Consider the following 68902-nt stretch of genomic DNA (forward strand, 5'->3'; position numbering starts at 1 on the left):
GGTGAATGAGGAACAAAAAAAGAGAAAAGGAAAGACCAAAACCACAGTCTATAGTCAGAAAAGAACATTTTGAAACAGACAAAAGGAAAAAATATATAAATCTTCAGAGTCCATACCATCCAGACACCATCACATCCCAAATATTGATCACAAAAACCTGGAATATCCTGGCTGAGAACGGAGCTGCTCACAGAGTCCCAAGGCTGGGGAAACTGAAGGAAGTAAAACAAAGGCTGTTCTGCAGAGGGCAGTGTGAGATGCCCAGAACTCAACCTGCCACTCCCATGGCAGCAGCAGCACCAGGCTCCCTGAGGGCCCGGCCATTCCGAGCTGGCATTTCCAGCCAGCCCAGCACTGCAAAGCACCCGGAGCTCTGCTTAACTCCGCTCCTGTGAGAGCTCTATTTAACCTTGCAAATGCATCATCAGTGGATAAGCAGAGATAAATACCCGGGTGTCCTGCTGAGACAGGCTGCTACTGCCTTCCCTGACTTCTCTGAGCACCCTTTCCTTCCCTGAGCAGGTGCGAAGCTCTGGGCTGACATTTCATGGGCACTGCCCGCCCCGATTTCATCTCTGCTGGGATTTCTCAGTGCCACAGTAACAGAGCCCTGGCACGGCCCTGGAGCAGCAGGGGCACACAGCGATGGGCACAGCCTGCCTGTAAATTTAGTGCAATACCACACCTGCCCTGCTGTGCAGGGAAGCATTCCTGCATTTCCGTGATGCCAACCAGGGCAGGAACACCCTGCTGCAGGGCAAACAGGCACCCAGCAGCGTCTGACAGCTGATAAGGGGCCCGATGAATCTGGCCATTGGTGCTATCAGGGTGTAGGACACAGTGTAAATATTGAAAATCTGCCAACGCCTGTGCCTTGCAGGAAAGCAGAGGCAGAGGCAAACCCCCTGAAATGCAGGCCTGGCGCACACTCGGTGCCTGGACACTCCCACCACCGGGCATTTACCTTCCTCCTCCTCACTGAAACACCTGAACGAAGTCAGAATCCCTGAGCCAGACACTTCCCCATGCCAAGTCACAAGGACAGACCCGAGGGAGGGTGCCTGAGCACTTTTCCATCCTCATCTCTGTGCAAACATCGGCTGTGAGGCAGTGCTGAGGCAGCTCGGCCGTGCCCCGGGGCTGTCTGGCTGCATTCCCTTCTCCCGCTGCTCTGTGCAGCCTCCTGCAGGAAAACACTTCCCCAGCTGCCCGAGCCCAGCTCTCAGCTCAAGAGCTGTGCACGATCCCCACCTAGGGAGCTTGTGCCTGACACAGGGAAAATAGTTCCAGCATGGCTCAGAGCTCCAGCAAGTTTAGTGCTTTTATGGGAAAAGAATTAATCATCCAGAGCGTTTCTTTCTGATTCCCTCAGGCTTCTTAGTGCCTGAAGTGATTAATTAATGATTAAGGGACTGAATAGACACACACTTGAACTAATGCTGTGAGCAGCAGAACAAAGGAAGTGACAGAGGTGCACAAAGAGCTGCACAAAAGCTTCACAAAAAAATAACTTGAGGTTTTCTTCCTAATGCAAAACCTGAGCGACCTCTGAAAGCCACTGCATAAAACATCCTTTGAGTCTTGAGTTTAAAATGATCAAAAAGAGATTAGAAGCAAACATATGAAATATCAATACATACAATTTTCTTTTCAGCTGAAATTGCTAGAAGGGATATCAAATACCTGGTCCAGAGAACCAGACAATCACTAACCAACAGAAATAATACACAGCTTGTTACAGGCAAATTGTCCATGTCAGAATCTTCTGCCTTTTCAGGAAAAACATTTGATAATAATCAAGCAGAGGCAGAGACACGCTCAGAACTCGATTATTCACATGATAATTCCCGAGTGCTGTGGAATGGAACAGAAAACAAGAGCAGCTGCTTCTCTCTAGTCAGGAGTTATTGTACCCAAGCCACTCCATATCTGTGTTTAACCATGTTCTGCTTTACTGCAACCAAGCTGCAAAACTTGATCACCTCAGCTTAAAGAACAACAACAAAAAACTTTCTTTAGGTCTCCAGATTCCAAAGTAAATCAGGGAAATAGTTGTTTTGTGAAGCTGCATACTTCTGTCCAAAATCCTCTTTCCCATGCATGCCACTCAGCAGCAACACTTATGTCTGGGGCTGGATTAAAATGGAAAGCTTGTATTTGTAAGTGAGCTGAAAGCAGATACAAATCCTGAGCACTAAATACGTCACAGGGCTATTTTAGAAATGGTTTGGTTCCCACCGGAATTCTGTAAAACACCCAAGTACAACAAAAAGTTATTTTATCTGAATATGGGATGGGGGACAGCAGCTGAACCTGAGGAAGGTCCCAACCCTTCCCTGGCACAGAGGCTCAGTGGCACTGCTGCCCACACCTCCAGTGCTGCATGTGGCCGCAGCACCTCCAGAATTACAGAAATCATTACAGAGCCAGCCCTGCACTGGAACACATCAGGCAGCCTTTCAGCCAGAGCTGGCAGCAATCCCCCCTGGTGACATTATCAGAGCCATGAACCTGGATTGCAGAGTGCTCCCATGCCTGCTCTGCTGATGAAAGGAACAAATTCACAACGGGCTGGATTTGTGCCTGTAAAATCCAAGTTAAACCAGCAGCAGCAGTAGCATTTCTGCCTTGTCACCCTTTCGACATTCAGAAGCAGCCAGAGATTGATGGCTGGTCCCATTTCCCCACTGTTTTCCCCACAGCACTGGAATTCCACCAGCCAGAGAAAGCCTCTGCCCTGCCAAGAGCCAGAGTCATTCCTCTGGGGACACTGCAGGTACTCAGCTCTCACTGGAACTCAGCTGAACTCTCAGACAACCCCTGGGAAATCTCTCCCTGTCTTTAAACACGGAACATTTCAGGCGCTCACCACCCACCCATGCCACTAACAAGGTGTAACTAAAATTCCCACCCTGTCTTCATGCTGAATTCAGTGAAATCCAGGAGTTGGGCTCCCCAGCACTCAGCAAGCTGGTGATGGCACAGATGGGCACTGGCAGCCCGGGCTGGTGCCAGGCCAGCACTCCCATTATCCACTCTGGAGATGGACGGAGCTCAAGCAGAGCCTGGAACCACGGCCAGCCTGGCACTGGGCTGGGCAGGGAGGCAGCGATGCCAGCAGCGCCCATCCCACAGAGCAGATGTCAAACGGGGCTGACTTCTGCTTCTCTCTGCTCCTGCACAACTGAGCTCCCATCTCCCATCTCTCCGTGGTAGGAACTATGGAATAAACTGCCCCGTGGCCAAGAGAAAGCAGCTGCAATAACCTGTGAGAGACCCATTCCTCAGTACTCAGGTTTCACTTCATTTTTCCAGACGGATGTTATAAGGTTCTCTGTAAAACAGTTTGAGAGCCCCAAAGGAGGAGAGGCATTTAAGGAACCCCCACCCCCTCTGACTCCAGAGCAGGACACCCTGAGCTGAGCCATGCTCTACTCCCACAAAGGAAATAAAGGAATTTCTTTTTTGCCGATAAACTTGCATCATGCAGAGTTGGTAGTGGAAAATGGAAATTGTAATGATCAGTAAGAAAAATAAGAGACTCAAGGGGAAACAATGCTAGTATCATCCTTGTTAGCAAAGTCGGATTTTTTACATCCAAGAGCAAATAACATTCAAAGCAGTTTTATTCCAAGAGGGATCTACTTACTAATGAGGCCTCCTTGAAACAAGTCATCCCCATAACTTTTTTTTTTTAACACTCTTCCTAGGAAACATTTTAAATATGTTTTCAGTGCCTACATTTTTTGAATTTCTATTCAAACAGAGCTTTCAAACATTCTTCCCCCAGGCAAGGAACAAAACAAACAAGCCCCCGCCGTTCCCATCACCGCTCGCACCGCTTCCACCGGCGTTCACGGGCGCACCGGGCTTGCTCCTCCGGCCCCCGGCCCGGCGGGACGGGAACTGCTCCGGGGGGCAGGAGCCCGGCACAGCCCGGCACAGCCCCGCAGATGCCGCGGGAACCGCCCCGGGCAGGAGCGGGGCCAGGAGCCGGCCCCGCGCTCCCCTCCCTCCGTCCCTGCGAGCCCCCGTCCCTCCGCCCGGGGAAGCGGGGGCAGCCCCGGCACCGCTGCCGGCCCTACCTGGCGCTGGCACTCGCGGGCAGAGGCAGCTGCGGGGCCGGGCAGGGCAGGGCAGGGCCGGGCAGAGCCGGGCAGCCCCAGGGGCGGGACCCGGAGCTCCCCCGCCTCCGCCCGCCGCCCGCCGCCCGCCTCCCTGGGCGCGGCCGCGGGACCGCGGGGACACGGGGACAGGAACGCCGGGACACGGGTACCGGGACACGGGTACCGGGACACGGGCACCGGGACATGGGCACGGCTCAGCTGGGCACGCCTACCCCGGCACGGTTACCCGCGCAGTTTGCCTGGCACAGTCATCCCGCAGCGGTGAGCCCGGACACGGCGCTGGTACCGCCCGTGCCCCTCGGCCCCCGCGCGTTCCTGGAGTCCCTGCACGGGATCCCGGCCTCTCCTGCCCTTCGGCTGCCACACCTTCCCACCTCTTCAATTCCAGATCATGTTTGAACGCCTTGTTACATGAATTCCGTTGCTTGTTTTGTAGTTTTCATGCAGTTACTGGTATGTCCACAGCAAGCACAGGTACAGGGGATCTGTAGTACAGTCCCCTATGGATGACAGTCACTAATCAAACATCACTCTAGGATACAGTGGGAGATGTCCCAATACCCACCCCCGAGGGCTGGGAGCTGTCAGTGTCCGTGCCCTGTGCGCTGCTGTGCCCTGGAGGCCAGGGACCTCTTCCTTCCTGTGCCCTATTTAAAGTGACCCTGTCCTGCAGCCATGCTCCAGGCCCTGTGTGTGGATGCACAGATCAGCGTGTCCAGATGTCACAGACCAGTGTGTCCAGATGTCCTCTTGGCCCTGAGCCACGCCAAGTCCAATTCTGATGCTCACCAGCTACAGTGTCCCTCAGACCATCTCCCTTGCCACCCCTGGGCATTGTATGAGCAGAGATCTGGGGAACAAACTGGGATGACACAGGTGACAAGTTGTAATTGTTGGTTAGATAAGCCCTTTAAGCTCCTAAGATGTTTGGTGTAACAATAAATTACTTGAACACTGTTAAGAGCACACATGAAGGCATGGACCTCATGGCTCATGTGCTTGGGAATGTCACACAGAGCTCACTCATCCCTCCTGTGGTGGTTGTGTTTGAAGTTGGAGAAAGAACACGATCCTTCAGAGCAATTTACCAGGGAGCATTTTCCATCTTCTGTGAAACATTGTATGTAATAACACATCTGAGAGCCAGTCAGGCATCTCCAAGGGCACTCACATACAACAGAAATTTCTAACTTCTTGCATTTCTTATGGAGTTTTCCTCGGCACTACCAGTGAGTTGTGGTAAATCTAAGGCAGGCAGGCAGGCCACAGACAGCTGTTGTTTTCCTTTGATCTCTCCATCATGTAATCAGAGAACTGCCTTGTGCTCTTGAGAGGAGCACTGTACCGAGACAGTGCCACCCTGCAGTGGGTCTCACAAAAAAGGTTTCTATGCCACCAACAATGCCTCCCCTTGCTGCTGGAATTGTGTGGAACAAAGACATGGTTATTGATAAAGCCAGTGGTGGGTAATTCTCCTCTGTCATGGCTGTAACTGAAGAAGTTTTTTGTTATGCTTTTGTGTATGAGAACATTATTAACCAGGATATTTTAGGTGGGCTAAGAACCATCTGCCATTTTGATTCTGAAGTCTGGGAGAACTGTGGATAACCAAGGCAGGAGCAAACCTGAACATCCTTCACAAAGAGGCACTGACACTGCACAATCACACACATTCTGCTCCCATAACTCATCTACCTGATGTTCTGCATCATGTTCATATCTTATCATGCATTTGTAACATCATTACACAGCTAAACCAAAAATTCTTCACCTGTCCATCAAATACAATTAATGCAAAATTACTTAGCCTTTTAGAAACACTGTGTTCAATTAGTTTAATTACTGTTAAATTGTAAATTGTTTCCATGGAAATTTTAGGTTCCCTTTTCCACTATTCAGTTGGAAATGCAGCTATGCTTGTGCTGTTGAGGGGCCTTGGCATGCTGAACCATTTGAGGGAGCTTCTTTCCAAGAAGCAACCTCTCAGTGCAGAGAGTGAGATGTGGAACCAGAGGCTCAGAGCAGAACCAAGAGAGTCTCCTGATGTCAGAAACTGCTCTGAGTGATGAGGAGGGCAGAAATGTTTCCAGGGAGCCTTGAGCTGTGGCACTGCAGAGTCCTTCAGCAAGGAAATCCTTGAGGAGGGGCACAAACCCCTGGAGGTTGGTGCTGTCAGCTCCAGAGGTTGCTTTCTACCCAGAATCAGCTCTGTGTGGATCAGTCCTGCCTTGTGCAAGATGATTGACTCACAGCCTTCCAGCACTGTCAGGATCTGCTCTCTGGGCATGTTGTCATGTCAGCCAGGAAACCACAGCACTTGCATGCCTCTGAAAAGCAGATGCTGCTATTTTGCAGGCATTTCTACAGTTTGGTTTTGTGCTAAAATATAAGCTATTGCTAAGGGCACAATGAAGTATGAATGCTTGGGGATTATGCTCAAGGCATCAGAGTTGAAAGGTGAACTCCAAAATAAGTCAAATGAAGTCAGCAAAGCTCAGATTTATCTTCAGTCAAGACAAAAGGAGTCATGGTGAGCACTGACCCATCGGGTGGGCTCACTGCTGTGTGTATTTGGAAATATTCCTCAATATTAATGTTGAAGTTCCTGTGGAAAGGGGAACACTTCCATTCCATAATTCCCACAAAATAGACAGAGAGAATCCAGCTGAGCTGCATTTACTGACACCAGAACCACCATGGGCCCAAATGTTCTTCTATCATTAATCAGTTTAATTTGAAGCTTTGAGGTTTGTAGAAGTGCCAGTGGGCTTGGGCTGCCTATTTTACATGAGATGAAGGAACTAGAAAAGATAAAGAAGGAACTAAAAAAAACCCTTGACCACAGGAACATTTCTACAGACACCACAAAACTGAAATGGTAAGAGATGAAAGGAGAACTGGGCAACTCAAAAATAAAATACAAGTAAAGACCAGTTAGTTATCTGTGACCAATCCAGAGTTACGTGATCAACTCCCACAGAAGTGTATTTCAAAGTGGTTCCTGAAAAATCCCTGTTCTCCCTTCTGTCTCTGTCTAGAGAAACTTGAGCAAAGCCAGGAGATGAAGTTGGGGTTCAGGGGGAAAGGACAGACAGACAAACCTGACTTTAGCTGCTTTTTATTGTCTGTTTGTGGCCTGACAGTTTAAATTCTGACAGTCTGTCCTGCTTGCTGCTGTCCTCAGGGAAAACAGAGTGTTGCAGATAAAAAGTTCCATTCAATCCATGCTCTTCATGAATGCTGATGTGTAATTTAATCATATTTAGGTTTATTTTCTTACAAGGATGCATTCTAAAGAAGGAAGCAGATCCTACAGATCACTCTGTGTAATTTATTTTCAAAGAAGAAAATCCTCAAACCTTCTATCAACTGCATTAACTCAGCCTTTACTTTTCCTGGGGTTTTTTGGTACAGAAATAAACCCAAGAGCAAGGCTCACGTGAGCAGAACATTTGGATGCTGCTCCCTCTTGACAGAGGCCTCAGAAAGAGACACGTGGAAAAGGCTCTTCAAGAGGGGACTGACCCAGCAGAAATCCACAGGGAAGGGTGGGGCCACAGAGGAGGATCCCATCCCTGGCAATTTGGGATTGTTACCAATTTAGTGGGTTTTAATTACTGTTGTTAGGTTCTGTCCAGATGTTCACAATGAATGGGCTGAAGTCAGCCTTTTCTCAATAACTGTTGTTGGAAAACTGCTGCAGGCTTTCAAGCACTCACAAGAATAAAGAACCAAAGAAATGCAGACGCTGTTGCTCCATCCTTCTCGCTCATGGCTTCTGTTAACTTTAAACCTTGTAGGAATATTTGAGCAGAGCATATAAAATTATTCAAAAGCAGGAGCTTTGAAGCAAATCTGTATTGCCTTTTACATCACCTCAGAAAGGGAGGCAGTTTTACATTAAATATATTTGGGAATTTCAGTTAAAAAGCTGAATCTTACTTGCCATTTGGGTAATGGCTTTTAATTTTGCTGCAGGTAAGAAACATTTTATCCCAAAACTGCTTCTCATTTCTGTTCACAATTAAAATTCCCCACGAGCCAGACTCCAGACTGAAGTGAGCTGAGCCACCACAGTGATTTTTCCGAGTTGTTGAGCAATCCTGAGGTGTCTCCGTGGGCACTGCAGGGGAAGTGGCAGCCTGTGAGTGTGACTGGAGAGCTGCAGGGGGTGAGCAAAGCCTCGGGGAGCCTGTGCCTGCCTGGGGGACAGGGCTGCCTGCAATCCCCCTGGAAAAGGAGCTGCAGCTCCAATCAGCCACTGCCATGGATGACAGCGATAATTCCCTGTCACCAGTTCCATCTTGTGGAACGGGGCACCTCACCCTGCCTGACTCTGCCAACACTGAACCACACATAGAGAAATCCTCAATGTATTTTCGTGTGTGATATTTGAGCAATTCTGAATTTTAAAACCTCTCATTACAGCGTCTGTGTTAATAGAATAATATTTGGGGCAGTAGCAGGGAAGTGTATTTTTTTCAAGTCAGTAAACCAGACTGCAACTGTGTCACAACAGTCAGGTCATTTTCCGTTTAAAGACTCCCTCTCGTGGAAATCATTCTCACTGGCTTGTTTTGACCTATTTTCCTAGTAAAAGTCACTCCATATAAGGTTTTGCAAAACTTGAAAAGGATTCTGTTGTAGTGTTGTCTGCTTTAAAATTAGAACCGTGACAGTAACTGACGGGAGTCCTACATCTGTACTACATTGCCAGCAGACTTTTTATTTTTCTATTGAAAAATAGAAATTTCTATTGAATTGAATTTTTGAATCTTTGCTTTTTGTCACTCAGAGATTTATTTACTTAGTGTGTAGATAAAGGGGAAAATAATTCTCATTGTTTTTCACCAGTGCTTTTCACTCTCTGAGGTTTCTGCCCAGGTAACAGGGAGTGTTATCTGCTTCCCCCTGGTAGAGGTTGAGTAATAATTAGGGGGTGGCTGATTCATGGAAAGCAGAGGATTCCCTGGGTGTTGCTCAACTAAGGGAATGGAATTAGTAACGTCACAGTAATGGAGATGGAAAATGCCCATTCTGGAAAATACTTCCACAGAAATGTTATGGCAGTGGCGAAGCTGCAGTTTGAATCTTGGACACTGACACACAGCAGACTCTGATGTTTTCCATAATGTGTGGGACTGAAATAAAATCCTTATTGGGGGAATTTGCTGACACACTTTTACATCTCCTGAACCACCGATTTATTTTTTGAATCCCGTGAGCTCTGAGATTTGGGCAGTACGTTGTTGGGGTAGGTCTTTAGGATCGCATGCCACAAGTGTTTAAAAAGCCGATATAAAATATTCAAAGCCCAAATGAACACCTTCGAGCATTTCACGGGACACACGGGATGATGTTACTGGGGACACACGGGGGGCTCTGGAGCCCCTCAGAGGTGCCGGACGCCGCTACAGCCCCGTACCTGCGCCGTGCCGGGCTGCTCCGGTTCGCACCATGTCCCGGCGAGACGGGGCTTCCGGGCGGGTCACTGTTGGCTTCCGTGCCATTTTCCGGTAGAACAGAGCGGAAATCCGGGATTTTCCGGGAGAACAGCGCGGAAATCCGGGACTTTCCGCGGCGCCCGAGCCCCGCTCCGCCCTGAGGCGCCGCCGCGGCTCCTCCGCCTGAGGGCGCGCGCGCTCCCGCCCGGCCCCGCCCCGGCCCCGCCCCGGCCCCGCCCCGGCCCCGCCCCGGCCCCGCCCCGGCCCCACTGCGCGCGCGCGCTCCCGCCCCGCCCGGCCCCGCCCTGCCCCGCCCCTCGCGCCGGCGGGGTGGGCGGGGCCTCGCCGGGCAGCGCCCGCCGTGATTGGCCGCGCCGCGGCGCCCTCGCGCCCACTCTTTGTGCGGCCCCGGCGCCCGTCGAGAGTGGGAGGGGAAACCCCGTGCGAGGGGCGCCGCCATCTTGGCTGCGGGGGTGATGGGGGCGCAGCGGAGCCGCGTCTGAGGCAGCGGAGCGAGCCCGGACCGAGCCGAGCCACACAGCCCGCGGGGCACCGGGCACCGCCCGCACAGCCGCGCTGCACAGCTCCCTGAGCCCCGAGCACAGGTACGGCGGGCCGCCGGCGCCGCCCGCCCGGCCCGGCCCGGCCCGGCCTGCAGCGCCAGGCCCCGCGCCGGGGCTCCGCCGGGCCGGGCGGAGCGGGGCGGGTCCCGGGCGGCCGCGCTCCGGCCCGGTGCCGCCCCGAGCCGCGGGCCCGCAGGGCGCCGTGCGGCCCCCAGGGCGCTGCGGGCGGGCCCCGGGGCCGGCGGGGAGGGGAAGGGGCGGCCGGGCCGGCGGGGGGAGGCTGCGGGCAGGCCTAGGCCGCTCTCGGTGTCACCGCCGCCTCCCTCTGCTCCTCGGCACTGCACGGGCGGCAGCGCCAGCAGCCGGCCCAGGCGATATTTCTGTGTGTGTGTTTCTGTATCTCCCCCTTACGAGCTGTTGCAGTTTCACGTAGGGTGTGTATGTGTATATTGTACCGTATATGTGGCTGATGTGCACTTATCTCTACTTTTGTTATATTGACCTGTGCCGTCATGAACTTTGACAGAAAAATAACTTTGAGGGTTGAGGGAAAAGCCACTTCCTATTTGAGAAAGCAGCGAAAGTATTCTAGACTGGGTTTTTTGTCAAAGCTTATTTAGGCTAAACAGAGTGAAATTATTATATTTCTCCTAATTGTTTATTGCCTGTTTGCAGCACACGAAGTATCTACAACATCTCTTGGTAGCTTTGTGTTGAATTGGAGCTGTGCTGAATTATCCTTGCACGAAAGCCAGGCAGAGGGGGGTGTCTGCACTGGAGTGGCCCTGCCAGTGCTTCTGGAGGTTACTCACTGTGGTTTCTGCTTTGAGATGGGGTAGATCTGTGTTGGGAGGTTTTTCAGAGCCCCTTAGTGAACAGTATTCACTCAGGCTGGCTGTATCCTAAACCATATCAAACCCCAAGTCACCACATCTTTTACAGATGTTATCCTGTGGAATGGATTGCCTGGATTGGTTGCTGTCATGGTTTGGACTGAGGGGCCCTTGTGCTTGGGCAGTACTTGCTAATGGGAAGAAAAAACCTTGGGGAATTTAATTACTAAATGTCACAATTTAATCTGGTTTATAAAAAGGAATTTGCTAGCTTCCTGTAGGGATTGGAAAATGTCGTAAGTCTGAGCGGAAGGAAGAAGTTCCTCTTTTCCATTTTGTGAGTAACAAAAAAAAAAAAAAAGAGGAGTTCTTATGAAGGACAGCAGTTTGGAAACAAACCTGTTCTACTGGAGGCTCTGGGATGTAAAATATAAATAATACTTGAAAATTACCTGCTCACTCCTGGGTATCTAATGGAACCTGGTTAGATTGATTCTCATTTTGCTGAATCTTCCTGAAACAGGAGGCAGGTCTTGGTTAATGTTTACATAAAACGTCTGTGACTTGTGTTTCCCTAGGTGGGGACTCCAGAGTTCTGATTTGTTGGAATGACTGAAAACTCTTCTGGTTTTGGATATTCTGTCCCACACTTGGCTGGTATCTCTGGACCTTGGCTCTCCTGCTGTGAGCAGACACACAGCAGGTTGGAGTGTTGTGTGGGAAGAGGAGAGCAGGAGAAGAGAGGAGATACAAGTGGATCCAGGGTGGCTGAGGGCAGGGGCATGGCAGGAGGTGCTGCAGCTGGTGAGGACAGGCAGGCAGTGATTAGTTCAGCTCTGCTGCTGGGGCGTGGCTGGGGGCAATTGAGATGTGCACAAATAAATGCAGGAAGTTTAGGAAGCAACATGGAGTAACTTTAATGAGGCAGGATGTGAAACCAGTAGAAGGACAGCCAGGACAAGGTGGTTGTGACTGGAGAGCTGGTGAGGAAAGTCAGAAAGTGAAGGTAGTTTGTTATGGAGCTTTGATTTAAAAAGAAAAATGAAGTTCTTCTGGAGGAAGGAGAAGTGAAGGCCTTTAGAAGAACCTGCTAGGCCTCAGGCTGGGTTAGGGTGTTTGACATGATTAGGGAACAGACCAAATGCATTTCTTCAGGAACAGCCTGGAAAGGGCTCTGCTGGGCTGCACTCTGAGCCCCAGAGCCTGCAGGCCCCCTGTGCTGCCAGGGAAGGAGCAACCAGAGGTGGGAACAGTGAGGAAATGCCAAGTGATCCTGGGCAGCAGCTCCCAGAGGCTGCTGCTGAGCAGAGATCACCTCAGCCAGATTTCCTGCCTTGTGCTCATTGAATGCTTTGGTGAAATCCAAAGGGGGAAGCAGGGGAGGGTGACTCTGGAGGAGCTGAGGATGAGTAAGGAGCTGGCCAGCAACAAGGGATGGTGTCACACAGGTGTGAAGGCTGCAGCAGGCTCAGACTCCTCAGGGACCAGGCTCAGCAGGGCTTTGTGAAGCCAAGCCTGCAGAAATGAACAAATATGCAGAGCAGGGTGGCTGCAGAGCATCATCCTAAAGAGGGCTGAGATGTTGATGTGGCTCAGGAAGACCTGAATGTCCTTGGTGTGTGAAAGCCAGAGAACCACAGTGGAATTTAATTGTAGCAGACCTCACAGCTTGCTGTGGCCAGCAGACCTGTGGGAGTTCAGTGCTTGATAACATTTTTAATTGATAACAGAACTGTTGTTACCTTCAGAGTGCTGTGGTCTGACAGGTGACCATCACTGAAGCACTCAGACTGTTTCTGAGGTACCAGTTGAACCACATTGTTCTGTGCTTGACAAAAGTCCTTATCAGGGGGAAAAGTGCAATTAGGAAATGAAACAATGCCACCCCTCTGCAGCTCCTCCCCCTTCCTTATCAGTCTCACTGTTGTCTGTTAATTAACATCCAAGTAATCTGCAGCTTCAACTGTGAGAGCTTTTCCTGCTGCACATCCCTGAAGAATGATGCACAGCACACCTGGCTGCCCAGATGGACCACAGAATACCTTTTGCTTCAGAGTAACTGCCCAGTGCTTCCCTGGCTGCAGAGCTGTGCTTTGCAGGGAACCAGTTACAAAGCTGGGCACTGCTGAGTTTGAAGGTGATGTTTTTTTCCCCCAGCTCTCATCCCTGCACATGGACCATCCATCAGCTGATGCTGGGAACCACAGCAATGTCTAATAAACCTCTGCATGCAGGTTCTGGGCTCCTTTCATAACACACCTCCTCTTGTTGAGCATAAAGATATTAAATTTCTCCATGCAAATGATGCCCAGTGAAGAGTTAAAGCTGTGTCCTTGAGCTGGAAGGAACTGCACAGGTCTCACAAAGGCTGCTATGAATCTGGTATTTACACTTATGTTACTGTGATAAAGAATGTTACTGCAGTGTGCCCAGAACAATCTTATCTCAGGAAGTACAGATGTAGCTGATACTTGAAATAAGGCTTTGGTGAGATTTCTAAATACCTGTGTGCTGCTTGTTGATTAGAGGAGGAGATGTAGATGTACTGGTGTCTCATTAAGGTCATCTTTAATGTTATTTTTAAAAAGCCTGTAAGAAGAAGTTTGATATATGGGAAATGGATTTGGTGACACTGCTCACTGCAAAATTTAATGTAAAACAGAGATGAATTGTATAGGCTTTGAAATGAGCATAAATCTGTGCTTGGTGAGATCCTCTGGCCCGTGGCCATCCTGCACTGAAGCTCTGGGCTCCAGGGCAGCCTTACCTGGAGAGGGGAGCCAACACTGAGCTGGCAGCCTGGCCTGGGAGCTCCCAGACTGAACTTCTGCTTTCTGTTAACTGTAAACTCATGGCTGGTTAGCTTTGATGTCACAGTGCCAGCATGGCTGAGGCTGAGCTCTGGATGTTTATGTGCAGCTTTCTCAGCCCTGCAGTTCCTGCTCTCCCAGGAGGAAAGCAAGATTCACTTGTCTGGAGCAGAGAGGGTGGAGGCACAACTCCAGTTCCTGCAGATGGGCGATTCCTCTCAAGGCACCAGCCCCTTGCATTGACCTGCAGCTGATAGTTCAGAATTCTCTGACCCCTCCTGTGCCCTGCTCTTGTCTGGACTTCCTCCTTTTGCCTGCAGTAAATGCTGAGGTGGTCACTTTTCCAAGGCTGAATTCTCAGCAGGGTTTCTGTGTTCAGTTGGTTGCAGTTTTTGTTTTCTCCTTCAGCACAGAGTCCTTGTGGAATATCACTTCTATTCCAAGATCTGAGTACAGTTTGAATTCCTGCTAATCCTTATTGGAATTTGAGTGTTTAAAAGTTTGTTATTTGGTTGTTTTAGTATTGCTTGGGTTTTTTACTTTAATTTTTATTTAAAGGAATCATCTGTTCTCCAGAAAATATTCCTGACCTTTACTAATGGTTTGGAGTATTTCAGAATCTTTTCTGTAATGTGACCCTTGGAATAAATGTAATACCAGTAGTTTTTTTTTATATTGAAATAGCATAGTAAAGACTTTATTCCTTAGAGGCCATACTGAAAATGATCATATCTCAGCAAGCAGAAGCAGCCTGACAAACAGAGCTGTACATTTAGCAATGCAGATCTAGGTGAGGCTCACTTCAAATTCAGATTGTGACAGAGACTGCACAGAGTTCCCAGTTTGTCCATGCTTTAAAAAAAATTCCTCCTCACTTTCCAGACTTGGATTGCAGGGTGCATTTCCCTCCTGGTTGGAACAGCAGAGCAGTTCAGCACTGTTTACCACACAGTGATATCCTGAAGTCATGTGCTCAGAAACATGAAACTTCCCTGTGTTTGCAGTGCTTGGCACTCCTTGGCCTCCTGCTCTTGGGAAGAGGAGAGGGCACACAGGCTGCTGCAGATTTCACGGCCACTCAGGTGCTTGGTCCCCTGGCTTGGAGCTCATGGTGCTGCTGGTTTGGTTGGGGTTGTTAAAGCATCAGGCACTGGATATTCCCGTGCTCAGAATGCACAGGAACCTTTGGTGCACAGTGGTGCTCTTGGTGTCCCAGGGCTGGTAACAGCCAGCTGGTTTTGTGGAAAACAGGGCAGTTCCTGCTCTCCTCCTGAAGTACTTGCATATATAAATCAGCTTGTCCAAGCTTTCTTTTGTACTTCAGTTACCTCAAGGAGCCCCAGTTTGGCTCTGGAGCTGAGCTGTGAGCGTGATGCTCCTGCCCTGCCCAGACAGGAGGTGCCAGGGGAAGGGTCCTGCAGGAACTTGTGCTTTGTGTGCCCAGTTTACTGTGCTGGGACGTGCTGGAGAAGAAAAAGAACATAATGTGTGAAGATTTTCAGGAAACTTGAAGGACTGGATGTTTCCACAGTGACACATTCCTGTGGAATTCAATATGGAGCAGTGATTTGTCTTTATTTACTGCTGTTGAAAATAACCATTCACGTGTTGGAGCTGGTACTGTAATTCTGGAACCTTCCAGGAAATAAAGCCATAAAGCTGCTGGCTTGCTTGCTGAATTAGTGTCCAAATTTGTCAGTTTATTTCCTATCTTGGAATGAACTTGGTTCAGTGAACAGTGTGTGTCTCTGTTGGATTTAGCAGAGGTGCTTTGTGTTCTCCTGGGACAGAAGGACCCAGGAGTGTTTCCATGTCCTGAGCCAGGCGTGGAGGGGACACGAGGTGCACAGCCTGGCACTCTGCAAACCCTCTGAGCTGCTCTGGGAGTGTTCCCCTCCCAGGTCTAGATAAGCATGTTTGCCTCAAATCTCAGTGCTGGGAAGCAGAGGCTGCTGGCTCTGAGCTGGGAATGAGATTTGTGCATCTTTCCTACGACTGCAGCTCACTGAGGGGGATTAATTGTGGTGCAGGGAACAGTGCTTTGCTTTTGAGAAAGTCCCAGGCCTGGAAGCTTTCCTCTGTAGTTCTTTCCAGTATTGGTTTCATTTGTCATGTGAATGACACATGACCTAATGAAAATCTTTCTAGGCTCCAGCAGTGTTCCTTGTAAGGAGCACCATGTGTTTGTAATGGCTGGCTATCTGCCCTGCAGGAGCAGCAAGGGAAGTGCTGGATTCCTGCTAGAAATTTTCCACTTGCTCAACTGAGCAGTGGATCCAGTTTAACTTAAAGCCTGGGACCAAAGCAGGCATTTCCCATCTCTAATGTTACCTGGCAACATCTGGCCCTTACAGATGTGTAATCCTGGCTAACTGATGTGTGAGTTAGCAAGTCAGCTTTCACTCCTTGCAGATTTAAACAGCCAAAGCCAGTTCTGATTCCCTCGACATTTAGGAAAATTCTGGAATGTTAGAAGTATTTTGACTGCCTTTTAAAAAAGAGAAACTGCTCAGCAGCCTGGCTGTAGCACTGCTGAGCTGACAAAGCCACAGAGATGTTAACCAACTTCCTGAACATCTGATTTGTGGTTTACAGAGCTTTTCTGACATGGACAGGCAGCACCCCAGGCCCAGTTTAGGCTACTACAGCAATCTTTTAAATCTTAGCTGTTCTGCAAGCTGCTCTGATTCCTTTGTTCTGTTGCAAGTGTCAAAAGTGTGAGGTAATAGTTCCAACTTGCTGGTTTTGTTAAATCTCTCCAGGTTTTGGCTGGAGTCAGATTTTATTTTGGGTTGATCCCTCAGCTCCTTGATGGGTCAGTGCTGGTCTGGCAGTGACTGCAGAGCAAGGACTGAGCTTTTCAACAGCTTTAAATCCTTCTGGACCAAATGGATAATCTGTGTTTCTGCTTGGAGGCCTTGCTGACAGGGGCTCAGAGCAAGCAGTGTGGGAGCTTTGCTGGCTGTGCCATGAATTCAGTGACACTGGGGAGCTGCACAGATCTGAACTGTGAATTAAAGGGCGGCTGGGGGAGAGAGGAAGAGGAAGGGTTTTTTGTTTATATGAACTAAACTGGATTATTTGGGTTGCCTTGAGAGAACAAGTATCAGTTCTGACGTGTTCTCTTTTTTATTTTAGTGCCACAATGGCAACTGCACCTTACAACTATTCCTACATCTTTAAGTACATCATTATTGGTAAGTAGCAGTGGGCTCACACCTGTGGATGTTGTGTGGGTTCATGAGGAGCCTGGGGCTGTGCTTTCAGTCTGTGCTTGTCCCACCTCAGTCCCCCAGGTCACCACACTTCTCTACAACTTTAGCATTTACTGGAGCAGTTTGCATCATTAATCTCAGAGGTTTTAGAATTTATGTTGAAGGCACAAGTGCTGATTGGAAACCATTGCATGAGGCTCATAAACCTCTGTCAGGCTGTATTTTTGTGTTTAAATGTTGCTGTTAGCTGCAGCTTCCTTGGCTGCTTAGTCAGGGACTCTAAGGGATTGCATTTATTGCTGTCCTGGAAGAACTGGTCTTACTGTTAATTGTTTAATTGTTAATGACCTTGTGTAGGTGTAAATGATCTGCAGGTTTAAGTCAGGCTGCTTGACAGCCTCAGCCTCTGGAAGAGTTGGTTCTTAAAAGCTCTTGCTGTGTCTCACTCTTGGCATTGTGCAAGAGCATCAGTGGAAATAAAGCTTTTCTTGAGGTGCTCTGGATGGTTGTCAGTATTTTGATGTTCTTACCACAGTAAGACAGCAGCAAACACCAAGTATATTTTACATTTCAGTTTCTTCAGCTGTACTTTCTATAACCTTGTGAAATACAATTATTAAATCAGTAATACAAATTAACTGTTTCATGAGTGATCTGCTCCTGCTTGTGAGCTGTATCTGCAGCCAAAGCTTCAGTGGCAAGTTGATAAATTCAAGGCTACAGCCAGGGATAGAATACTGCCCATCTGACCTGAGAAATGAATGTCTCTGTACCATTTGTTGTGTGGGAGGAAGAAAATGTGCTTGTTGCAACAATGATTTAACTATTCTTTCTGTAACAGGGGACATGGGTGTAGGAAAGTCCTGTTTGCTTCATCAATTCACAGAAAAGAAGTGTGAGTATTTCAGTTCATGATATTTATTCTAACTGGCATTTTCATCCCTTTTCCCTGCCTGTTTCCATCATGCATGAGCTCACTTTGGTCTCTCTCTTACTCTCTGTGAGTTTGGCTTGTACTGGGTCACATTTCTGGTTTGACTTCAGCAGATACAGAAACAAATATTGATGTAATTATGGCAAAATGCTCCAGCCAATCCTGCCTGTGAGGAGTGGGAGGACTGGATCTGATTTTACAGCTTTTTGTGGATTTTGATATGGACAAAGAAAAATTTAGTGTCTGAGCTTTGTTTGCTTTCAATAATGGTGTAGCTTGATCACAAGCAGTTGAGTTTTTAGTGCTGTTAAGGAGCTCAAAAGGAAAAAAAAGAAATCATTTTCCTTAGAGTTCTGGTTTGCAGCCTTAAGCAGCCCTGCAGGACACTTGGCCTGCCCTGGGTGATGGTGTTGGGCCTGCCCTGGGTGATGGTGTTGAGGGCTTGCTGCAGTCTCTCTCAGCTGAAACATTTCCTCATGTTTTGTCATCACTAATGAAGAATCAGGTTCAGTTCCTGCTGGTGTGGTGCTCTGGGCTTGGCAGCAGCTGTTACCTCACTCAGTGAGTAACTCTGGAGCTATTTCTCAGTGCAGGCATCACCGTGAGCTGCTTGAGATGAGCTAACAAGTGGGTAGGAGCTGCAGTTTAAATATTTGTTTTCCACTAGAAACAGGAACTTCTGAGTGTTGTTTTAATGAAAATGCACTATCAGCCAGTTATTTAAAAGCCATTTTGCACATGGTCAGACTGTCCATGAGGAGGAAGTTCTGTCAGCACCAAGCCAAAGCAGTACAACCAAACTGATGTGCCAAACACCTCTGCTGTGACACTGCCCCTAACTCTAGGCAGCCTGCATAGCTCCTCATCCTGTCTGTATTTTCTTGATCTTCCTCAGAGATGAGCTTATTAACATGAATTTATCATAACTAGAAAGTTGCCGTTTTGGATTTGATCTGGTGTGTTTGCAGCTGCTTATGAACCTGGCATTTTCTTGGACAGTCATGCTACTGCCCTGTCTGAACCAGCTTGGGTGTTTGTATTTGAAAATGTGACACTTTTTAAACTGTATCTTTCTTGGTAATTCCCTAAAAATGATCTTTTCCTGCTGCATTAAAATAGTTAACCTTCTGCAAGGATAGACTGGGAGTCAGCTGACTTGGTACCTTCTGATATGTATGGCCAAAGAGCAGCAGAGAAGGCAAGGAATTTTATAACTGTTCTTAAAACTAACAGCAGCTCAGGAAATGGAGCATTTTGTTTCTGTTAAAGTGATGCAGTTTGGGAACTGTAGCTGTAAAAATGCTTTTTTAGAGATTGAAAATCTAGTAAAGATAACTGAAAACTTGGGATAGTCGTATTTCCTTGTCCTAGGAAAATCTGATTTTTGCTCTTATTTTTCATGACAGTTATGGCAGACTGTCCCCACACAATTGGTGTTGAATTTGGCACAAGAATAATTGAAGTTAGTGGCCAAAAAATTAAACTACAGATATGGGATACAGCAGGACAAGAGAGATTCAGGGCTGTCACACGAAGCTACTACAGAGGAGCAGCAGGAGCTCTCATGGTCTACGACATCACCAGGTAAGGGCAGCAGAGCTCTGGCTGTGCTGCTGAGCTTGGGGTGCACAGCCCTGTAGGTTCTGTCTGTCTGTCTGTCCCTGGGCTCAGAGGCAGTGTGTGTGTCTGGATGTTCCCTCCTGCATCCTCCCTGCCACACCTTGCCTAGACACCCCCGTGGTCAAAGGGCTGCAGATGAGGCACAGGGAGTGATGTGAGTGGCTTTTCTTGGGAAATCTCCCTGCTGCTGAGCCTGAGGAGTCTGCATGTCAGGCTGGGACTGCCTGTGTGCTGAAGTGTTTTAAAGACCTGGCTCTGCCCCCTGAATCTGCTGTTCAGGAGGGGATGCTGCTGCTGTGGAGGCACTGGCGGTGCTGCTGACCTGCAGGGGTGTCCTCAGGGGCCCAGCAGGGCTGCAGTGAACGTGCAGAGCTGCCCGTGGTGTGTGGGGAGGGAGCCTGAGCTGAGCCTCCTCCCCACAGCCTGGCCCTGCACAGCAGCCACCCTGCCCTGCCTTCTCTGGAGCTGGCAGCTGAAGATGCTGCTCAAACAATAATGCATCAGATGCAACATGAAATACTTTTGCTTTGACACCTCTTTCATCTTCCTCTGGGGCTGTTCTTGGTATTCTTCAGGCACCTCTTTGTTTTTTCCTGCACATGTAGATGTATTTCCTGTTTGTGTAAATCATGTAAAACATGACCTTGTGCAGTTAGTTACTGAAGTGCTGTCCTGCTGCACTGTGTTCTCTAAGAGTATTTGACTGGAAACATTTAACATGTTCTGTTGAAAACAGCACCAGCCTTGTGTGTGTGCAGAGCTTGGTTAGCAGTGGGAACTGGTCTGGCTTTCCACTGGCAGTGTAAGAGCTGCTCCAAGGGTTTAAAGTTGACTTGAATTTGTGGTCTGAGTCCACACTGCTGCTGCTTTGTCTGTCTTGAGGTGGGGAGAAGAGCAGGGATGATGGATGTTGCTGTGTTTGGATGCTGACTGTGCTGTTGGCACCTAAATATTTTATAAAAGGCTAAAAGTGTCCTCTCTGGATTCTTTGCAGAAGAAGTACATATAATCACTTAAGCAGCTGGCTGACAGATGCAAGGAACCTCACCAATCCAAATACTGTAAGTTGGACTTGATTTAGCTTAAAAACAAGGTTGCCTCTCCCTGAGGAAGTGGTGGGACCAAAGCACTGCAGTGGTCTCTGCAAGAGCTGCCTGTGTTTCTGCACTGCTCCTGTCCCCATGTGCAGCATGGAGTGATTCACTTCCCTGCTGCAGCAAAAGGGCTTCCTCTAAAGTCTTCTTGTGCCACTCACCTTTCAGGGTCTGGTTGAAGCAGTTGGACACAAAATTGGGATGAAATCTGGACCAGCCTTGATTGTGTTACTCCTCCTTGCTTTGTGTCAGTAATGAGGTGAATGCTGTCCTTAGGCTGGAATGCAAATTGGATCTCCAGCAAAAGCTGACCAGGTTTTGTGGAGGAAGATCCTTCTGCGTCTCTCTGCCCCTAGCACAGAGCTGTTGTTCTTCAGCCTGTTCCTGAATGCCTCTAAAATACTTCAGCACCAAACTGATGAGAAAACTCTAAAGATTCTCTCTGGTGATTAAACAAATACAAGAAATGGCTCTCATGAGTAAAGAGCAGCTTTTTAGGCCCTCATCTCATGAGAACACCCTCAAGTCTTGGAAAGGGACAGCTGGAGATGCTGTTCCTGCTTTCCCAGAGTGGGAGTGCTAGGGCAGAGTTCTCCTGAAGGCTTCTGCAGATAATCTGCTCTGCCTATTTCCCTTTGGGATTTTAGAAAGTCTCTTTAATAATGAAGGTGGCAGTGAAAAGGCTCCTAAGCTTTTTCCCAGACTAACTTTTTCTCTCCTGACCCAGGTGATAATCCTCATAGGAAACAAAGCAGACCTGGAAGCACAGAGGGATGTTACATATGAAGAAGCCAAACAATTTGCTGAAGAAAATGGTGTGTGTTTTTTCTCTTGAGCTGGTACTTTCCTACAAGATAGTGATGTTAAAGTGAATCCTCAGCAAGGGTAGCTGCAAGCTTACACTTCCAGAGTGATGGAATTGTGTGTACAAACTCTTGCTGTGCCTCAAGCAGTTTGATAATTCTGTGTAGTTCTAGAAGTCAGCTTGTGTTGATCCTTAACATAGTCACAAAAGCTAAAATAGTGTCCTGCATGTAATGGGAAGGCCGTGGTGTGTCTGACTTTGGGCTGTCCGAGGTGTGTTGTGCACTGACTGTTAAACCTCTGTCTCTGAACAGGTTTATTGTTCCTTGAAGCAAGTGCAAAAACGTAAGTGACTTTTGGCTGCAGTAATGTTCAGATTGGTCTGTTTGTTGTGACTTGAAAGTAACTTGGAACTGAGAGCTCTGGCTGCATTTCAGGCAAAGACTGGTTGAATTCAAATGAACTGATTTGGATTTCAGGCCTTATTTGAGTATGCAATGTGTTCAGTGTGTAAAGGGTTCCTTCCCCTGGCTGTTCAGAGCTGCAGCTTTGGTCTGTAGGCAGTGACCAGCCCCTCCAGTGACTGAAGAATTGCTGTGCCATGCTTGGGGCTGGCTGTGTCACTGGGGATCCCCAGGGCCACCAGGAAATGCGGCTCCCGCTGGCACCTGTCAGAACAGAACTTTTTAACAAGGAGAGGTTCTGATCCATGGTGGCTCCCTTGGCTTTAAGCCTGTCAGACCTGTCCTGTGCACGTGGCTCGATGCCTCGTTCCTCAGTTCTTTTGCACAAATTCCCTGTTCCTGCTGCTCCTGATAGGGGTTGCCCTGCGTAGGGCTGGGCTGTTGGGCTGAGGAGGAGGGCACAGCGCCTGCCCAGCTCCCTCTGGCAGCAGCACTGCAGCTCAGTAACTCCTGCTGCTCTCTTGCAGTGGAGAGAACGTGGAGGACGCGTTCCTGGAGGCTGCCAAGAAAATCTACCAGAACATCCAAGACGGGAGCCTGGACCTGAACGCGGCCGAGTCGGGCGTGCAGCACAAACCGTCAGCCCCGCAGGGCGGGCGGCTAACGAGCGAACCCCAGCCCCAGAGAGAAGGCTGTGGCTGCTAGTGACCCCTCCGTGGCTCCTCCTGACCCCTCACCTCTGGCTCTAGGGAGTGGTGCTTTTGACCGCTTCCCCATCTTCTGTACATCTTACCGGGTTTAATTAAAACTCTGAGACAAGTTTAACACAGTACTAAACTGCTAAACAACTTTAGATGTAATCAGGTTATCAAAGGCAAGTAGAGTAATAAAACCTCTCCTGCATGGTAAATCTAGAAGTTTTTTTTTCCTTGATTGTCCTTGTGATAGTGTCACCGATACATAATTTAAACTGAGCACTGATGCTGGACTCCTGATTTTACACTTTTGCAGGGCTTTGTCTTGTATGGTTTATTTTATGGTTCTTTGGCCTTTCTTCCCCACCTCTAACTGTTCGAGCTGTCAGTAGTAAAGGATAAGTTTTTGCTGTGAAATGACTTCTGATGGTAGCGAGGGGCTCTGTAATGATGTGCTTTTGTTGGAAGAATTCCCTGTGGGATGTGCTGGGGTCGGGGAGGCGCAGGGAAGCGATCTGTTCATTCTTGTGCTCAATAGCTTTACGTCATTCTTTTGCCACTTTTATCCTTTACCTTTGTTAACAGAACGTAAATATGTATAAAATTTGAAGGAACTGAGCTAACAGTTAAATACATCCTGTGTACATGATTTTAATGAAGAAAATGATGCCTGGCATTAGAGCAGTGTGTAAGAACCCCCCGTTTGTACAGTCTGAGCTCTCTGCGCCCCCGTGGCAGCACAGCCCAGCTGGGGCTGCAGCTGCTGGGTGTCACTTGCAGGGTCCCCACGGTGCTGGGGACACAGACACTAACACTAGTGGGGTGTGGCTCTCGTTGTGCACCGTGCAATGCTCCCCTGTGCACTCAGCAGTGCTCTGCCTGCTTCTCTTTGGCATTCTCGGGCTTCAGCCGTGGCCGGGCTCTCGCACACCTCCCGCTTTTGTACCTGTGACTTTGGGACTGGGCAGAGGCTGAACTGGACGTTTGGAACAACGTGTGCTCTCTAGGGATTTTTAACTACTCTTGTATTTTTTAACAGTGCTGTGTGAGGGGTTTTTTTTAAGGGTTTTGCTTCAAGCTTTCAAGTACATCCTTCCTGGGGTGCCACAGCCTGGCCTGTGTGAGGGGGTGTCACGTGGTGACCCTGCCTGGGGGGGTGTTGCTGCACTCATGTGGGGTTTTACTGTGGCTCCTTGTGCAGCTTCACTTGGAAAATATCACAAGGTTTTAAAATGGAAGGGGGTAGGTGCTTAACCACAATCCTGTGTCCCACTTCAGGCTTACTGCAGCGTTTCAAATACAAAGTAGTCTGAAAATCCCTCTCTAGACACTAAAACTCTACAATGTTCAGACTTGTAAGTAACCAGTGGTACCAGAGTATTGTACAGTCAATGTTAAATAAAAGCCAAAACTGGAATGTGCAGACAATAGGATTTGGGTAACTCGTGTGCTGTCCCTTTGTTTGTCTGGTTAGTCCTTTTTTTTAACTCCTGTTCCTCAGTAGATGGGTATGTTCAAGATCTCCAGCTCCTGCATCCTGCTTAACCCAAGGCTGCACCAGGGTTTGCCCAGGGACCACGACCTGCTGCTGATGTGAAGTCAGTGTTGTAATGACTACAGCTTGTTGAGGTGCAATACCTGTACTCCCAGAGTAAGTTACAGTAGGTCTCATTGTTTCTGTCACAGAAAGGATCTGTTTGGACTGCTGTACTCCTCATTTGATGTAACAATGCTATTAATCTAAATATTTGTAAATAAAGTACCTGTATCTAGATAAACCTCCCTGCTGTGTGTTACTTGCTCTGGCCCTCTGTGCTGAGGGTGGGACCTGAGGAGAGAGAGCTCCTTGGAGTGCTGGGTTTGTGCTCAGCCTTCACCCTGGGCCTTTCCCAGAGGAATCTGCCAGTGGCTCCCAGAGCTGCTCTCAAAGGGAAGCAGGGCTGGGTGTGTTTGTTCCCAGTGAACTCTGACAATGGCTGCATAGAAAATGTTATCTTTAAAGAGAATGAGAAAGGGCAAGACTGATGCCAAAGCCCATCCCTGGGAAAGGGTGGGGAGGGCTGGGACAATCCCTGCTCAGCCACTGGCCTGTGCTGGCCTGTGCCTTGTCCTGCTGCCTGAAGGATTTACAAAGTGGCTTTGCCTCTCTAAGTAGGGAGGAAGTTGATGGTAATTTTGTTGAGAAGTCTGTATCCTCCTGGCTCAGCCAAGTGGTGCAGCCAAGCTGGGGAGAGGCAGAGGTGCTCACCCAGCAGCCAGGAAGAGGGACAGGGACAGAGATGCCAATGTTGGAACGTTCCTGCAAGGAGGAGCCCCAGCACTCTGAGCATTGTCACCATCCAGGCCTGTGCCAGTATCAGTGCCCTGGAGAACAGCTTCAAGGAAAAGAATCTGCAACCACCCCCAGATAAAAGTGTCAATCATAAAAGTTTATTTTAGGGAAGTATCCAAAATAATTGTATTTTAAACCTCCGTGCATTTGGCAACAGATGAGACCTTGTAACAAGGTTTCTTTAAAGTGGAAACTGGCCACTAGCTGGACACTTAAATAGGAGGTTGGTTTGCACATGTTTAAATACACATTGAAGGTTTTTTTTTTTTTTTTTAAACAACTTATATATAAAAACCTGTTGTCAATTGTACAAAACCTTCACAGTACAGGCCTTGCAGCAGCTGCTTGTGAGTGGTAGCAAAGGCTTTTCAGACAAGGCTCACCCAGTGAGGTAGGAGAATTCTTCAGAGATGGCACCTGAGGGCCCCTGTCCAAGCTGTGGATGTGCTTTGGGCTTTGCTTTTAGAGTGAAGCCACTTTTCAAGTAACCTTTGTACCTTAAACCGTTACAAAAGAACATTTTTGTACCAGGCTGGAGTGGAACCAGCTGTCCCCGAGATTCAGCCATGGGGCTGAACAGTAGAACCAGGAAAGTCCCTGAAAGACCAGGGATGGCAACAATTTATGCAGCAGTAACTCCGTGTCCCAGGAGAGCTCCCAGCAGCTCTCACCCAGACTCTTCTGCACAACACAAACCTAAAGCAGAATCGACAGCAGCCCCAGGAATGCTGTCACAGGAAGGGACAGTGTGGGCTGTGAAGCCGTAGCTGCCCCACAGCCCCTCAGCCTTGCAGCCCTTGTGTCTCTGGCAGGTTGGAACTGGCCTGAAGCCACAGCTCACCTCTGGCCTTCACCGAGAGATCCCCTGGGAGCTGGAACGCAGCGCCGGCGATCCCACCGCGCTTCCCGGGCTGCTGGGCACCTGTAAAAACAACCCCAAAGCACTGTGAGGAAAGCTCAGCCTTTGCAAAGGCATCAGCTACTGCCAGAGCAGGGGCAGGGTGAGATCAACACCTTCAGAGAGGCGGCCCGTGGCTGTTACACCTCCCAGTGAGAGAAGAACCATTAAACCCCCCAGATGAGAATCCCGGTCCCAGCAGAACATTACCTGAGCCTTTGTCACACTGTGAAGGGATCCCAGGCTGGGGCTGCTGGCCAGGAAGGAGGAGTCTGAGGCAGTGCTGTTGACCAGCTCATCCAGCACCTGCAGCTGCCGCTGGAGGCTGTGCAGGCTCCCGGCCGTCTGCCGCTTCCCCTGCAGCAGCACCTCGGCCTGCTTGGCCATGCAGCGCCGCAGCTGCGCCTGCAACACGCGGCACGGTCACACGGGAGGGACACACAGGTCTGGGGACACCAGCGTGGGCACAAAACGCATTGGCATCACTGTGTAAAGCCAGCCCTAAAGGCTGGAAGGTTGAGTCTCACACCACAGGCAGGGGGCAGTGGGTTTGGGAGTTATTTTATCCATTTTGATGGCTGTGTTCTAACTGAGCCTGGACCTTAAGGGTATCAGGGTGATGTTGAACTCCTCTGTCATGTTGCTCATATACCACAGGATGAAATAAATGAGAGAATCTTGTTGGGATACTCCAATATCCAATTAAGTGCCAATTAAAATTACTTACCTTGCTACAGCCAGGCTTTTACTGTTCCCACTCCAGGCTCCTCTCTCTGGTCATTACAGAGTGGATTTGCCTGAGCTGGAGGAGGATCCCCACTCCCCAAGGTTGTTCAGATCATGTTTTGAAGGGGCCCAAGGGATTTGAGGGGCACAGAAGTGGTACCTTGAGCCTGTCCTCATGCTGCTGCAGCTTCTCCCGGCGTGCCTCTCCCCGCCACTGCTCATCCTTGGGGGAAAAAGCACAATCAGCCAGAGGGACCAACACAGCACCAGGAGCAGCCACTTGCCCAAAGCATTTTACCAGTAAGAAGAATCTGGAAATGTTGAACTTTTCTTCCAAGGAGAGGAGCTGTCTGTCAGCAGCAGGGAAGGGAGCAGTCTCTGAGTTATCACACTCACACTGCAGGCTCCTCTTTCCTTCAGCTGATGATTCCAAATCTTCCAAGGGGTCTGGAGAAGATGAGCGTGAAGATTTAAACCCCGTCCTAATCTCATTTTCAACCTCCAGGTTAAGCAAGGTTGCTGCACTCTCCATTTCCCTTTGTCTCTCTTCCAGGTCTTGGGTTTTAACCTGCAGCACAAAACAGCTGGGTTACAAACACCAGTCCTTAACCTAAACCTGCCTCACACTCCGACCTTGCAGGGCCTTCCCAACTGCCAACAACATTCTTCTCTGTTTTTAAAGGGGTTCACAACAATTTAGAAAGGGTTTATTGAAGGACTAGAAGGAGTCAGACAAGGTGAATCACTTTTCAATCTAAAGTGAGTTTCTAAAGAAGAAAAAGGTGGCCCAAGCTGGCACTGGCAAGTTGTTAAATGCCTGCTGAGTAGCTCTGAACATTGCTAACATTTAGTGATTTGCATAACTGACAACTCTGGGTGTATTTTCAATTGTGAATACAGGAGGAAGATTCAAAACCAACACAAAATGAGCTTGGCTCAAGCCATGAGCCCTCAGCCCCCCTGGATGTGGCCCCCAGCTGTACCTGGCTCTGGGGGTGGCTGCTGTGCCCCCTGACTGTGGGGGATGAGCTCAGACACGGCCCTGGCACTCTGCAGGCTGCCACCTCCCTGCTCCTGCTCCCAGGAAAGTGCAGGGAGATGCCTTTTACTGCAGCACCCACTGCAGAACATGAGCTCAGAGAACCCTGATTCCTGTGAGGCACAAACAGGAGTAACCTGGGTGTTGTGCAGCACTGGGAATGCCAGAGGGGGCTGCCACAAGTCTGCTCAGGAGGTTGTTGCATTACTTTGTTCCTCCAATGGCAAAAATGGGTGTTGCATCATTCTGCTGTTTAAAATAACCCAAACCCCCAAACTTTCCCCACTCAGCAAGGACTCACTTGCAGTTTGCTTTCAAGCTCCATCCTTTGCATTTTCTGTGTTTCTTTCAGATTCAAGATTTGTTTTTCTGCTTCTCTCCTCTCTGACACTATCTGACCTTGAAGTTGCTTTAGCTCAGACTTGGAGACCTCCAGTTCTTTCTGAAGACACTGTATTTCTCTGTCCTTTTGTTGCAACTGTAATTCTTTTTCCGAGAGCTGATGTTCTGTAAAGAACATAAAAAAAAAATTCTGATTAGCAAAACTTATCTTGGCCCACTTCATACACAGCAGATATTTTCCAACCACCAAGAACCCAAACAAGATGAACAAAAATATTTGTTGTGCCATTATCCTCAGCCCCCAGAGATGGTGGCAGTTCATTTGTGCAATGACTCTTACTGCTTCTTCTGACGGCTTCTTCAAGAGCTGCACACCGGGACTCCTCCTTTTCCAGCTTCCCAAGGTTCTCCTCTGCCAGCCTGACTTTGGCTTTTGCCTGCTCCAGTTTCTTGTGTTGATCTGTTAGCTCCTTTTCCAACAGGATTTTCTGATCCTTCACTTTAGCTGCACATTCTTCCAGTTTTTTCCCTTCACGCTCTGAGTTTTGCTTGAGGCGATGAAGAACCTGCCAGAAACCCCCACACTCTGAGCCTGAACCAGCACCAACTCAGGGAGAACAAAAACCATCACTAAGGGACATGAGAGAAGCAAAACCAGCAGAAATTGGAAAGAACTGCAGTCTAACAGTGCCTACTGACAAAAACTGTTTGTCAATTTTTCTTGCCTCTCTCATTTTCAGAACAGTTCCCTCAGTTTTTCTTTTGGGTCACACTTTGCTGAAACTCCTCACCCAACTCGAGCTAATTTGGCCAAACCAATCTGTGCTTTTGTGATTATTTGTAAACTCACTATTCAAACTTTTTGAATTATTTTTAAGGTCAGGAGGAAGTGAGGACACTCAGGGCTCTCATTACCGCTTCCTGTTGGGCGAGTTCTGTTTCCTTCTCCTCAATCTTTTTCTGGAGCTGCTGCAGTTGGCTCTGCCTTCTCCTGTGCCTCTCCTGGCATTCCTTACGTTTCCTTAAATACTCTCGGATCTCCTCCTTCAGGGCTGCCTGCTCCCTGAGCAGCTCCTCCTGCTGCCTGGAGCTCTTTTCCAAATCCTGCAAAGGAAAACAAAAGCACGTGGCAGGAGGAGCTGGGAATGGAACCAGCCCCAAAGGTTTGGGTTTGAGAGATCAGAGCTGGCCACTGGCACACTCAGGGCTCCTTCACTCAAACAGCCACAGGGTTAATCAGAAGGAGCCACCAGATAAAGAGCCAGGAGGTGCTGCTTGGTTGGTTGTTTTTAAATGATCTTCTCCCTGAGAAGCAATAAAGCCACTCCACACTCAGCAAGAATACAATAAAGCAATCCCTGCCCCCAGCTCTGCAGGGCTCTGGTGTTGAGCTGTGCCCTCATGAGCAGGTCAGGAGCAACATCAGACTCCCAGAGGGACCATAAGGATGGGTTTCACTAAAACCAACCTGTTCCACAAGGTGCAGCTGCTGCCTCGAGTCATTCAGTTCTGCTTTCAGTGTTTCCAGTTCCTCCTTTTTCCCTAGAAAAGCATTTGGTGACAAGAATTTTCCATCAGCAGTTTGAAATACCAATACACAGAGATTCTCTCTTTTCATGAGCAAAGAGTGAATAAGACAAACACAGTTTATGAAATGTTCATCTTTTCAACATGTTCAATTTTCTGCCTATGGACATGTGAGCATGCTGAATGTTTAATATCAAACTGTTCAGCTAAAGCGTGTCTTTAAACAGAATTTCTCTTCAAGTGTATCACTGCTTAAACCCAAAAATTGATCTTTACCTTGAAGATCCTCCTGGACAGCAGCAATCTCTGCATTCAGTGATTTCTTCTGCTTGTTCAGTAGCTCCACCTCCTGCTGCAGGTTCTTAACATCCAATTCCACTTTTTCCATGCTGGACAGTGCAGTTCTGCTGCTGTCTTCAGCAGCAGTTAAGTCTCTGTAAAATGTGAATCACATTCTTGGTTAGTTGGAAATCCTTGGTGAGGACTTGAAAAATGTCAGTAAAACCCTTGAGCAGTCAGAGCAAGACAAATGTCCTGGTCCAAGATGCAACACTTTACTTTTTGTAACATTTCTCATGGCATTGCCAGGATATAAAAATGCTGCTGATTCATCAGCTCCATTGCTGAATATTTTTTAAATCTGCTGTAGAGAGGCTTAAAGCAAAAGCTCCACAGAACATAAGAAAATGCCTGCTCTGTATCACTGGGCACCTCAGAGTTAGAGCTGTATTTTAAATTACAACACACTGACATTCACACACTTCCCCATCCCTTCTGATCTCTGCAGAAAAAAAAGAAATTCCCCCACCTTTTGGTTTGTGACAACCTCTTCTCCAAAGTCCTGGAGTCCTCCTCCAGCCTCTCCTTCTCCCTGCTCAGAGCCTCCACGCTGCTCTGCAGAGCTCTCAGGTGGGAGCCCAGCTGCTCCTTCTCCTCCCTGTCCCTCCTGAGGAGCTGCTCCTGCCAATCCACCTCCCCCTGCTGGCTCTGCAACAACCTCTGGGCATTCTCCAGCTTCAGCTTCTCCTGGGGAAACAGGCATGGTGAGCACCACAGTTCTGTGGTCCAGAACAGAACAAGTACTGACATCCTTGGCTGCAGCCAGAGTGGTTTGGGTGCATTCAGTGGAGGAAGGTGACAATAAAATGGTTCCAAGTCCTTGGGGATCTTTTTAGTGCCAGAGATCCCCAGCTGAGTTAAACTCCCTTCCACACTCATTGCTTGGAAGTGACAGGATCCAGATAAAAAGACTCTGAAGTTCCTAAAACCAGCATCCATCATTCTACAGCCCCAGAAGAGCTTCAGTGCTCCTTCTCTCTCACATGCACCAAAAAATCCCATTATTTTAAAGGGCCTAGGCAGATTTAAGACTTTTCTGTGATAAACTGAAATCAGATTAGAAACTGATTGATTTAAAAGTATCAGGGCTCTGTTACCCAAGGCTTAGGAGAACCACAGATGCCCCAGTTCCTGCATCAGGCACAGAAGCATTTCTTACCTCCAGAACAGCCACCTGGGTCCTTTCCAGCTCATTGACCTTCTGCTCATGTTGGAGTTTCAAACCTTCCAGTTCATTCTTCTCAAGCTCCAGCATTTCCAGCACATGTTTCAGTTCTAGGGAGGTGAAATAAAGAGCAGTTATTGGATTAGGATGAGCACTAAAGAGCTCTGTGTGTTCCTTCACACAAAACCCAGGAAATCCCAGGACATACCCATCTTGTGCTTGCTGATTTGCCCAAGTATTGCTTGAAGATTTTCCTCCTCCTTCCTAATATCCTTCTTTAGGACCAGAAGCTGTGCTCTTTTCTCATTCATCTGCACATCCAGTTCATTCTTCTCATCACTAAGCTCCCCCAGAAGTACTTTTATTTCCTGTGAGAATGTATCAATGTTACAAGGAATAGCATTCTTTGCAATTTAAAATTAATATTTCCTTTAAACTGAAGTTCTAAATATTTATAAAATAATTTAACAGCCTGTCATCAATATTGTGGTTTAACAAACAAAAAATACAGAATATTTAAGTTAAGGTCTTGTTTGTTGATGATTTAGAGTAGTAATTCTGCAAAGATTTTGATCTCCAAATCTTACCACAACATTGTCATTCCAGTGAATAATAGACCTTAAAACAAAACCAGACAAGAAACCCTCACAAAGAAAATAAACCACAAAATCTCATTAGCCCCGGTACTTGGTTTTGACTTCAGCAGGGAAGTACAGAATCCTCTCTGTGCAAATGGGGATGGGCACAGACTGGGGCAGCTGTGTTGTGTTTTACACACACTGATCACACTGATTTCCCTCAGCAGCTGCTCCCCAGCAACAGGAAGTCATTCACAGACTCATATTTAATGTAACTTGGCTCTCAATTCTGTAAGAGTTACCAGAACTGGGGAGTTCTTCCTTGTGCATCTGGACCAAGCTTTTAGTCACACAAACCCATCAAATTCCATGTTCTATTTCTCAGTGGGTTTGGGGAGGGCACAAAAAGCAAAACTGATTTTGTGGAAACCTCCTGGAATGTTTGCAGTGCTTCAAGTCTTTTGCTACAATGGTTTGAAAACTCATTTGGGAAACTTGCCCTTATTTGGAGAAGCTTTTCATGTGCTTCAGTCTCTCCATCCCGAAGAGCTTCCTTGAGGTCACCTTTCCTTTGGGAAATGCAGTCCTGGAGGCCATGGAGCTCTTCTGTTCTTTCAGTCACCTGCTGCTCCAGGAACAGGAGCTCTTGCTTCTGAGCACAAATCTACAGTGGAGAAGTTTAACACAAGAATCAGTGCAAGCTCTTGTTTTTGTAGCTAAACATGAAAAAAACCCACATGAAAAAGTGCAGAGAGCCTGGGATCGTAATTGAGACACAAAGGTTAATTCTAACAAAATGGACAGCCCAGGGTTAGTAGGCCAAGCCTCACCTGATCTTTCAGAGTTTCCAGTTCAGTTTTCTTGCCCTGAACAAGGTTTTCTGCTTCCCTGATGATCTGGAGATGCTGGCCCTCATTCCCTTCTGCAAGTCTGATGTCTCCTTGGAGCTTCTGAAGGCTGAGAGTGAGGATTAAAGCAGGAGTCAGCAGAAGTGAGAATGCCTTAGGCAGTGACTCACTGGAGGAGGACATGTTTAACTTCATACAGTCCATGGTAAATTGAAAGTCCTCACCTTTCAGTGAGCATTTCTATCTTCTGGTTCAAAGACTGCAACTCAGAGTCTCTTGCAGCCACCATTTTGTTGATTTCCTTCAAAACACCTTCTTGTTCCCTCTTGAGCTGCTCCAAACCCCTCGTATCTGTCTGTAATAACCTAGAAGAGCATTTATTCCTTTTCATATTGACATTTTAACAGCTCTCCCTCTCCACAAGCAGTGTCCTGATACTGGAAAGATGCCAGTCCTTGTCCTCACCCCACAGGAGCCCCCAGGGTACCTGAGCTGCTGAGTTGCTTTCACAACTTTGGTGGCAGTTTCCTGAGCCCTCTGCTCCAGCTCCTCTGCCTCCATTTCAGTGCAGGACAAATGGTGTTTGGCACGGTTGTACTTCTGCAGAGTCTCTTTAGTCTAGAGCAAAAATTGGGTTTGAGACAATACATTTCACCTCATACTGCATTTGCTGTTTAAAGGGGAGCTCCTGGCTTGCATATTCCAGCTCAGCCTTCTCCCTCTTTCTACCATAAACAACCTTTTCTCCTCTCTTGTCCAGAGCAGGAAACCTTCCTCCTCTCAACAAGGACTAAACCAAGTTCTTCTAGCACAGTTTATTTCCCAACTTACTTTCATATAGAAGCATTTTAAGAAGTTCCAGGTTGCCCATGTGAAAATAAACTGCCAGACAAACAAAACAACACTCAAATCCTTCTGCCCTCAGGGCTTTGCCTTCCCTCACCTTGCCCCGGGTGCTCTCCAGCTCCACCTGAGCCTCTGTGAGGAGCCTGTTGGCCTCTCTGAGCTCAGCCCGGCGCTTCAGGAGAGTTTTCTCTGCACACTCAATCTCCTCTGCAACATCTTCCTGCTGCTGCAGGGACCTCTCCAGCTGCAGCTCTGCAAGGAGGCTGTCGGTGTAGCCATCAATAAAGTCCCTGAAAGGATGGAATTAAATACAACATGGAATTCAAATACAGAGCTGCCAAAGGTCTGGGAGCCTGCTGAAGTTCTACACTTGTGAATGAGTTTAAAAGCTGATTTTGCTGGGAAAAGGGTGAAGTATTTGCACAGGCTGCCTGTCAGTGCCTGTCCCCACCTGTGTGTGCTCTGGTTCTGAGCCGCCTGGCGCAGCTCTGCCACTTCCCCTTCCAGCTCTGCTCTCTCCTGCTCCAGAACTTCAACATTTCCATGCAACCTTTCCACCTCCTTTCTGTATTTATGCTCAGCTGCCTCTGAGCATTTATCTTTGTATTTCTGAGATTTTAAATAGCACACAGTGTCTTCCAGCCTTGAGACTTCACTCTCCTGCACACAGGGAACAGAACAACACAATCAGGATCCATTTTCCAGCTGAGGCCTCCTGACACCCAGGAGCAGCTCCAGCTGGCAAAGGCTGGAACCAGATCCAGACCCTTCCTAGCAGGGAGCTTTTCCTAGAATCCATCTGTCAGTCAGCTCCCCAGGGTCCTGGTGCAGCTCTGGTTCTTACCAGGTCCTGGTGTTCAGGCACGTTGCAGAGGAGCACTCCCAGGGGAATGAGGGGCACGGTGAAGTTTGGAGGCAGAGGGCCACAAATCACCTGGGATCCCAGAGGAGCCAGGCCATGGATGGTGGAGCCAGGAGCAGCTGGAGCTGCAGGAGGGGGGCCAGAAACCCCCACACCCTGAGGTGCAGGGGCCCCATCTGGAAGGGCTGTGTAAATAACTGTGCCTGGGGCTGCGACAAAGGGAGAGCCTTCAGGGACAGGAGATCCTGCATTTCCTTCACCATCTTCTTTTACTCTTATTTCTTTAAAAGAGACAAAACCAAACATGTTACTTTCCGTAACTTTTTCAGTAGAGATAGTCTTCAAATGCACATTCTAAATTCTATGTAATTTACAAAAATGTTGCTTAAACAAAGTTATTCAACAGTAATAAACATTTATATTCACTCATGCCCATCAAAAAAACCCAACTCTCTGTGAACTCTAAGCAAGCCCACCTTTAGTCTGTTCCTAAACATTCTGAGACTGACACTGACTCACCTTTGCCAGAATTTGCTTTGTACAGCCTATTTCTGACTGGTGAGTAAACCCAACATCCTTGGCTGGGCAAGTCCTCCCTCCCACAGGGGGGCTCCTGAGCATCCCCTCTCCTGGCTGGGGATGTGCCAGAGCACCCCAAACACACTCCAGAGTCTTTGGTGCTCTGGGAAGCAGGAGTTGAAGCCTAAAGAAAAAAACACAGCATGTGTTAATCATGAAATGGTAATCATGGCAAATAAAGGAACTGTTGTAAACATTCTAATGACTTTTCAGAACAGGCCACACATACCCTGCTGTCTCTCAGTTCTAAACATGATGCAGCTTTAAAAGCATTGAATATATTTTAACAGTATTGGTTTTAAATTCAGACAAATATTCTCTTGAAAGAAATGTTTGTCTGTAACATCTCCTTTTAGCCCTTACCTAAATGGATTTTCAGTAGTGCCCCCTGAACAGTTCTCTCCCCATGTGATGTACCTGGGCTCCCATCAGCACAGTAAAGGCCTTTACCAGGGAACATTTGTGTGTGATTTATTTCAATATTTCTCCTACATGCCAGCCAATGTGTATTGTTAAATTTCTCCCAAACCTACTAAATTTACAATGCACTTTCCCCCATCAAAGGGCTTTCCACAAGGAAAACAACCCACAGCAGGAGTTTTATTCCTGACCTGTGATGATGTCAGGTAGTACCAGCATCCCCCTCTTTTCAGGGGCTCTGCTGTACTGGGGCTGTGATCATTCTGCTGCAAGAGCACATTTCTGAGGGCTGCAATTTCATCCTGTAAGGTCCCAATTTCATCTTTGTTACCTGGAAATTAAGCACAGTTTTAGAGTCATCCAAGGCAAATAGTTTAATAGATACTGCATTCAACTTTTCCCTCAATGCTATCCAGTTCAACTGGAACTATATTTAAAAGAAATGATTGCTGAGGGAAACAAACTAAATGTGATCTATAATCACAGGCATACACAGGGGGTTTGGTGGTTTAAGATTGTGGAAATGCAAGTTCAGATCCAGGGAAGTGCTGCTCATTTTCCTTACACAGAGCTCTGCCAATGTCCTGAGCAGTTTAAATGGAATGCTCAGCACAATCAGTGTTTCCTAAAGAGCTGTGAAAAGTGCAAAGTAATGAACATTGACACATATCCTGTATAAACCTGTGCAGAAGGATATTCTCAACACTATTCTCCAGGTTCAAACAGTGAGAAATGGGGAATAACAATCTTCTGTATCCTCGTCTCCAAGAAGTGGAGAGAAAAGAGAAATTACCTGTCCCAATATTATCCAACAGCCATTTCAAACGGTCAATCTCTGCTTTTTGCTGTTCCACAGCCTCACTTAATTTATTAATTTCAAACTTCTGAGTGTCTGATGCAATAGTTTTCTCACCAGCTTTCTCCATTTCCTGCAGAAGCTATTTGAAACAGAAGTTTAAATCACAAAAAGCTCCCACTCAATGGCACAAAGCTGTTCTTCCCATGCCCTCAAATGAGGGATGTTTGAGTGACCAGGTGATGGTTTTCCTTAAAACTCAGCTGCTCCAGGCAGTGAAGTCTTCAGTTTTTTCTGGGGCAGGTGCCAGGGGAGGGAAGAACACTGATTTGGGATAACCTGAGGGCAAAAGGGCAGGGCAAGAACCTCTAAACATGACATTTCCAGAAACTCACTGGGATTGTATCATATAACACAGAGCAAACAACCTACTTGCTCTTCCTTCTCCTTGAGGAGCTGTTGTAGCAATTCTCTTTCTGCTTCTGCTTTGGCAAGAGCCTGGGAAGCACGAGCTGCCTCAGCACAGAACTCCTGGGCTTCCTCAAGCTCCTGAAATGGAGATTTGCATCTGAGCTGCAGTTTGCAGGAACGTTTCTCAGGCTTGAGAAGTGCCATTGTGAAAAGTTAACCATTGATAACCTGACTGTTCTGAACTCCAGATACATGTAAAATACTGTTTCTCCTTTCACCTCACAGCATTGGTACAGAGATGTTATTATGTAGCCAAAAGTGCTTCCCAGTTTGAAAAGGAGTTTCCAGTCCTTTCTTTTGTTTTTCTGGCTTACAGAACAATGAATTATCTCTTGTTTGCCTTTCAGTCAATAAGAGATTAATGATCTTCCCCCTCCCTTTCCCCCCCTCAGCAGGAACCTGTCCATACCCACATTTTCTCCCTCATCTCTGTACCTCAAACTCTGCCCAGAGCAAGGGCTCCTGTGCAGCTCAGAACACTTTAGAAGAAAGCTCTGAAGGACACCAGCCCTGCTCCCACCGCAATGCCATTAACAAGCAATTAATTAATTGCCCATGCTGCTTGACCTCAGCTCTCTCCTGGTGGATCCTGAGCACAGTTCCCTGCAGAGCCTTGAGCTGCTTTGCAGCAATGGAGAGCTCGGTGGCTGCCAGCCTGTCTGAGGTGATCACTGCTCTCTGCAGCTCCTTCAGCTCCTTGTCCAGACTCAGCACTTGCACGTGTGCCCTGGCATCTTCTCTTTTTCTCTGAAAGCAGGAAAATAGATTTTTACAATGTACTTTCATCCTCCCCTCTACCTCATTTCATATTATTTAGAAAAATGTCTAAAGTGAGGACAAGCAGTAAAATTTAAGGAAAAGCAAGATGCTATATTTAACATCTGTGCTCCTGCATGTGTTGTTTTGGCTTATAAAGCAGAAATCCACAAGTTCTTTTCTCAAATCAAGCAGTGCACAGACCTGCCCTCACCCATCCTTACCCTGTTCTCTAAATCCTCCAGCTGAGCAAGAATAGCCTCTTTTTCTTCATCTGCCTCCTGGAGCTGCTGATCAGTCAGGCCCTGGATCTCTTCCATGCTCTTTATTTTTTCATTTAAACATTGAATTTCATTTTCTAACTGATGCACCTTGTTCTTATTTTGCCTGTTTTCAGCTTTAACCTGTAAGTAAAATATGTTAGCATAAGTGGCCATACATTTTTTTCCAATCAGAAGCCACCCTGTTTTAATTATTTAATTAAATTTCTGGGAAATGCAGTTACCAGCATACTTTGCATCAAAACAAAAAGGAAAAGTAACTACTGTGCCACTGTAACTGTAATATTTTAAGAGTGCCTCAGTTATTTTATTAGAGATATGTAAAATGATCTTTCAAGAAGGTTCAGAGCTGTATTTTTCTAGTGGTCATTAAAGTCTTTGTTGCCTCTGAGACAGATCATTGACTAAATTCCAATTCACCAAACAATCAGGAAGACTATTAATGAAAAATCAAATCAGACTCCACTGTTACACAAAGGACAGAGCACAGCAAAGCTTCATCGAATGAAACCTGATCCTTCAGCTGCAGGTTACATTTTTTAGACTAAGCTGAAATTGTCTCACTCCTGCTTTTGCTGTTTGATACATGCCTGTCTGTACTTCTCCAGCATTTCTTCCAGTTTCTCCTGCTGGGATACCAATTCTTCCTGCAACTGTCTCTGTCCAGCCCATGCTTTCTCTTTTTCCTTCTGTGCATCAGCAAGGATGTCATTGAATTCCTTCTGCAGACTTGCAAGGTTTTTCCCTAAAATATCAGCTGAATTTGGACACCTGGAAAGTTCCAAGACAGAAAACAGTGATTTTAAGTTGTGATCCCAGATACTGAAATCATGACTGACAAACAGTGCAAGTTTGAGAGATGCTCTGTAATTCATTCAGGTGAGGTTGGAAAAGTTCTCTGAGTTCATCAAATCCAACTCCTCCCCCAGGACTGCCAAGGCCACCACTCACCCCTGTCCCCAAGGGCCACATCTAAATGCTTTTTAAATCCCTGCAGTGCTGGTGACTCCACCACTGCCCTGGGCAGCCTGTTCCAATGCCTGGCAAGACTTGCAGTGAGGAAAACTTCCCAGATATTCAATCTGAACCTTCCCTGGCACAACCTGGGGCATTTCCTCTTGTCCTGCCCCTTCCACATGCTCAAATCTCACACCACACTTTTATTTTACTCACTTCATCTCTCCTGCTCCTGTTTGTAGCCTTTTCCTGAGTTCATTTATACAAGCCATGATATCCTCAGGGTGAATTAAGTTACCAACTGCATGGTTTAGCTGATTCTGGAGATCTTTAAGCTGTTGTTTTAGGAAATTATTGTCTCCCTAAAAATAGACAAAAAAAAAAAAAAAAAAAACCCACACAAATTAAGCAAACAAATCCACAAGAGATAAAAGCCAGGATTTTTAATACACCAAAAACTTCACCTGCAATTGCTTGAACTGTAAATGCAGCTTGTAATTTTGTTGTTCCTTTTCTTCTGCCAGTTGTGCTTTGGTCTGAGCATTCTCTAACAGCTGCCTTTCCTTTTCAAGTTCATCCTGCAGGGCTGACAGTTCCATCTGCAAAACCACAAAACCTCCAGATTAATATCCCCACTCCCAACCCCAACCTGTCCCCCAAACACACAACAGATGTATTTCTTAAAGCAGCAACAATATGACACCTAAAAAAGATCCAACAAAACAACCCCAAGCAAACCATCTGCACCTTGCTTCAAAGCAAAGTTCTAAATCCCAGCAAACTGCCTACACCAGCAGTTTGTGATTTGGCTTTGGAGAGGAGGTGTGCTGGGGTAGCTAACACCTCTGGCAGCACTAAAGCTCTGCTCTTACCTGGCTAAGTTGTTTCAGTCTTTCAAGCTCTTCTTTTTGGTGCTTGGCTTCAGCATCTCTCTCTCTTAATTGAGCTTCCAGCTCAGCCTTGTGGGTGCTGACCTTCTCCTGAGCACCTTGCAGGGACTCATTTATCTCCCTCTGCTCCTGCAGTGAACTCTCCAGCATTGCAATCTCCTGGAATTTAACACCCATTTTAGAAGGATGCACATGGGAGAGCCAAAATTTAATAGTATTTCTCTCCCTTTCCTTTAACTCAGGAATTGCATTAAAACTGGAAGGGGGATGGCACTTCTATCTGCAAGGCCAGGCCAGTGGTGCCACTGACTGTCCAAAATCCACACCCAGGTTAGAAAGGGGGAGCTGGAAGTGAAACAGAGCTGTGCCAGGAGCTCAGGCTCACACAACACTCACCAGGATGCCAGACAGCTCTGGGTCATTGGCTGACAGGACAGACCCCAGCTGCTGACACACAGCCCTGGCCCGGGTCAGAGGGTTCACTGACATCCCCACAGTCACTGCAAATCCATTTGCAGGGATGTCTGCAAGGTGAAACCTGCACTTTGAGCCATGTCTCACAAAGCACAGCTTTACTGCATGTCTCTTACCACTGGTTTTAAAGGCCAGATTCTATTCTTGAGGTGTGCGGGCACCTCATCATGTTACCAAATCAGAAATTATTTTGTCCAAGGAATTGTGCTTCCCTAGTCCTAATCTGATCACCAGATGATTTTTTCAAGTTTATTCTTAGATATCTAAACTTGGGAAAAGAGGTATTAAGCCTTACTTTTCTCATATTTTCTGCATCCATGGCAACCACTTCCAGGTTGTTTTTATCCTCCTCCAAACCTGCCAATCTTCCCAGCAAAGATTCTTTTTCCTTCTGCAACTTCTTACACTCCTCATTGGCCTGTTTTGCCTGCTGCTTCACACTCTGCAGGTATTCCTGTAGGCCAGTGATAATACTTTCCAAATCCCTTTTCAGTGCTTCATTTGTTGCTATCTGACCTGCAGGAATGCAAAATGAGTTGGAGGTAGTTAAAAAGCCACATTTATTTACCAAGCAAACCAAACTGCCTTCACTTCAAATGTTTGCCATTGGAGTAAGTAAAAACAAGTACCTAGAACTCAAGGAGAAAATATTGGTTTTAAGGTTAGGACTCCCAATATGACTGTGTTAACCTGATCACTGGAAGAGTTAAAAGAAATTGCAGCTCTTTGTGAATTTCTGCCCCTTTTCCCAAGCAGACAGAAGTGAGGTGAGCACACACAGTTTCTCTCACATCATTTAAGAATAGTTTTTTAGCACTTTCGTACCTATTCTGTATTTCATTTGAGCAAAGATAAACAAACCAATCCTCAATTCAATTTTCATGTTGCCCTAAGTACAAGAAATACCTTGAGACAAAAATTAAAGTTTACCATCAGTGAGCTGCTGCTCCAAATCCTTGATTTCCTCAGTTTCCTTGGCAATCCTGGAGAGCATCTCATCCAGGCGAGTCTCCAGCTGCTGGCAGTGTTTGTTCATTATATCCAGGTGCTGCTCTTTACTGGCTTTTTGAGCTTTCATGTGAGCCTGTCAAGTAACAGAAAGGTAAAGCAGGGCATCAACACAGATTTAAAACACCAAATTGGGATTTTGTCTCAGTTCTGCAGTGTCCCACTATCAGCAAGAAAAGCCACGAGCTCAGCACACACCGTGGTGCTTTGGGGTTTGTTACTTGTTGGAATTTTCCCTCAACCCTGCCCCACAAAGGACCCCAGATAAGCAGCAATCTGTGACTACCAGCATTGTCTGCCCAGGCTGAATAAAGCCTGCATTTATAAATTGGTACTCATGGCTACTATCTTTCTTCCTGCCTTTCCGTTTTGTTCTACCACTTCCTCTCTCTCAGTCAAGAACAAACATGATTTCTCCCAGAACCTTTAATCCTGTCATCCTGCATTGCCCTCACAGCAGATGATGCATTAGAACATGTCAGGTCAACACTTCAATGAAAATACTCTGAATAAACAGCAAGTCGGGTCAACTTTACAGTTACTAAGTAAATATTCCTAAGTAAATCTTATTTTATTAAAATATTTCTGAGCAATACATCACACAGCTCACACAGACTCTGGCAAGGACTTCATGCATTTACATGAATTAACTGATTGTTTCAGCTGTTTACAAAAACTTGGTTATCAACAGAATAAAGTGTTATTTCTTACCAGTGTGCAATTGCTCAGAAACAACTCAAATGCCAGAAACTTGGGAAAATACAGAATTATACTGTCATGATTAACTGCATGTTTTTCTTACTACTCAAAAAAATAAATCAAGCTAACAGTAGAAAATTTAAATACGAGTTCTCAGAAGAAAGAACACTTACAAAGTTGCTTCCATAACAAAAGTAAATGGGCAAAACCGAAGCTTTTTGTATTTTAAATGGATTAAACCGGAAGTTAACTTAAACATCCATATCAGCACAGTTCAACTTGTCACCTTGCTAAACACAAACTGCCCTGCAGCTCTCAAAACCGAAATTTCACCAAGTAAAACTCGAGCCGCTGCCACTCAGCCATCTTGCTGCAGCTGCCGAACGGCACCAAAAATGCAGTTTTAAAAAGAAACAAAAAGCCACAGGTCCCCGAGCACTTACAGCTTTGCCTTTGTCTTTTCTTCCTGAGGCAGCACTTGCAGAACGCCCCACCCCTGAGCGGGAATTCATTTGAATAAAGCACCGGGAGCTTCGGCACGGCCGGAACGGAGCGGAGACTCCGCGGGGCCGGGGCTGGAGCCGGAGCCGCCGCCCGGGCTCCGCTCCCGTTCCCGGTCCCAGCCCCGCTCCGCTCCCGTTCCCAGCCGTTGGCTCGCAGGCGTTTCCTGTGTTGTGATTCGAAGCGAGGGGCGGCCGCGGGAAGGGCCGGGCCCGTTCCTGCCCCGGGCCCCGCTCCTGCCCTCGGGCCCCGCTCCTGCCCCGGGCCCCGCTCCTGCCCCGGGCCCCGCTCCTGTTCCGCTCCTGCCCTCGGGCCCGGCCATTCCCCCGGGAGCCTTCCCGGAACGCGCTCGGCCCTTCTGCCACCCAAGAGCCGAAGAAATTAAGTTTAAAATACAAAAGGAGCATTTTAAACAAGTGTTTGCGTGCCTCTGCTGAAAACGAAGCCAAGAATAAAAATACTTTCGTTTCTCACTTAAATGCACCCAGCTGGCTTGAAAAACTTTCGTTTAGAGATATAAGCTTTTAAAAAGCACTATTAAAGATAATTCTGTTTCATTTTAGTTTCATTTCTGTAAGTGTTTGCTGTACCTGAACACAGGTCTAGCTCAGAAAAAGTCCTGCATCCCTGATGGCTATCATAAAGTTGGGTGGAAGCTCGGGCTGCCCTTGGCACCCCAGCCCCAGGAGCTGTGACCTTCCCCAGGACTGGAGGTGACAGCAGAGAAAGGCCACCAGTCCCCACCTAACAGGCTGGATAAGCACTGCCACACACAGATCTTTAAAAACCTTTAAGGCCAGACTCCACAAAGAGATGCAGGAAGGATTTGTTACACAGAAATTGTCTGCAAGGCTCTGCCCAGTGAGTTTGTGCAAAGCATGAACATTTAGTTCTGAATGTGCTCTACAGCACCTGCTGGGAATATGAGTTGTACAAGTGTTTTACCAAAGCTGGTTGGTTTGGTGGGATTATTTAACTGTAAAGATTTTTTAACTTTCAAATCATAAGTTAATGACTCTGATACAAACTGCAAAAGAACACAACTCATTAAATAAGCACAAGTGAAGGAGCACCTGCTAAAGCTGCCTTAATCCATTGCACAGTATATAACAACTTCAGATTCTGGTTTTACTTACATGCCTTGGATCCTCAGGATTTACAGAACCAAGTGAAATCTGTAAATCTTCAAGCTCTTTTTGATTTTTCCCTATTTCCCTTTTCTGTTTCTCTATTTGTTTTTCCAGTTCTAAGGTTTCCTTGCGTAGCTCCTGCAGGATTTGTAACTTTTCACTCAATTTCTGTTCAATTGCTTCCTTGCTGGCCTTGGAGAGCTGGGAGACAGCATTAGGTTGAGTGGTTGGAAACAGACAGATGATTAAGAATATATTTAACATTTAAATAAAGACAATCCTGGTCACTGATTTTCAGGCAAGTTTAAAAATCAAAAATTGATGACAGTTGAAGTGGAAGATACTGTTTGAGTTTAATGGTGATAAATTAATTCTTGCTGCCAATTCTGTAGCCACATTGCTTTTCAGCTGCACAACACAACCTACACAGCAGGTTCTTCCAAAGGGTTTGGGGAAGTCAGCAATAAATCAGCAGCAACATGGAACAGATGCCATTAACTGTATACAGCTCTAACAGCTGATTTATGAACAAGCTCTCTAAAACTTGGAAGATTTTTCTGATGCTTGACACATGGATTTATGTCTGTACAGTGGCCTCTTTATAAGAATGGGGAGAAAAAGTTGTATTTTCTTACATCAACACCACTTCAAACACCTTCCCTTTCTCCTTGTGGAAAAACTTACTTTTTTCTGAGCCAGAGCATCCTCCAGTTGTTGCAGTTCCTCTGTTACTTTCAGCACTTGTTGTTCTGCATCTCCAATTTCACTTTGCAGTTCTTCTAATCTTCTTTGTGCTGCAGACAAAAGAAACCCAACATAAAATCCACAAAATACATTGTAATATTGTGTATAACACTGACACACAGCTGTCTATGAACACATTAATCAGCACAGCATTAACACCTTGATAATCACACCTAATACATTCTGCTTTCTCAGAAAAGAAGTCCAAAGTTTGTTTAACAAGTACAACACAATTAAATTCACGGATCAAATATGAAACCTCCCTAGAACTGTATTTTCAGTAACATGTAATGCTCTCATCCTGAGTTATTTTAAAATACCAGCAGTAAGAAACTAGTACCAAAACTGCATCAAGTCCAGTGTTTAACAACCACAGCACTTCCAGCCTTTGACACACTGCTTCTGTTCTGATGTCTAGCATGTAACCACTGGAATAAACCACACTGATACACATGTTTTCATCTTCATTTAATAAAAAACAAGGTTTTACCTGAATTAATCTTTTCTTCCTTATCCTGCAGTATTTTATCTAAACTTTGGAGATGTGATTCCAGCTGGGGTTTCCTGCAGGAGTCATCTTCCTCCTGTTGCATTTTCCCAAGCTGCAGCTGCTGAGCTGGGTCAGAGATGTAGCCTTCCCTTATGACCATGTTCCTTTTGTACCTGGCCTTGCCAATGTAGGGGCTTTCACCAGGTACATTATCAAGTTCAACCTCCTGAAATGTAAGAAGCAGAGTCTTTATCTCAGAACTATGGCTGCAGCCAACTTCTAGCATACATTTATTCCCTTATCAAGCAAAAAAAGGAAAACCAATTTGAAATTAGAAGAATAAGAAGAAAAGAGATTATACCTAATATTTTTGGCCTTGAACATTGCTGTTTTAGAATGTAATTAAAACCAAACAAACCTAACTGAGGTGTTCCCAGTTTGTTGCAGATGTCTGGAGGAACTTTTCCTTAGTATATTAAATTTACTTAGATTATATTTAGTCCATTACATTGTTGCACTTAAATTTACTCAGACATAACTTAATTGAAGTCAATGACTACTGATCTTACTTTTCTCATGGATTTCATTCTGGCATTTTTGTTTGCAGGTATGACAGAGGTTGGGCCTTTAATAAAGCAGTATCTATTTGATTATAAGAAAACTAATAAGGATTTTATTTTTCAAGGTGAAGAATCAAGGGAAACAGCAATAAAAAGATACATGATTTTAAAATTATTACCTCTGGGGGCAAATAATTCAAGGGCTCAAATTTGACATCGATCTTGTAAAAGGCCAGCTCCTGCTCCAGCTCATACTGCTTCTGGCAAGCCCGGGTCAGCTCCACTGTCTTCTGCTTCAGCTAAAGAAGCACAAAGCCAGTGAGATCATTCCCTGGAATTCACTCAGCACTGGCACACACACTGCAGCTCCACAGAGAGCAGGGCACAGCCCCTAACGTGGGAACAAAGCTCACAGCACAGCTCAGGATCAAGGATATCACAAAGGGCAATTTTACAGTGGTGACTAAGAGGAGACAAAAGCTCCACAATTAATAGAATACAAATGATCACATGAAAGGCCTTTGAAATTTATGTACATCAAAGTGACAAGTTTATTTTTAAACCTAATTTAGGATAAAACAATAATTTGGGTATGATCCTTCAGCAAAATCTGAAGGATCTGCTACTAGTGAGCATGAGGGCTATTAACACCAATGATCTGTTAAAAAACCAAAATATCTCAATTGTCAGAGTACAAAGTCTATGTATTTTATTTTAGCTTAACTATGGGCTAGATTGGTTTTGAGGTTATTTTTAAGTAAAGGTCCATCATGTGATTTCTTTTTAAATCAACTTTTCACACTGAATACCTGAAGGAGAACATGCAGCACAATTCCAATAGAGAGTGGAAAGCAGAACTAATGGAGGAAAAGAAATAGAACAGGAAAGGCTTAAAGAAAGATTTCAAAACCTGATAAATGTCATGCAAAAAATTAACTTTGTTTCAGAGAAAAGGGGGAAAAATAGCAAGAAAATTGTATTCCAAACCATAGTGAATATAAAATCTCACTGGGACACTTCATAATAATGTTGCTACTTCAGGGAACGTGCAAATACATCCTAGAAATAAAACCAACCATGCAACCCATGGGCACAGTGGGGCTACCTTGAGTGAGGAACAAAGGCTCTGCAGGAAGGGGACTGTGACAAACCCAGACACCAGCTAAAGGGAGACACAAGTGAGCCAAGTTTGTCATCCAAAGGAGAAGAGTGGGTTCCAGCTGCAAAGTATTTGCTGCTAAACCTCCTTATACTGCAAACTTCATTTTAGAAGCAGGCTGCTGGTTAGTGTGTGTGTGTTCAGCTGTAGAAGTACCAGGTATGAGAGTCTGAAGGATAAAATTTTAGAGGACAATTCTAACAGGATAAAATCCAAATATTAAGTTCCCATCAGGTCATTCACAACCCAGCACCCTCAAATGCAGGACTTTGCCTGCATTTTATGGCTACCAGTGGAAGAGACTCCAACATAAGACTTTAGGATGATGTGAATAAAATACAATTAAACTGGTGAGCATTACCCAAAATAACATTCAAGGGCTATTACTGACATACAATTTGCATGCACATCTTGTTTGTGTAAAAGGAGCAATTTTCTTCCTTATTGCAGCAGCACCTCAGAGTCTGAGCAGTGCAGGATATTCAGAACATCAGCAATTCAGCAGCTTAACCTTTCATCAACAGACAAAATTTTAAACAGATATACATAAATAATTACTAGAAACAAAGAAGTTACTACAAATCACAGGAGTGATACTGAGTGCTGCTTCCATATACTTAAAAAAACACAGAAAGAATATTGAAGGTCAATAATCACTCTCTAATGAGTTGGAAGTCTCTCAATTTTAAAATTAAATTTTCAGTCACTTGAACTCTCACACTGACAGTCTGAAGACTTCCTTAGTGCCAGGGATTATCTTACCAGCTCATTTTTGGTGCCCAGGTCCCTCTGCAGCTCATCAAAGCTCTGTCTCTGCTGCACAGCCTTTTCCTTTAGTGACTTGTTGAGCTCATCTTGATGGTGAAGTTGCTCAAGCACTTTGGTCTGGTTAAGTTTCACACTCTCCATCTCCTTTTTTGTGTTTTCCAACTCTTTTTCTAATTTTTCTATCTCTTCTGAAAAACAAAATCAGAGAAACATTCCAATAGAAAAATCTTTTCCTTCTCAACTTAAATTTTGTCTCATTCACTTTAGATTTTACAGATTATTACCCAAATTAAACCTCTGCAGAGCTTCCTGCCTGTCATGGTTTGTCACTGGCTGTCCATCCAGGTTTTCCAGTGCCCTCAGGTGGAATATGGTGTACAAGCAGTAGTGAGGCAGACTTGCAACCGGGTTTCCAGCAAGGAACAGAGAGGTCAGATCTTGCAGAGGCTTTAGCTTAGCTATATCATGGAGCTACAAAGAGAAACAAAACAATGATTAGACATCCTTCTGAGAAGAATTAAACCCCCAGGAGTAAATTTCTGATTATGTAGAATGGTCTGTATTAAAATATTTATTTTAACCTTTATGCTAAAGAATAATCTCTAGAAACCTAACAAAATACACAGTATTATGACTAAAGTAATTTCTTAAAATCAAATTATTTCCTCTACAAAAAATGCCACTGCAAAGAGTGTAAATGCAATCAAGCTTTATCTTGGAAATGTCAAGGTACCAAGGCCTGTGGATGTACAATCCCCCCAAAAAGTTATGTTTTCCCAAACAACATAATATAGGTTTGTATCCTCACCACCTGCAGGACAGGAGTTTATCTGATAAATAACTTTATTAGGCTCCCAACTGCTGTATTTCCCAGCAGACTGTGTGGAAAGACACCCAGCAATTACCCAGGGTAAGTCAATGAGTGTAAATGCCCAGCTCAGACTGAACAGTGCCTGTTTCTGACCAGAATCACTCACTGAGGACACTTGGTTCTGTCTCAGATTCAGGCAGCGCAGGGATCTCAGCTTCCTCCCTACCCACACAGGAATGTGCTCAATCTCATTCCCTGCCAGGTTCAGCCTCTGCAGGTTCTGCAAATGTTCTATGCCTTCAATTTTGCTGAAAATGAGAAGAAAAATGGAATTTGTCATGAATCACAGCAAATCTGAAATGAAACTGAGGCATTATGGATAAACAAAACAAAATCTGTCACAATTAATTAACCAAGAGATCAGCAAAACCATTACTTAGAGTCATGGACAATTGAAATAAAATGACACCAGCTTACTTACAACTACTAAATTAAGACCAAAAATCACAGCACAATTTTCTATCATTGTCTCAAACTCATTACTTTTGCATGTCTTCATTTTGATATTGACACTGTTTTAATGTGTGCTAAATCCATTTTAATAGGCAAAATTTGCTCTTTCTCTCCCAGAACATAATGGGACAAAGATGAATCAAAATAAAGTTGTATTGTGGGAGTTTTTTTCCCCCCATAAAAAGGAAGGATGAGCTGTAAACTGACAGCATGCTACATTTTTAGTTTTTTCATTAAAACTATTGAGGAAACCATGCCAGGTTGTTTACTTGAGCATTTTTAATGAGTATGTGTGAACATGAAGTAAACCATGAGTATTATAACAAAGTACAGCAGGATGTGCTCCTGTGACTGTGCTGGTTTTTGTGTATGTATGAGCTGTAAATAACCCAAGTGTGAAAACAGAGCAGGAGCTACTTTGCCCTTTTCAATTCCTGTTGAGAGAGGAAGTTGTGTGAATGCAATGTGTAGAAATGAACTCTGGGGTTTTACTCACTTCCCTTTGCAAATGTCTCTGCTGAAATGCAGCCTCTCTGCTGCAAAGGCAGTTTCATAATAGTAAAGATCATAATTTATTGACAGAAAAACTAAAAGTGATTAAGAGTTCTGCTACTGCATGAACCATTACCCTTCAATGCTTTAAATAAGACACCAGGCTCTCAAAAGAGTTCAAAAGCAATTTAGGGAATTTATGGCCTGCCTGATCAAGCCCATTCAGCTTCCTCTCCTAAAAGAAAAACTTATTATATTACCTGTAATAATAAACAGTAAAAGTTTAATTAATTTTTAATGCACTTAATTGGGTTATTGCTCTTCATACCACTGTCTGTTGTGGTATCTGGAAACTTGCACTTCTGGCTTGGTTTCCAAGGAAAACAAATTAAACCCCAGCCATGTACACTGACAGCACTTCCAGAATTATTTATGCTCCCAGTACCTCAGAGCTTGGGCTCTTTACAAACACCTCAAAGCCTCTTAGTCTTGAAATACAGCTGGGAACTCACCTCAAGTGCTCACTCCTGTGAGAGAACTCACTTTAGCAGGAAAGGAAAATCAGCTTTACAGACCCTGGGCTCCCCAAAGCCTGGGGTGTCTCCTCTCACCTGATTCTGTTGTTGGACAAGTTGAGCTCACGCAGCTTCAGCAGTTTGTCCAGCTTCTCAATCTTCTCTATTTGGTTGTTACTAAGGTTTAGCACTTCTAGTTTGTAGCACTTTTCCAAATTTTCTATGTACTAAAGAAAAGAAAATCCCTTAGCATAGGGTTTGGATTTTTCAAAAGAGAAAAGCAGCTTTCTATTAATTAAAAATACCAAATATTCTAATATTTTATTAATCACAGTTCATTGTGGTGTTCTATAACCCCACTTTAGGTACAGTCTTCTACAGTTTTGGAAAGCTGGATTTTAAATTTACAGTGGGCTAGTCTTCATCTACATCAAAAGCAACATGTCATTAAAAAAAAAAAAAAAAACAAAAAAAAACCCAAAGAAATTCCAAACTTCCAAACACTTACCTTAAATTTCTTGTTCCCATCCTTTGGGCAAGAAAGATTCAGTGAGCTTATACAAGCCAGATTTTGCTGTTTTGACAGACTCTTTATAAGGGGCTCAGTTATGTACCTAACCCCCGGGCTAACACCACGTTCATCTGAAATTAAACAGAAAGGATTGATGATTTTTATATTTGCTGTTTTCTTTACACTGAATACTGCAAAAACATTGAAAATTATACCCCCAGAAACATTTACAGGAAGGACTAAAAGTCTCATTATTCTCCCCAGCTTTCATTACTCCCACTTCCACATTTGTGTAAAAAAAAAAAAAAAAAAAAAAAGACAAATCAAAATTTTCAGGCTTCTTTCCAACAGATCATACATCTTTAATCACACTGGCTTTTAATGCTTGTGGTATGTGCTTGGATAGCAGTATTATTGACTATACAATACCTTTCTGAAATTTAAAAGCAGCTCCAACATTTTCTGCTGGAATCTCCCACTGTTGGGGTCTCTGCTCCATGTTTTTGGCAGCAGCTGGAGGGGTCTGTTGGCCAGAACGTGGACGTGTGACACCAGAAGTGACAGGTGACATTGGCTGAGGTATCAGGGATCCTGGTGCCTGTGGTTTTCTACCTGGAACTTTCCTTACAGAGCCTTTCTTCATCGCCAGAAATGCTGGGTATCACATGGCAATACCTGGAAGAACTGAAACAACTATCAGTCTGTGTAGAAAGCTAAATCTCAAATGTTTGCATGACAACAAAGGTGCTACAGAAGCTGCCAAAAACCACAACTCCTATGGGTGCCAGCATCCAGTTTTCCTGGCCTGGGGAAGAACTTTACCTTTATATTCCCACCCTTCTACAGCACAGCCCCAGCGACTGATGGAGCAGTTCCCAAAGCTTGAAATCACCCACTTTGCAGTAAGAACAAATGCAAGCAGAAAAACGCAACCGAGAAAAAAAAAGTAGGATCAGTCTAGCACTGAGATTCCCAGAGTTTTCCTTTCTGCAAACAAATTATCCTGTGACTGACTGGGAAATTCCAGAGAATGTTAACAGAAACCTCCCTCAGGGATGAACATATTTATTTCTCCAGAGATAAGGGCAGGAAAAGTCCTGTACTCTGTGTGACAGAGCCCTTGTGGCAACCATCTCCAAGGGACAAAGCTTTACCAACACCTCCACCCACTGAACAAGGAGCACATTTTAAGACATTCTTTAAGATAGAAAAGTCTTCTGTGAAGGGAACTTTGAGCTTTGTGAATGATGACACTGTCCCTTAAGAATATGTTCTTCATTGTGATGGATTTTTTCCCTCCGAAACTGGAAAGGAAATAAGGACGAGGGAAGGTGGGGCAAGAAAAAGCGCCACTGTTTTCTACCCATGATTTAGAAACACAATTCATAGAGGATCAGGACAGTGAGACTGGAAGGCGCAGGAGAGGGAGGAAGATGCTGGCGCGCTACCGCAAAGCCACATTGGGGCGTTCCTCATGTTCCAAGGAGCGCAGTTCGTGGTTTTACCGCTGCTTCCTGAGGACAGGCTGGGCTTTCGCAGTGCCAGCCCCGGGGATCGGGGCCCCGCGTTCTCCCGGCCCCCATCCCTTCCCGGTCAGCGGGCCGCCCCCTCAGGCCTCCGCTGTGATTACCTGCGTTGACATGGTAACGCCGGCTCACCGCTCGCCGCCGCGGCACGGCCGGGCAGGGCGGCCTCGCAGCGCTCCCGAAGGATGCCACCGGCTCTCCAGGCAGCTCTCCGCCGCCTGCTGCCCCTCGGCGAGCGATCGCCACCCGCACCGCCGAGCCCCCGGTGCTGCGGCTCCTTTAAGGCCGCTCCCTAAGGGGCCGCCCCGCCGCCATTTTGTCCGGCCGGCGATCGCGGCGGGTGCGGCTGAGGGGCGGAGCCTCGCACAAGCCCCGCCCATTCGCCACTTCCCGCCGCCGAGGCCCCGCCCCCGCCTCGCCATTTCCCGCCGCGTCCCCTCAGGGAGAACCCTCAGGGGTTTGTGGTAAATAAAGCACGAATCACTGTATAATGTTTAAACAATAAACACAGATCGCTGTATAAACAACACAGCCTTGAGGGGTTTTGGTTTATTTCAAACCCGAGCCGCTGTATAAACAATAAAACCTGCTCTGCTGATAGGTGTTTTATCCTTATCTTTACTCTATGCGTGTATCAAGTTAGCATCTCACTACAAAATTGCATATAAAGGGACTTTTTGGAAATACACAGTCATTTTCACAGAGACGTGTAAATAAATATCTTTTTATCACTTGGATTGTGTTAATTCAGCATCTCTGTAAGTAAGTGTGAAATGCAGGGCTGAAAAACCAGTAGGTTGTGTCTCTGAAAAATGTAGAGAAGGAGCAGAATTAGATTTAAAAAACACCATTTCAGGTTACTGTTAGACTTTTAAAGCACCTCCCCGTGTCCTTCACTATTTGTGCCTTTTCATTTACATACCACCCCAATGCTATTTAATAATACATATGTTGGCCACTCATTTCAATAACCTTAAGCATCCTACATTTTATAAGCTTTTATTCAATTATTGCTTCTCTTCTAGTTCCTTACATTTGGTGAGAAGCTGACCTTACTGTAATATCACTTTATATTGATCAGAAACAGTTTTGTAAACACTTTTCCCGTAAAGGTTGACCACAATATTTGTTTAAACTTCAGCATTCTTGCACAACTTTATTTAACTTTACATAAACCCATTTTTCGAGGTGCTATCCCAAATGCCAGGCCTGCAAAAGTTTTTCATCAATGGTCGTGAGGGGTTTTTTGAAAATTTTTTCAATTTTTATTTTTTTTTGCAAAATGCTGTTTAAAACGGTGCATGTTGATATATTGTGCCCTAATATTTCCATATTGCAGGTTTTATTTGTAATAGAATTGTCAGAAAGTTGGCATAGTCTAGAATACAAATGGCTAAAAGAAATTTGTAAGGGAAAAGTTATTTCATAACAACAAAACAATAATGCTGGTCCAAACACATCCACACATTGTTTGATATAAATCAAATGCTTTTTTTTACTTCAGACACAAATTAAAACTCACTTTAACTATAAAAAAAATTTTACTTAGGACAAACTGAATCCATCTTTTTGTTTGTTGGGGGTTTTTTTACCTCTGAAAATTATTTTATTATGCAGTTGTCAGAAGGAAAGTGAGGACTGACACAGGATTGCTGTGAACATATTAAAAATTGAAATGCTAAATTAAAAAATTGTTAAGTTTAGCAGTTCTGGCTTCCTCAGGAAGTGGCAATGATGTTTTAGTAAAGAATGATCTGCCATTAATTATTAACTGTGGGTGAAATGTGTTGGCATTTCTGCTCAGCCACAGCAGAGGCTGTTTAACCCACCCTCATTAACATCTATGGTTTGCTCTTGTCCCAGGCACAATGGCTATTTTAATATATTTTATTGTTTTGCTATTTTCTGGAACGACTTTTAGCCAAGAGAAAACGTAAGTAAAAGCAAATACGGAATTTACTGGAAATGTTATTTGATTGTTGTCCTCTCTTTTGGGTAAATAAATCCAGAATTTAAGTAGAGCCAATACAAAGGGCACTATCCAAATAGGATTTTAATTAGTGTCTTACAATAACCTGATTATCCTGTTTGCTTTAACATTCTGCATGTGACTGAATTCTGAAAGAGAAGTAAGAAATCTGAAAAATTAGAAAGAAATCTGTTATTTTTTTATATTCTGTGCACAGATACGTCCTTACAGCACCAAAGATCATCCGAGCTGGGGCCTCTGAGAAAATTGTAGTCCAAGCTTTTGGTTACCAGGAGGAATTTCCAGTCAGTGTTGCCCTGAAAAGCTTCCCAGATAAGCTGGTTGTGTATTCATCTGCTCGGATCTTCTTAACCCCAGCCAACAAATTCCAAGATGCTGTAACTTTAACAGTAAGGAATCCAGACCTTTCTTGCACTCTTTTTATTATCACATTTAGGCTTAAAAAAATATGGAGTTTCAGTAAGTTTTCAGTTGTTTGAACTGGGGAGGAAGGGCTAATGCCCCGATTTTTGGTCTGAAATTGAAATTACGCTGAATAAAATCAGTGTAACAACACTGAGGTTAAACATAGAATCAAACTGTTTTAGAAACATTGCATAACTTTAAAAATAGAGAGAATCAAATCAAAGTACCAATCACAGCAGCAGCTTTGTTATGGCCAGGATTCATCATGTGCATAAATGGAAATCTGATAATTTCTACTATTGTGACCTCATTACTGGGCTTTGAACTTTGCTGATTTAGTTCTGGGCATAAATAAAATGCAAAATTTCAGAATATCCTTAGCTTAATACTCCAAACCATTCTCTACCATGGAAGGAAGAATAAATCCACATGAGTGTTGATATTTTTGTTTAATGATGCTCAACCACAGGGTTGATAATTACTTTTCAGATACTCTTTGCATCAAAAAAATACTGTAGGAAAAATACATGAAAAATACTTTAATACTCTTCAAAAACCTTTATTTCATCTCCCCCAGGTACAACCAGCAGATTTACCAAGAACAGATACTTCAGACAAGTATTTGTATTTGGAAGCTGTTTCTCCACATTTTACAAGATTTAAAAAAATTCCTGTTTCCTATGAGAATGGGTTTCTTTTTATTCATACAGACAAACCAGTTTATACTCCTGATCAGTCAGGTAAATACTGCTTCTTCTCCTGGCTGGTATTTAATTTTAAAAGTTTGCTGACTCTGCCAAGGATTTAGGATTTAATTGTTTAAGCTCTTGTTTGTGTTGCATTGCCATCAGCTGATATAGAATTTTTTTTTCAGCAGAACAATACTTTGAATTATTTGATCACACTGGTAAAGTTAATCACTTCTTCCTGCCCTCCTTACCCTAAATTACTAATTTGTGGCACAGAGTGAAAGATATTCCTGGGAGTTTGTTAAAAGTATCAGTAAATTGTTTGGTTGTTTTGATTTTGAGACTTATTGCTGTAATTCTTACAGTGAAAGTCAGAGTTTACTCTCTGAATGAAGAACTGCAGCCAGCTCACAGGGAGACAGTCCTGACTTTTGTGGTGAGTTGTAATTGAATTTAATATTAATATTTTGTAGCTCTAATAACAAATAAAGGTAGGTAGGTAGATGGGAAATCAGTATTGCAGTCAATGTTTAATAAAACTCTTAGATGTTTTTGCAGGTAGCCAGACATCTTTTAAAAGATTTAAAATTGATTTTGCTAGGTTTGATAGAGGTTTTTAAATCCCAGACCTGAAATTGTTCCAGAATAGAAAAAAAAAAATCTTTAATATCTGGACAAAGAATTTTTGAGGGAACTTTAATAATGTATGGGGTTAAACTGTTTGTTTCATTTAAGATATAAAAATAATCAGTATCTACTGTATTTTTTAGCCTTTAACAGTTGGCTTGTTATTACAGTAATTTTTTAGCTATTTTAAGCATAGCTTTTACTTAGTGGAACTAGAGTAAAGTATTTTATCAGAATTTCATCTGATTTTTTTCTACTAATATTTGTGTTTTTATGCTTTGAAGCATTTAAGAAAAATATATTATGGCCAGGCTGCCTCTGAAATCCCCTCTGAAGGATGAAGATTCCCCTTTTAATAGAACAATCTGTAACTGCTCATTCTGTCCTCTTATTTCAAGGATCCTGAAGAAGTAGAAGTGGATATTCTGGAAGAAAATGATTTTACTGGAATAGTTTCTTTTCCTGACTTCAAGATCCCTCCTAATCCTAAGTAGATTTATTTAATTTTTTTGGTGAATTATTGACATTATAATGCCTTTTTATAGTGGCTGTCATAGAGTGGTTTTGCATGGAGAAAATGACTTGAAACTTGGAGATTTCTAACATTTCCCATAGGGTGGAATCATGATTTAAACAGGTACCTTATGGCAGAGTGTTCTCCTTAAAGAACAGAGTGGCAGGTTTTTCATGCTCAATTAAAAAAGAGCAATAATGACAATTAAAGCTTTCTACTGTAGAGATATAAACAGTGACAAAGACGTGGGGATTTCATATTTCATATGTGTTTCATACAAATCACCAGCACTTTCCCAGGAACAGCAGTATTTAAAAAAAATCTGTTCAGTTCTCCTTTTAGTCTTGAGAGGGTGCTGAAGCATTGCTGAGGTGGCAGAAGGATGACAGCAGGGGCTTGAGAAACTGGTTTATAACTGATTTCAGTGCTCTAAAGTGAGTGTCAAATAATTAGTGATGTGTCAAAGAGAATCTGCTCAAAGCAGGCCTTGAACACCTCCAAAAATCTGGTGCAGAATTTTCCTCTCATGGAAATTATTGCCATTTTTATCATTAATTTTAATCTTAAAAACTGTTTGATTGTTGATATTTCATAGATATGGAATTTGGAAGATTAAAGCCAAGTACAAGAAGAATTTTGTGACCTCAGCGGTGGCAAAATTTGAAGTTAAGGAATATGGTAAGGTGTGCCCATGCTGTGAACCTGCATTTTTAGTGTTTTCAGGAATTCAAACCCCTTGAAATGGTCATGATCCTTCAGTGGCTGAGCACCTGTGGCCTCATGGGTAAAACACCCCAAAGTGACCTTTTTTCCACTCAATTTGCAGCAATGCCAAGCTTTTCCATCACCATCGAGCCAGAGAGCAACTTCATTAGTTCTGATAAATTTGAGAACTTCAGGATTGTTGTGAAAGCCAGGTGAGGAAATTGGCCTTGGAATCCTGAATATTTTGTATCTCCTCTTCTTTTACCTGAGGAATGTTTCTCCTGAGTCCAGACTTTTCCTCTGTGCTTTCCTCAAGAAGCTCTTTCATCAAAATCATTTCTGCTGTGTAAGAAATCTAAGAGACCCTTCTTAAAATTCTCTCAAAGTGATTATTTTTCAACAGAAGTGTTTAAAATACAGACATTTGTTTTCCATCTCTTGCCTAGGCAATTACTCTTCTTCAAAAACAAATGCTTTGTTGCAGCCATTAAAGTAATCTTAAAAGCATTTATATTGTTTTATTCTCAGCTATTTTTCCAACAAAAAGCTTCCCAGTGCTGATGTTTTTCTTCGTTATGGAATAATTGAAGAAAGTGAGAAAAGAATGATGCCTCAGGCAATGCATGTAACGAGGGTAAGAAGCAGCAAATCAAATTTGTGTAGAATTCACATGCATAACTCAGGACTGATCCAATCCCACTGAAGTTTTTCCATTAAATTTGGTGAGAATGGGCCTCAAGTTGTAATTTGCATCCACAACTCCCCAGTGTGGACTTTTCCTGTGTGAGGCTGTCATCAGGGGCAGAGAAAGGCACTTGGAAATGAAATTCAGAGGCAGCATCTGAGGCAGTGGCATTTCAATCTGCTGTAATTATTCTCATGGCCAAACTGTGTGATTAAAATTTATATGAAATAACTTCAATGCTGTCTATTACAGAATAACTGAAATCAAATGGAGACAAGCAGATCAAAATGATAGTGATTTATTCTGGGGAGTCAGTTCTATACTAATTATCCCCTTCCCTCATGTAGTGAAGATATCTCTGTTTTATCCCCACCTCTTGCTGAGCCTTCGCACAAACTTTGCCATTGGTTGATTAATTTAAAATAATTTTGGGGAATAAAGAATTCTTTATTTAAACATCTCTACCCTTTGATTTCCTCTGAAAATAGACAGTGAACAGAAACACACTGAATCTACATATGGTCTTTGTATTATTTCTAAATTATTGGCTATAAAGTGATAATTTCTATTTCATTTCCAGATTGAAAATGGAGTTGCTCAGATCAATTTTAACAGTAAGAGAGCAGCAAGTTCTATAGGCTTTGACAGTCTGGAAGCACTGGATGGCTCATATTTATATATTGTGGCATCAGTGCTGGAGTCTAGGGGTAAGTTGCTCTTTAAGTGAAATTTTTCTTAACACTTCTGCAAATGTGAACACAACTAGAAAAGAAAATTGCAAGGCTGACTTTCATAATATCAGACTTCCTTTAATACTCAGTTCTTCTTCCAAAAGCTTGTAAGGAAGAGCAGCCTGTTCTCACTGTAGCAATAGTTGAGGATTAAACTTATTTTTGGCTATTTGTTCCATGGGTGCTGTGTTTTGTCAGGTGGCCTCAGTGGAGAGGTGGAGTTCACTGGAGTCAGGTTTGCTGTCTCTCCTTACAAGCTCAGTTTGATTGCCACTCCTCTCTTTGTGAAGCCTGGACTTCCCTTCTTCATCAAGGTCAGTTCCCAGGAGCAGGGGGTTGCACATTGAACAAAACCCCATCATGCACAAACTTGGTCATTTTCTCTCTGTATCACTCGATGGCTGATAAACACACTTCCATTTCTGTTGGCTTGTACATTTCTTGACTCCCTGTTGTAGAAGCAGCTGAGCAGCTTGGAAGACTCTTCCTGAAAATTGTCACCATTTCTTTGTCCTGGTGAACAGGTGCAGGTGAAAGACCCCATGGATGACTTTGTCGGGAATGTTCCTGTAACTGTCACTGCCAAATCCTTAAATGATCAAATGGTTGAGACTCAGTTGATATCAGAGGATTCAGAATCTGGGAGAAGAAAAACAAGCACCAGTGATGGAACTGCTTTGTTTGTTGTTAATATCCCACCAAACAGCAGAATGTTGGAGTTTCAAGTGAGTTAAATTGTTCCATTAAATTATTTCTTCAAGGGTGCAATTATTTCTTTGAGGATAAGGTCTTGAGCTGGCTTCTCTTTTATTAATCCCTCTGAACAACACATTGCAGCAGGATTTTAGTATTGTCATTGCTTGTTTGCTTAGGTATCGTTCTGTACTCAGACTATTCAGACATTTCATTATCTTTCCAGGTAAAAACTGCAGATCCACATCTTTCAGATGAAAACCAAGCAAGTAAAAGTTATGAAGCAAGAGCTTATTCATCCCTGAGTCAGAGTTATCTCTATATTGACTGGGCTTCAAACCACAAAACCCTGGAAGTGGGGGATGTAATAAATATTAATGTATATCCACAAAGTCATTACATTGATAAAATACATCACTACAGCTATTTGGTGAGTAACAGATGTTTCTGCATAAAATGTTGCATTGTAATTTAATATGGATGGTCATGGATGAAAATCCTCAACAGTCAAGAACTATCCTCAGCATAGAATATGTGCAGCTCAGGCAACTGCTTCCTTTCAGATACAATCTGTCAGCTTTATAGGAAAAAAAATAATAGTCTCATGTTTAAATTTTATATTTATATGGTCTATTTTTAAAAAAAATTCTTCTCTGACATTGACTGTGGTTGAGGACAAGTAGTGTTGGTCTCAAGAGCTATTTCAGAAGGTGAAATGTAGACGAAGGACAAGAAGTGCAGAGACAGCACTTCTTTTTAGTGGAAGATATAAATTCAAATAATTATTACATGTGAAAAATAAACTGAATATAAAATTTGACTTTTTTATTCTCCATCATTGTTTTAAACTATAGATCACATCAAAAGGGAAGACAGTGAGCTTTGGAACTCAGGAGAGAATTAAGGATTTGCAGTATGACCACCTAACTTTACAGATAACCCAAGAGATGGTTCCTTCAGCACGTCTCATTGTTTACTACATAGTCATGGGAGAAGGAGCTGCAGAGTTAGTGGCTGATTCAGTTTGGCTGAATGTGGAACAGAAATGTGGGAATAGTCTTGATGTGAGTAGCAAAATAGACACTCAAATTTGTGGGTGTGCATTCCTTTTATGGTCAGATTTTATCTTGGACTTACACAAGTTCTTTAACACTAAAATGATTACAGTAAGTGCCTGCCATTAGCTGGATTGATTTCAGAACAATGTGCTTTCAAAATTACCAATCTTTGTTCTCAATTTATAGATTAAGCTGCAGTCAAGCAAAGAGACACTGAAACCAGCAGATGTTGTATCACTCACCATAGAAACCCAGCCCAATACCTTTGTTGCTTTGTCATCTATTGACAAGGCAATATATGGAGTCACAGGAAGAAGGAAGAGGGCAATGGAAAAGGTGAAGTAGCAGCCAAAAAAGGAAATCCAGTTGCTCTTTGTTTCATTTCACATGCAATAACTGATACGTGTCATGCACTCAGCCAGCCTGAAAATGGGCAGCAGAGCAGTTCAAGGCTGAGTGAAAGTTGTTTGTTTAAATCTACAGTCCAAAATTATTAAAAGAACCAGTTTACAATCTTTTAAATTCAGTAGACATAAATTGTGATTTTAAAAGTAGATCTGAACTCTCTCATCAGAGCTCCACAGACCTGGCCAAAACCAGGTTGCAGTGGAGAGCTCCTTGCTGAAGGAGCCATGGAGAGTATGATCTCCTTCTTTGTTTCACAAAGAGCCTTTCCAGGCTGTCTTCTGAGGACATCCTGGTAGCATGGCATGTGTGTTTCTCCTCAGATCATGCTGCAGCTGGAGAAGAGTGACCTTGGCTGTGGGGCTGGGGGAGGACAGAACAACATTGCTGTGTTCAGGATGGCCGGGCTCACCTTCCTCACTAATGCAAATGCTGATGACTCAGAGGAAGCAGGTACATCCCTGTGGTCCAGGCATGGAACTGTGCATTTTCTGAAATGTTCCATTGTCATTCTCAGTTATTATCTTGGAACTCACAGGGGTGCATATACTGATGATTTTTGAGGGGGGAAAGCATCTTGTGGAACAGTTACTGTAATCAAAATTAAAATAACTATGTAATTAAAACAGCAAACATAAAAAAGTTTCGTTCATTTGGAATGTGATCTTGTGGAGTTATTTTTAAGAGGACAATTCTACTACAAGAAAAGTTCATGTTGTGTGTACTTTTTTATTTTTCTGGACAGGTGAACCTTGCAATGAAGTGTTAAGAACCAAACGATCTGACTTCAAGAAAAAGATATTCGATGAAGGTGTTACAAATATTTCTATGTATATCATTATTTTAAAAAATCAGATCCATTTGGAAATAAAAACTTCATCTCAAGGAAGCTAATTGTTTTATTTTTATTTCAGTGGCCAAATACCGAGACCGAGAAGCCCAGATGTGCTGCTGGACTGGAGTAAAAACTTATCCAGTCTCTGATACCTGCAGGGACAGAGCTCAGAGGATTCAGAGGGGCCAGAACTGCATTTCTGCATTCACGAATTGCTGTGAATTTGCCAACAAGCTGCGGCTGGAAGAGCCAAACAAGCTCCTGATATTGGCCAGAATGCGTGAGTATGAGAGCTCTGGGCGTCCTGCTCCGGCAGGACAGGGCATGGAGAGGTGATGGAATCTATAAACCCCTCCCTGGTACCTGGCAGGGTTGTTCCAGACAGAATTTGACCACTCTCCCCAAGTTTTAGTTAAATATCCCTGAGGAGGGCAGGAGAGCAGTTCTTTATTGTGTTCAGCTCTCTGTTCTGTTCACCCACATTTAGAACAAGCAGAGCAGCAATCAGAGACTATTGAGAGTAAACTTGAATGCCAAATTTGAATCCTTTGCCTAGGCCAGAGACAACCACTGGGTAACACCTCAGGAAAGATCTGTGGGAGGGTTAAATTCCTTGTCTTCCATTATCTCCCTATAATTGCTTGTTAACAAGGTGATCTGTCAGGATATTGGACAGGTATTCACATGTGTAAATATATGAAGTGGGATGAACACAGATTTTTGACTGAGGGTATTTTGATACCTTTTTTCTTGTATCAGGGGTTTTTAACTTGATTTATTTATGTTCTTCAGATTTTGAGTCTCTCTTGGAAATGGATGAGGCACAAGTTCGTAGCTACTTCCCTGAAAGCTGGTTATGGGAAGTTCACCAAGTTTCTTCAAGGTACTGCTTTTCTCAAATCAACTTTACAGAAAGGAAGTGGTGAAACTGAGGTAAATTGGGTAACTTAGTTGTACCTGAGATGTGTGCTGAAATGGAGTCTTATCCAAACAAACTATTCCTGCCATGTTCCTCTCCATGTGCTGTGTGATGCCCAGATTGTTGAGCCATTTTTCCTTTCACTTTGGACCTTGCTAAGTAGCAGCTTCTGTGAAATCAGTTAAACCAAGTTTATTCAAACCACAATCCAGAATTCCTGTGTTCTGGCTCAGAGCTTCCCTGAGTCTCTCCTGTGGTGCTGCTGGTGATGAGCTGTGCTGTTAACAAATGGTGATTGGTAATGGATAAATGTAAAAACACTTTTAACACAGGTCCAAGACTCTGTCTGTCACCTTGCCTGATTCACTGACCACCTGGGAAGTACAAGGTGTTGGCATTTCAAATAAAGGTAGGTCCTGCAACCCAGCTAGTTTGGAGCTAAAGGATCAGGAAGCTTTGTAGACCCTCTCAATGAGTTTGACACTCATGTTCTAAAATGTTCATTTTCTGGTTGATAGGGAAAGAAAACAAAAATACGTATTTTAGGGAAAGTAAATCACTTCATGTCATGTCAGTGTCAGGGGCTGGGAGAACAAAGCCTGTCTTGTGTGTGACAGTGGCTCATAGAGAGTAAGAAGAAGAAAAAATATTGAGTAACTCTTCCCTGGAAAACTTTACATTGTCTTGCTACCTGGGGCTCAGGTATTTGAGATTTTCCAAGAGATTTGGTAATCCATGCAGAGAATTTCTTTGGAAAGAAGAAACCCGAAGAACCTGGATGAGGTTCAGGTCAGCTGGGGTGTGAGGAGTTGTGAGAGGAGCTTGGATGAGGAAGCAAAAAGCTGGGAACTTTTAAAAAGCTTGGACTGTTCACAGTACACACTGAAAAATCATAAATCATCACTATAGCATGTCAAGACCTTTTCAAACTTGTCTATCACAAGGGTGGATGAGACACTCTGCTTTCATGTTTTTAATTCTCTCAGGTATTTGTGTTGCTGCACCTTTGGAAATCCAAGTTGTGAAGGATATTTTCCTGAGCATTTTTGTTCCTTATTCCGTGGTACGAGGGGAGCAAATCGAGTTAAAAGGATCTGTTTATAACCATAAAGCCTCTGCAATTAAGGTAATTTGTGTTATGAGTCCTGCAGAAGGATTGAAATAATAAACTAAAAAAGCATTTTCCCTGGGAGTATTCAAGATCCTTGGATGGGAGTTCTTCAGTCCTTAAGGCAGAAACAGAGAAGTAGCATTACAGTAACAGAATGCTCAGTACAGGATTTGATATTTCTCTGGTGTCGTACCTGCCACGGAAATGAAACATTAAAATCTCTCCACCTTTCAGTACTGTGTTAAAATAGCAGCTGGAAATGGAGTCTGTACCTTTGGAGATTCTGCAAGTGCAGGCTCGAGGATGCAGAGCTGTAAATTGAAGAATCTGGATGCTGGCTCTTCCTCAGCAGTCACATTCCGGATCCTCCCACTGGAATTGGGTCTTCACACTGTCAACTTCACATTGCTGACGCCCAGGAACAGTGAAATTGTAGTTAAAACTTTACGTGTCGTGGTAAGGAAAAAAATCTCCATGTTTTTTAAGCATTTTTGAACGCCAATTAAGGTTCAGTTGAGTCAATATAGAGTTTTTGCTTTATTTTAATATCACACAACGTTCTTGAATTCACTGAGGCGTGTGCATTGGAAAAAGGAATGGCTGAGTATTTGAGCACACTCATTTTTAAACCTTGATTATAAGAACTGAGAGATTACATGTATAAAAAAAAATAGATTAGACTTTGTAAGCAAGGGAGAATACTTGATTCTTAGTTGCTTGGTTTGGATTTTCACTGAAACGTGATCTTTTCCTTTCCTAAGGTTTAACTTTAACAATTTGTCAAATTTTCTCAAGAATTGTGTGAGCTAGAGCACTAAAATTCATGTTTACAACAGTTAGGTCAAACTACAGAAAAAGAAGGCAAACATACTGTGGATTTAACCTGTTGTTTCAGCTGATATATTTGATTAAACAAAAATGTTTCCATTTTCTACCTCTTTCCTCGTAATGATCCCAGCCAGAAGGCGTTAAGAAAGAACTCCATACAGGTTTCACTTTGGATCCACAGGGTGTTTATGGTAAGAAAATTAATGAAGTGTCTTTGTGTTATTTTTTCCTGGTCTTGATTCTTGATAATCAAGTTTTTCATAATGTGAAAAACTTGGAGTTTCTCCTTCCTGAGATATTGTAAATATATCCTTCCCCAAGGATTTCCTGCCTTGGCTTAAGGGAATTTGGATTAATTTCTTAAAGGAATCTTTAGATATATCTTTTACTGTGATTTGGTTGTAAGCTTTCCTCAGCTTTATGAATGGGAATAGAATATGTTCTCATTTAACCAAAGAAACCACAAAGTTTAGGTTCAGATTAAATTTTTTTTTTTTTTGTAACAAAAGAAAGATAAAGACTTTTCACCTGTTCCTTTTCAAAGCTTGATGTTGTTTGCCTGTGCATTTGGGAATATTTCTGGTTGTCAAGTTTTGGTATTTTGATTACTGAATTCTAAGTTGTAACCTTCAATCTGTCAATTACAGCTGAATCATCTGTTGATTTAGATTGTGCAGTATTTTATTTATATATATATATATATATATATATATATCTTCAATTTCAGGTTTAATCAAGAGACGACAAGAATTTCGATACAAAGTCCCACCAAATCTGGTCCCTAAAACACAAATTGACAGAAGTGTCAGTGTAAAAGGTAAATAGAAAATTTTAGTGCACTGCATATGTATCTTTCCTTTAATATTTTGTACTAAATTAATCTGATTTATTCTTTTCTTTTGAGACAAGGCTTTGCAAGTCCCCTTTAGCGTAGAAATTCAAACACTTCCCAAAGAATGGCTGCTCACAGATTCTGCCCTTGGATTCGCTTTCACGACCTGTTGTTTCAATCAGTCTTGGGGCTTTTCCTTGCACAGGACATCTTCTGGGTGAAGTGATTGGCACGGTGCTGAGCCCCAGGGGCCTGCAGGTGCTGAGCAGCCTGCCCAGGGGCAGTGCAGAGGCTGAGCTGATGAGCATTGCCCCCGTGTTCTACGTGTTCCGCTACCTGGAGGAGTCGGACAATTGGCACCTGCTGGGCCCTGAGACCCTGAGCGCCAGGACCCAGATGAGGAGGAAGATGAAAGAAGGTAGAAAAATCTGCTGCTTCTCTTGCTTCAGGGTTGTAGAGGTGCTTTGCTGAGTGAGAAGGGTGATAGATCTGAGGGAGCAAATATGATTTTCTCATAACTTTGCTTGTGCCTGATGTATGCCTCAGGAATTGTGAGCATCTCGTCCTTCAGGAATGCTGACTGCTCCTACAGCATGTGGAAGAATGGGCAAGCTAGCACATGGTGAGCTGAAAGGGGTTTGGGCTGGAAAAAGCCTTATTTCATATTTTCAGTAAGCACCAGACAAGGCTGTGGTGGAGATTTAAGCAGTGCTTACAACTCTGAATAATATCTTTTAATTCCTTGGTTTCACTTGCCAGACCTTTTCTTTGTGTCCATAATTCACACCACAACAACCAAGATGGCTTTGGGATGGAATGAGTTCTTACCCTGAAACATGGGAATTGATCCTGGTTTAAAATTATTTCAGTAGTTACTGCCTATTTGTTAAGTTAAATTTAAAATTAACTTTCATTATCCCTTTGCATCATGGAATTGTGTAGGATACAGAATCCTAAGCAGAGTAAATTTATGTGTACCCTCTGCAGTACCTGCCAATCTAAACAAGCAGCACCTCTTTGCTTCCCTTGGCAGGTTGACAGCTTTTGCTTTAAGGATCCTTGGACAAGTGAATCAATACATTAATCTTGATAAAATGTCTATTTGTGATTCCCTTCTGTGGCTGATTGACAACTGTCAGATGTCAGATGGGTCATTCCATGAATTTTCAAACTACCAACCTGTGAAACTGCAGGTATGAAACCCAAACCTTTTCTGTGCTTAGGCAGTAGAAGCTGAAGGCACCAGGAGATAAAGTGTTTCATATTTTAGGTTTTATTTCATCAAAACACTCATTCAAGAAAACTTTTCTCTTTATTCTAAATTCATTTAAAGCCCAGCACAGTCTTGCAGACCTTTCTGTTTTCCCACAAAAAGTAGCTGCTTGCCACTTCTTGATATTCAGAAAAAGAATGTTTAGGTACATTTCATAATCTAATAGTCCTGGTTATATATATTTTGGTTTCTTTTTTACAAATGAGCTATTACCTTCTAAAGAGTCAATGTATTTTCAGGTTTAACTAAGCTGATAGTTTTTACAGGAATTTCTATTTGTTTCCACAACTTAACACTGAGAAGTTCTATTATTTAAATGAACTTTTACTTATATTTCATTATTTTTATTATTTGGTTTTTGTAGGGTACATTACCTCGAGAAGCTAAAGAAAAATCTTTGTATCTCACAGCATTTTCTATTATTGGAATTGACAAGTCAATGAAAATATGTCCAACTCAGGTAAACATTATTTTTATTTCTGCCAGCTGGCGTGCTCTGGGCTTCTAATTTCTTCCCTTTTCTTTAACCTTTTTTTTAAAGTCGGGAGTTTTTTCAGTTTCACAGATGTCTTTGCTTTGTTAGTCTTTGTCTTTCAAAGCCAGCAAAAGAACAACAAGGAACTTCAGGATTCATTATAAGCTGTTGTAGAAGACATTCTCTATCTGTACAGTCCTGAGAGAGAAGCTGTGTTTCTGTAGGCTCACTGAGATGGCTGTGAGCTGTAAGCTGTCCATGTTTTCAGAAAATCCACGATGCCAGGAGCAGAGCAGGGGATTACCTGGTGCAGAATGTGCAGCAGGCCCAGAGCCCCTTCACCATGGCCATCACCGCCTACGCGCTGGCCCTGCTGGACCCCAAGCACGGCGCGGCGAGAGAGGCCTTCTCTGCCCTGAGGAGAGAGGCCTTTGTCATAGGTACTGAATCCATTCTGCCCTGAGGAGAGAGGCCTTTGTCATAGGTACTGAATCCATTCTGCCCTGAGGAGAGAGGCCTTTGTCATAGGTACTGAATCCATCCTTTGGCACAGGTGCTGAATCCATTCTGCCCTAGAGAGGCCTTTGGCACAGGTACTGAATCCATTCTGCCCTAGAGAGGCCTCTGTCACAGGTACTGAATCCATTCTGTCCTGCAGAGGCCTCTGTCACAAGTACTGCTCCATCCCACTGCCCCTGCAGAGGGATTGTCACAGTTACTGTGCCCCATCCCAGTGCCCTACAGAGAGAGGCCTCTGTCACAGGTACTGAATGCATTCTGCCCTAGAGAGGCCTCTGTCACAGGTACTGCTCCATCCCCACTGCTCCTGGCCAGCCCTGTCCCCATCTGTACTCAGCACTTGGCAAACATCAGTTTTAGTGTAGGAGAGTTGGGTTTCCATGCCTGGTAGGTGCAGAGTGAGCTCCTGCCCATCTCCTGGCCCTGGCTGGGCAGTGCCTCACCTGGTGTAGCAGAGCTGCTGCTGGGCTTGCACCTGAACCCTCTTTCTCCTCCTGCAGGTGATCCCCCCATCTACAGGTTTTGGAAAGATGCTTTCAAAGCACAAGAGCAGCCAACCCCCAGCTCTGTCACTGCACAAATGGTTGAAACCACAGCCTATGCCTTGCTCACTACTTTGCTGAGAGGGGATGGAGACTATGCCAAGCCCATCATCAAATGGCTCTCTGAAGAACAGAGATATGGGGGAGGATTTCATTCAACTCAGGTGTGCTTTTACATATTTTGTCCTCATTCCTCAAGTATCAACATTTTTTTCCATCCCTGGACATTCCAGGCTGGGTTGGATGGTGCTTGGAGCAACCTGGTCTGGTGGGAGGTGTCCCTGGAATGAGAGGGGTTTAAGGTCCCTTCCAACCCAAACCATTCCATGATTCTGTGATAGCAACATTTGAAGAGGATAATTCAATTAAATGATAACACTGCCAACATCAGACTCCTGTGTATGGGATCAGTATCAAGTGGCTCCATTGCCATGATATTCTTGGTCTCTGGCAAATCTGACTTCTCTTCATTAAAATAAACTGAAATTTTATAAATAGAATCTCTGGAGTTAATTTTTATGATTGGTTTCTGACAGGACACTATCAATGCCCTTGAGGCCCTGACTGAATATGCCCTTCTTGTCAAACGGCTGCGTTTGGACATGGATGTTAAAGTGTCCTACAAAAATGGTGGAGCCCTGAACTTATTTAAACTGACAGAAGACAATTTCGTGGGAAGAACTATGACAGTGAGTGAATAATACTGCTTTAAAAAAGGAAACCAGAATGCTTAGCATCTTGGTAAATTTAATATATTTGAATATTCATTTAAATTTAGTATTTCTGCAGAAGCTGTAACATATTTGGAATGTAAGCAAGACAAGCAGATCAGCTGACCTGAATTGTTGCTAATTGTTGCTAATCTTTATTATTAATGTGCAACTTCTTGTTCCTCACCAATTCTTTAGGCACCTTTGCGAGATGATCTGTATGTAAGCACTGGCAGCAGCACTGGCATAGCTACAGTAAATGTAAGTATGCAGCCAGGTTTTTTAAATGGAATTTCTCTTTTCTTAATATGCTGTGGTTTTGCTCAAAAACTCCCCATTTCTTTCTATGCTGATTATTTGTTGGCTCTGCTTTGCTGGTATTTTTATATTACCAATAAACCAGACTTGTTTCTATTCTTCCCAGTGTGAGTTTTTACAGTTTTATGCCAGTTTTGAGGATTGTTTACTGCTGCTTCTGTTTTGTCTGATTTATTTGTGTGTGTGCAGGTGAGGACGGTGTACAACACCATTGGTACTTCTGAAGAGTCCTGTAACTTTGAACTGAAAATTGTTCCCAAGAGAGATGATGGTAAAGGGTTAATATAATTTTAAATGTTGCTACTCAGGTCAGTGCAAGGGAGGGAGGGGAAAAATCCTGGATTTTTATGAGTATTTTTTTATTAAGAAAGAAAAAAATTCTGCCACTTTCTAAATGCAAAACTGTAAAAGAAATTTATAAAAGCTTTTTGAGCCCTATTTGAAATGATTGCCTTTTTGTGAATAGAATTAATATTTACTTTATTTCTGTTAGGTTCATTTTTCATCATTTATGAAAGAGTTTTTACAGGTGGGGAAATGAGAGGAAAGAAATAGGATGGGGAGTGGGAGAGGTTACAGTGACTTCTACAAAGAACTGAGAGTTCTAGTCCAATTACAACAGAGGACAGAACCAAATTCTGAGTTTAAACAATATAAACAACACAATAAACTACATTAAACCTTAAAGCTGTCATTTCACCTGAATTACCAAGGAGGTAAATGTCATTTGTTTGTGGCTGGATAATGATTTCCTATAAAAACAGCCACCAAAACAATGTAAAGAATTACCTTCCAAGTGTGAAAATGCTTTGTGAGAGTTTGGGGCTGCAGCTTCTGGAGAGTTCTGAAATTCTTTGGCTCCACTTGCCACGAACAGGTCGCATAAGAAGAGAGGGGGAACCCCTGGGGCGCCTGGAGGCTTGTGCAAAGTAAGTGAGTGAG

The 68902-nt window shown here is 44.3% G+C and overlaps 3 protein-coding genes across 3 annotated transcripts in view; 2 read left to right on the forward strand and 1 right to left on the reverse strand.

The window, feature by feature from the left end:
* Positions 1-9999: 9999 nt before the first annotated feature.
* On the forward strand, positions 10000-24309 carry RAB14 (RAB14, member RAS oncogene family). The gene is made up of 8 exons (XM_058818109.1): positions 10000-10176; positions 16916-16974; positions 17834-17887; positions 19333-19510; positions 20541-20607; positions 21368-21455; positions 21759-21789; positions 22376-24309. Exons 2-8 carry the CDS (start codon positions 16923-16925, stop codon positions 22551-22553), a joined length of 648 nt encoding a protein of 215 aa, XP_058674092.1. The 5' UTR covers positions 10000-10176; positions 16916-16922; the 3' UTR covers positions 22554-24309.
* A 680-nt stretch (positions 24310-24989) lies between these two features.
* CNTRL (centriolin) lies at positions 24990-50221 on the reverse strand. The gene is made up of 41 exons (XM_058818127.1): positions 50000-50221; positions 49568-49701; positions 49156-49286; positions 47706-47847; positions 47013-47199; positions 46723-46916; positions 44981-45100; positions 44242-44467; positions 43692-43801; positions 43014-43208; positions 40600-40753; positions 39965-40185; positions 39178-39354; positions 38770-38904; positions 38522-38667; positions 37939-38119; positions 37292-37471; positions 36879-37058; positions 36273-36389; positions 35838-35982; positions 35236-35375; positions 34565-34748; positions 34028-34326; positions 33635-33843; positions 33281-33473; positions 32825-32955; positions 32562-32702; positions 32320-32446; positions 31989-32153; positions 31120-31279; positions 30906-31021; positions 30216-30433; positions 29684-29841; positions 29349-29422; positions 28796-28984; positions 28221-28446; positions 27840-28045; positions 26798-27067; positions 26660-26722; positions 25984-26178; positions 24990-25797 (listed from the first exon to the last, which is right to left on the reverse strand). The coding sequence occupies exons 1-41, from the start codon at positions 50211-50213 to the stop codon at positions 25726-25728; spliced, it is 6825 nt and encodes a 2274-aa protein (XP_058674110.1). The 5' UTR covers positions 50214-50221; the 3' UTR covers positions 24990-25725.
* A 2693-nt stretch (positions 50222-52914) lies between these two features.
* The window catches only part of C5 (complement C5), a 19433-nt gene continuing 3445 nt past the window's right edge, over positions 52915-68902 (forward strand). Inside the window, exons 1-33 of the mRNA XM_058818162.1 lie at positions 52915-53029; positions 53283-53475; positions 54069-54231; positions 54546-54616; positions 55206-55297; positions 55917-55999; positions 56148-56238; positions 56555-56660; positions 57292-57418; positions 57641-57756; positions 57967-58167; positions 58362-58565; positions 58990-59199; positions 59380-59529; positions 59922-60051; positions 60344-60409; positions 60513-60713; positions 61226-61316; positions 61685-61761; positions 62339-62478; positions 62698-62919; positions 63422-63482; positions 64019-64108; positions 64329-64541; positions 64670-64745; positions 65157-65316; positions 65761-65856; positions 66140-66311; positions 66891-67096; positions 67469-67621; positions 67841-67903; positions 68150-68231; positions 68838-68889. Of these exons, the coding sequence (XP_058674145.1) occupies positions 52965-53029; positions 53283-53475; positions 54069-54231; positions 54546-54616; positions 55206-55297; positions 55917-55999; positions 56148-56238; positions 56555-56660; positions 57292-57418; positions 57641-57756; positions 57967-58167; positions 58362-58565; positions 58990-59199; positions 59380-59529; positions 59922-60051; positions 60344-60409; positions 60513-60713; positions 61226-61316; positions 61685-61761; positions 62339-62478; positions 62698-62919; positions 63422-63482; positions 64019-64108; positions 64329-64541; positions 64670-64745; positions 65157-65316; positions 65761-65856; positions 66140-66311; positions 66891-67096; positions 67469-67621; positions 67841-67903; positions 68150-68231; positions 68838-68889 (4223 nt within the window). The 5' untranslated portion in view covers positions 52915-52964. The remainder of the gene's footprint in view (positions 53030-53282; positions 53476-54068; positions 54232-54545; positions 54617-55205; positions 55298-55916; positions 56000-56147; positions 56239-56554; positions 56661-57291; positions 57419-57640; positions 57757-57966; positions 58168-58361; positions 58566-58989; positions 59200-59379; positions 59530-59921; positions 60052-60343; positions 60410-60512; positions 60714-61225; positions 61317-61684; positions 61762-62338; positions 62479-62697; positions 62920-63421; positions 63483-64018; positions 64109-64328; positions 64542-64669; positions 64746-65156; positions 65317-65760; positions 65857-66139; positions 66312-66890; positions 67097-67468; positions 67622-67840; positions 67904-68149; positions 68232-68837; positions 68890-68902) is intronic.

Source organism: Ammospiza caudacuta, chromosome 21 (genome assembly GCF_027887145.1).
Source record: "Ammospiza caudacuta isolate bAmmCau1 chromosome 21, bAmmCau1.pri, whole genome shotgun sequence".
Lineage (NCBI taxonomy): Eukaryota > Metazoa > Chordata > Aves > Passeriformes > Passerellidae > Ammospiza > Ammospiza caudacuta.

Bases quoted from the DNA above. Each gene is read 5' to 3' on its own strand.
- RAB14 (XM_058818109.1), top strand. From the start codon at position 16,923: ATGGCAACTGCACCTTACAACTATTCCTACATCTTTAAGTACATCATT. The intron at 20,608-21,367 runs GTAAGTTGGACT...CTCCTGACCCAG, and splicing joins ACCTCACCAATCCAAATACT to GTGATAATCCTCATAGGAAA. The intron at 21,790-22,375 runs GTAAGTGACTTT...GCTCTCTTGCAG, and splicing joins CTTGAAGCAAGTGCAAAAAC to TGGAGAGAACGTGGAGGACG.
- CNTRL (XM_058818127.1), bottom strand. From the start codon at position 50,213: ATGAAGAAAGGCTCTGTAAGGAAAGTTCCAGGTAGAAAACCACAGGCA. The intron at 43,209-43,691 runs GTAAGTTTTTCC...GCTGTCTCCCAG, and splicing joins ATGCTCTGGCTCAGAAAAAA to CTCTCCAAGGCCAGCAAGGA. The intron at 31,280-31,988 runs GCAAGTTTCCCA...ACATTCTCACAG, and splicing joins AAAAGCTTCTCCAAATAAGG to GAAATAAAAGTACTTCTGGG.